We start from the raw sequence: 72,089 nt of genomic DNA, 5'->3' as shown, positions 1-72,089 counted from the left end.
TCACAAAATATGCATGAATTTCTATGGGATACAGGAACCAAGGTGGAACAAAAATACCAGTGGGATTTTGAGAAAATAAGACCAAGACTGCCAATTTTTCACATCCTTAATATGGACATAAAAATGGAGCAATCCATAAAGAAAATTCTTCCTTATGTATAGTTCAGCCATGTACACATGGGATTCTCCTAAAGCTTTTTTATATAAGCCAATGCCTGTAAAGTTTGATGCTCACAGAGTACCTGGTTTGCTACAAGTTTCTTTTTCTCACCACAGTCTTCCATTTCTATCTTCATTTTTAATCAGTATCTATCTGCCGAACTCCAGCTGGAAAACAAGACAATTTGTTCCTTTTAGAATTCCCAATATGTCACTTCTGCTGGATAATAGAGAATTCTCTTTCATTGGTTTAGTCACTAACTTCCCCTAGGAGTTAGACAAACTGCTTTATGATTCATTGGTTCTGCTAGACATAAGATATAAGGCTGGTATTTTGAGTGAGTGAAACAAACCAGTAAAAATAAAGAGATGGCTCGATAACTGAAAAGGAAACTGAAACCTTGGGAATATATATGGAATATCTACAAACTAATGATCAGTTGCATGAAAAAAAAAACCCTCAGGCATTTTCTGATCTACAAATTAAACTATTCAAGAACTTCCTCATATTACATATTCTGTGTGCTTTTTGAAGAATTTAATTGATTTGTAGAAGCCACTGGTTTTATTAAAATGTCTTTGGAAAGGTATTTGATTTTCTTTTATCAAAGTTAGAAAACCTAGAAAGGCAATCTTGATTAGCAGGGCATGCTTTGGTTATTCTTTTGTTAGTTAAATGTACAATATTATAGTACAGTTAATATAATTTATCTTTAGTTTTTTGGGTTTTTTTTAACCAAAAATGCTTTAAACATTAATCTTCATTGGCCACAATGTCTAATGAAACTAACTCACTAGATAAAGTTATTTCACAAATTTATGTTACCAATGCCAATTACTATTTATGTTAGCTTGAAACTATGCAGGATGTAGCTCCAGTCTTTGATGCATTATATGGTCAGCTAGACATTTAAATAGAAGCCATCAGTAAATCTATTAAGTTACTTACTGGATCCTCTTTTAATTGTGTTCCTGTAATAGCTAAATATTTAAGATGATGTATTCACTGGTTAACTATAATGACAAGGAATGGAATTTTGTAAAAAATATATTGTTTATCCCAACTTGTGGTGCTGTTGAGTACCTTGAGATGCAAGGAAAAATATACACCAATACACCCTTGAAACTGTTATTTGAAAACTTTTAGCTTTCAACTTTAAGGCTTAAAATTTTAACATTTCATCATGGCTACAGGTCGAGCGAAGAATAGCCCAAAGAGCCTCCTCTAAAGTAGCTCTCAAAGTTGCCATTTTTAGCTCTTGCCTTCTTCTAGTCAGAGTCAGATTGTTACTAGTGCAGTGGCAGCTGTTACATACATTTTCTTCTCAGAGCTTTTCTTTCGAAACCCTGTTCCTTCCCCCTAGGCACAATGGCCTCTTTATGCCTAGAAAAATGCTGGAAATTGCATTTGTAAGTGGTGTTATTGTGATTATTTGTATGACTTCAAGGCTAATGATACTACATTATCAGACATTATCAGATGGGCAATGGCTGCCATCAACTGTTTATTTCCCTCCTACTGCTCCCCCTAGTTGTTGTTATCTCGATGATGCAATAGCAAAGCCTTCAAGAATGCTAAACCTCAATAGTTATCACCTGGAAACATTATATGCATTTGATAAATTTCTGTTTGACAGTACACATATCTTTCATACTCTCTGTTGTTTCCATATTCATTTGCAAGAATCTAAATCTAGTTGTAGTTGGTTTGTACTTGGGTACTTCGTGACTTCTAGGAATATTGGGTTAATGTCTTTAAGTTAAATAGTCTTTCTGCTAAACAGATTTTGTATTTAAAAGGAAACAACCCCATATAACAAATTTATCCATTGCAAACTTCTGTTAATATGTGGGCCTAGACAATATTATGCATTCTTCTATATTGTGTTTTATAATGGACTCTAAGGTCCATTACAGACCACCACTTTGCGGCGGTCTGCTGGCGCTGCTGTTTGCTCCGTGAGGAAGCCGCAGCAGCCAAACTGCGCAACTCCCTCACGGAGCAAAAAAGAGCGCACAAATCGCGCTCCTTCCAGGAACCTGGAAGAGACGCCGTGAGTGCCAAAGCACACACTCGTGACGTCTCTTTCGGGTTGGGACATGCGGACGCAGAGCGTCTGCTACATCAAGATGGCGCTGCCCGTCTATATAGGGCGCCGCCACCTTGACGTATCGGTTACGCGCGAGGGGTGAGGCGCGTCCAGAAGCGCCGCCCCTCACGCGTAATTGCGGCGCAAGGACGGTGCCTCTTAGGCCCGTCTGTAACACGCCTAAATATCACTGGGCTAGTTAAGACAACTAGTGTCCCTCCTGAAATTGTCAATAGTCACAAATGTAGATTCTGGAATCAGAGAGTTGGGTACTCATGATAAGGCCTTTCTTTCTTTCTTTCTTTCTTTCTTTCTTTCTTTCTTTCTTTCTTTCTTTCTTTTTTGGCCTTAAAGCTAATGTAAAGCAATAGTGATCTACTGAATGCATAAGCATTGCAGACATATAAAATACCTTTCCACATTAAACATATTGTGTTCAGCCCAAACTTACTGATTACACATTGATTTCTACTTGTCTACTCAGACTAAAAGCTGAAATTAATGAGATCTACATTCAGTTAACATAGCTTGTATCTACACTAAAGCTTTATAATAGCTCAATACCATTTTAACTATTATGGCTCCTTTCCAGTGGAGACTGAGACATTTGTAGTTTGGTGAGCTTATATTCATAGATTTCTTCAGACAAAAATTGTGAGTACCGTATATACTCGTGTATAAGTCAGCCTCATGTATATGTCGAGGGCAGTTTGGGGGGCCAAAATCATGGATTTTGATATGATCCATGGAGATGTCGAGGGTCAAACACTGGAACATGTTAGAAAAGATCTAAAGGGGGAAATAAAGCACCACTTCCCTCCCTACCTTCTCTCTCTCTGGACCTCTCCCAAGGGTCACAGGATCAGGATGGAAAATGGAGAGACAAATCTTGTCTCTCCCCCCCCCCCTCTCTCTCTCCCATTTATCGAAAGCATCTCTAAGGCTTATAGCTTGCAAAATGGGTTAGAAACACCTCTCTCTCTCTGTCCTTCACCCCCAGGATTTTCAAGGCTCGTGGCTTGCAAAATGGGTTACAGATCTTTCTCTCTCTCTGTGCCCTTCACTCCCAGGATTTCCAAGGCTCATGGCTTGCAAAACAGAGTACAGACCTTTCTTTCTCTCTGACCTTCACCCTCAGCATTTCCAAGGCTCATGGCTTGCAAAGGGGGGGGCAGACCTCTCTTTCTCTCTCTCCCCTTCACCCCCAGGATTTCCAAGGCTCATGGCTTGCAAAACAGGGTACAAGCCTGGGCATACTCACTCTCTCTCTGGCCCTTGCCTCAGCAGCTGTTTCTCAACTGGCTGCAAGGGAATGCTGAGGGATAACACACACAGACACACAGAGAGAGAGGGGGGGGAGTGCACGGAGACTCCAACAGAGACTTATATGAAGCTGGCTCCCTTCTCACCATGATGACTGTACCACTAAATCTACAATGCCTCTTATACTGATTCTATGGGTCTACTCAGGCTGGGACTAACAACTGTATTTTGACCATAAGTTACAAGTAGGGTTAGAGTGTTACTATGACCACTAGGGCCCCTCCTCTTTTGATATCAGAAATGTAATAAAACAGAGCTGGGCGGCCCTTCCATAACCCCAGTTGTGCAAGACATAACCAGAAAACAGCTTTTGCAAGTAGGCTAGCAAACCTTCTGGTACATTGGTAAAGAAGCTCAGATCCAGAGAGCAAAGAGCTGCAGATATGATAAACAAAGTCCAAGTGATCTGCCTAGAAATCTGTGTCTATTGCTCCCATTCACAGCTGAGTGTTACCCTTTTTGGAAAACTGTTTCAAAATAACCCAAATTACTTCAAAGTACTTCCTGAATACTTCAAAATCCATTTCAAAACACCACAAGACCATGTGGTCTTTTCAATACCTTGGATTCTGCCCTCAGGCATAATTCTACTATAAATATGGGTACCCTTTCTTTGTGTCTTTGGCTTAGTTCAGCGGCAGGTAGAAATGCTGTTGGTTTGTCTGGCTAACACTTCTTTCACTTGCCACCCTCCATTTGCCAGAGATAGGTTGACTCCTAACTTTGTTCCCAGACAAAGCATTGGAATCAAGATCTGTGCAAGTGTAGTATTAGTTAGAGAAGCCTCCTCTGCTCCAGTGCAACACCTTTGATTTCCACAGTTCTTGTGTGCATGCATGGTTGTTTGTGTGTGTTTGCACGTTGATTTCCCCCTTCAGATAAAACTCATTACATTTGGAATCTTGCCTCTGGATTTCTGCATACTTTGGGACCTTGTAAAGCTGGGACAGATCCCTAAGACTGAGGTGCCCCGGTCACCCTAAATCTGCTTATTTGAGTTAAATGTTAAATTTCTCTAAATTCAGATTAGTCATAGAGCATCCTCTTGGAATGCTTGCATTGAGGGTGACAAGAGTCCTCAATTCCCACACTGTGACACGGTTCCATTAATTTGTGAAATTTTGATTTAATACTTACAACATAACCTAATATTAATAGTAGTGATTTTCATATAATTACTAAAATATTTAATATCTTGCTTTTAGAACTTGTTTCCCCTCACCCTCCAAGCTGAGATTTAAAAATAAAGTTGTGAAAAGCAGGAAACATATGCAATATTGTTATATATGTTAATACAGCAAAGATGTAGGTTATGGCATTTTAGTTTAAAGTAGCAAAAGTGGCCAGACAATAATAAAATACCACAAAGAAAATGGAATTTTAGATATAATGGTGGAATTGTCATATTTAGGGCAAAAACTTCAGACTGACATAGCAGATGACCTGGAAATTGTTTGGCATTACCTCAGTACATGAAAAAGTGCTCCAAAATGCAAAACATGTGTTACTGAGCAAGAGAACTCTGAAAATAATCAGGAGTGCTAGAATAAGGTCCATGAATCACATAGATTATTCTGCTTTCAAGATGCAAGTCTGTAAGATTCCTCAAGCAGTTATAGCAATCTGCCTTCCATTTTTGTTCCCTGGAGGACTTTTCTTAAATTTGAAATGAGAATAACGGATGCCAAAGTAGGACCAATCAGGCCACTGGATTTAAGAGGATCCATATGTCTTCTTAGCCTTCACTTGAAAGGAAGAGAAGGTCAGACCAGCTCCAACAGGCCTAGCCTAAAAAGAAGAAGGCCCTCCCTCTATCCACCATCATCCAGAGGGAGAGAAGGGCAGGCCAGTTCCATCAGGCCTAGTCTGAATAAAGAAGGGTCCTCCCTCTATCCACCATCATTCAGAAGGAGAGAAGGGCAGTGTCATAGACTGCCCTGTGCCTGACTTAGAGGCACAGTCAGAGGACTCAGACTCTGAAGACATGGAGGAGGCTGAGGCAGGGGCAGATTTGGGGCTGCTGAGGGAGAAACAGATTCTATGGTTTCTAGACTGTAGGTGTTAGGACCTGTGGACTGAAGACAGGTCAAGTGGTCTTTGAGGCATTCTTCCAGGCTAGACACCAAGAGGAGAGCTAACAGGTTTCAGCTGAGAGAAGCAGAGGCCTTTTAAAAGTCCTCCAGCTGCAGAGATCCATTACAGCCGATAACCAGTGTTGCAGCCTTGTTGTTCCTGTGTTTCTTGCTCTTGGATTCATGATTCTGGTTATCTGACCTCTAGACTTGCCTTGTGACTATGCTCTTGCCTTTGCCCTTTGCAGTGACTGACTGACTGGTATTGTGTGACCTTTGGACCGGATTCTGGACTATCCTTTTGTACACTCCTCTGCTGTGCTGCCCTCAATAGAGGTAAGCAGGACATTGGGCTTAGCCTGAAAGAAAGAAGGTCCTCTCTATCCACCATCATCCAGAGGGCGAGAAGGGCAGGCCATCTCCATTGGGCCTAGCCTGAAAGAGAAGAAGGCCCTCTATCCACCATCATCCAGAGGGAGAGAAGGACAGGCCACCTCCATCAGGCCTACTCTGAAAAAGAAGAAAACCCTCCCTCTATCCACCATCATCCAGAGGGAGAGAAGGACAGGCCAGCCCCATCATGCCTAGGCTGAAAAAGAAGAAGGCCCTGTATCCAACATCATCCACAGGGAGAGAAAGGCAGGCCAGCTCCATTGGGTCTAACCAGAGTAAGAAGAAGGGCCTCCCTCCAGTCCATCTCCTTTGGTCCAGGCCTCAGAGGGACAGAAGATCTGCTGGACTTTCCCTCTTCCCCACTACCATTCTCTTCTCCTTTTGTGTCTTGTCTTTTTAGACTGTAAGCCTGAGGGCAGGGAAATGTCTAATTAACAATTTGTAAGCCGCTCTGAGAGCCTTTTGGCTAAAGAGCAGGGTATAAATACTCTAACAAATAAATTGTACCAAACTGCTAAGAGATTCTGTTTTTTGTTTTGTTTGTTTCAGATAAATTATTATTATTATTATTATTATTATTATTATTATTTTATTAGATGCCTTTTTTCCATTTCAGGACTCAAGACAGTTAAAATTTAAGACAGATACAACTAAAAAAAGTATCACAAATAAGTTAAAATATGATTAAACTATCTTTTTTTTTTAAAAAAAAAGGTAAAATCATAACTTAATTAAGGGCAACAAATATTAACACCACAGCATATGAAAGGCCCGTTCCCCCCTTAGCAGTTGGCCCTGAAAAGTATGCAGAGATTATAAAAGAAAGGTCTTCACCTACATATGAAAGGATAGCAAGGAGGGAGATTGCCTAACTTCTGCAGGAAGGAAGTTTCAGAGGCTGGCAACAACCACCAAGAAAACCTTCTGCTGTCTTCCCAGTAGATCTTAAGATCAAATAGGCTCAAATAGGAAGATATGGTCCTTCAGATATCCAGAACCTGAACAATATAGGACTTTGTAGTTTATAACCAGCACTTTGTATTTTAACTGTTCATGTAGTGATCTGCCTGTTATAGCATAAAGTACAAGTTATATTTATATCCCTGTAGCATAAGAAACATGTTTGGTTTATCTTCTTATGTGTGGACCAAAAAATAAAATGTATTGTTCATAAATTATTGAGCTTGACACAATTTCATTATAACTTCATCAAAAGCACAAGAAGGTGTATGGTATACAAACTGATAGAGAGAGATAATGATATATTACTACTTTTTGCCTCTGAATTTTTGCCTTCATATTTAGCCATGACCCTATGATTCCAAGATTTGAAGATTCTTCATTCACAAAGTACAGCCAGATGAGATATGATTCCAAATATGCTGCCACATTATTCAGCACTTAGAGAGAATTTTCACATATATATCCATTTTTATTTTGTTTTCAGCATAAAAGAATCTCACTTATCTAAGCCTAAATTTTTAATTTACTTTGTGATGTTTATTGCCTTACAAAGCATATGATTTTTCATTAACTGGATGCTGAAAAGTGAGAAGACATACAATTTGTATTTAGATATCATTTTGGTATTTTTTAAGTTAGGCTTTTCATGTATTATTATTATTATTATTATTATACTTTATTTCTATAGCGCTGTAGAATTACACAGCGCTATACATACATTTGAAAGCAATAGTTAGTTAAAACACAAGAAAGGTATTAATAAAAATGCATCCATATTAAAGCATTGTCTCTATTATTATTATTATTATTGATTATGAAGTCATTTCATGCTAATTCATTGTCAGTGTCTGACTAATTCTTATCTTGGGCTTCAGGGAGCAAAATAGTCTCTCTTTCCTCTAGTGATTAAGGAAGAATCTAGTTGAGAACAATAAGGGGGAGATCAAAATACTCCTGGCATCTTAGTAGCAACCAATAGTTTTAAGGATGGTGGGCTCAAACACATACAGGTTCACTTGACAGATTTTGGCCAAAATTCACTAATGCACTTCTGTGACACAACATTGCTTCTACTAGTAAAATTGAAAAGGGCAGTCCAACTTCCCACCTGTAGTTCCCAAGGGAGCATGAAAATTGTGCTTTGGAGATTTGGGAAACTCCCTGGAGAAGTGGGTTTTTTTGGGGGGTGGGGGGGTGGGAGGGCACTATGTGGGAAATGAGTGAGAAAAAATCCCAATTGTGGTGGAAGAAGCAGTGGAATCCAAGGGAAGTCCACTGGACCCCCTCTTAATAATTTAGAATTCTTGCACTTTAGAACTGCAGTTTGACACTGCCTTAACTGTCACAAATTCATCCTATGTAATCCTGGGATTTTTAACTTGTTGCAGCACCAAAGCTTTCTGACAAAGAAGGCTAAATATCTCACAAAACTACAACTCCCAGGTTTCTATAGGATGGAGCCAAGATAGTTAAAGCTGTGTCAAACTGCTTTCATCCTGCAGTGTAGCTGCAGCCTTAGACACACGGAGAGCAGATCCACTGAAATCAAGAAGATTTCAGATTATAATAGACACTGAGTTAAATGGGTTTTATTCCCGGTAAGTGTCCATGGTATTACAGTATTAGTCAGTCAAGGCTATGTTAACACTTATTTACTGTGGAGTCTGCTCTAAGTATGATTCAGTCTGTATCCATCCTGTGGTCTTGGATTTTGTCCACAACTCTCCTGAAAGGGTTGTATGTGGTCCAAGGCCTGGAAAAGGTAAGGCATCCTTTTCCTGTATCCCTACTAATGCTGAGACACCTATAGGAAAGTTGTGCTTTAGATTGCTCCCTCATATAAATGGATTAATTAGCACATCTAGTGCTGTTTTGGATGGCTTGTGGCCCCCAAGTGTAATTATTTTTGCAAGGATGTTATAGCTGGTGGGGAGAGACAAGACCAGAACTTGCATCATGAGTACTTAACAATAAATTTGGCATGAAATGGTAATCTACAACTCTGAGTGATCCAAAACACTTTTTAGAAGGATATGTGCAGTGCCAGGAGCTCTCCATCTAAGCGCTAATGTGATAAGCTCTCAAACAAGAAGGGAATTGCAGTGTTTCTGAGAGTAATTATTTTCTAACTGATAGCAAATCCATACGTTAGATGTAATTATTTTGATTGAAGAACTGAGTTCATGCAGTAAAGAAAGTTTGAAACAAGTTTGGCTAGATGCAATCAATATGATAAAATATGCAGCATGTTACATGGGAGGCAGATAGTTCACCATCTTTAGCTTTTGGCAGCTGTCAGCCAGCATGGGTAACAGAGAGCCCATGGATTGATGGTGAAAGGATGACTTGCATTTTGAGAGGAAATTAAATTGAAAAATGTTATGTCTTCGTCTTTTTGATATTGCAGTGGTAGTTTTGATCCCTGCATGCTGTGAGGATGATGTTTATTAACCACTTTGAACATGTGAGGTGGAACAACTGTTACTTTAATCATTCCAACCTTGACTGGCTCAAATCTGTTAAAGGATGCAATGCTTCCTCAAGTCATTTCTTTCCCTTTCCCCCTGTCCTCCCTCCCAAACACTGCACAAGCAAGCCATTTGGTTCACTTGTCAGACAGAAAACTAAAAAAAAATGTCTTCCAGGCTGAATTGTCATATGTTGCTGCTGTATTAATTAAGGAACAAACTTCAAATACTTCCACTCCTGGGTGAGTTGGAAACATATTAGACCCCCTGGGCAGCTTTTCCAACTGTTATCTCACTTTCTCACCATGCTCATATCTTCTCAATCACATACAAGGCTCTTCTTTTTTCTCCCCACCCTTTTTGCTTTTTTGCTGCTCTGCAGTGGATTAAAACTAATCTCTGTTCACCAATGCCTCAAGTTCGCTTCAGCAGCCAGACATCCCCCTTTCTTCTTCTTCTTCTTTTTGCTGTCACAAAGGCAGAAACACATTGTTTGGCAAGTCAGTGGTCTTTGTAAATTATTGTGGAGGAAAAGGCTTTTATTAAAACAAAGTGTGAGATGGTATTTAATCCACTCCTCCAACAAGCTGAATCAAGAGTTAATGGGATCAAGTGGAAGGCCATGCTGGCCTTGCACAGCCCATGACTGTCTCCATCAAATTATGGGAGCCCCCATATATTTTTTTATTCTTTTCCTGATAAAATATTGACCCTTTCATTTGGGTTTAGGAAGAGGAGATGTGTGTCTATAGTCTGTTTCAATTTAGCAAGAACAACAGAATCTTGTAGCACCTGCAAGGTTAACTGATTTATTTCAACTAAGCCTTCATTGAATCTTTCATTGACACACTTTGTTTAATGAAGACTCAATGGATAGACATACACTGGGGGGGGGTGTTTGGGAAAGTAAAAAAATAATATAAATGAAAGCATGCCAGCATGGTGATGGAGTCTTCATGATAGTCACAAAGAGTGACAAATTTTCTCAAGTCATTCGACTTCACTAGTCTCATATACATACAAGAACAGATAAGCATGTAAACAATAGAGACAAATATTTGCATTGTAGAGGATGTAGACCTGTCTCCCAATTTCGATATCTTAGTCTGTTTATCTTTTTATTGATAGGATGATTGGGTACTCAAGATGTAATCTACAACTTCCAACAGAATGAATGACAGCCCCCTGCAATATCCTTCTACCCACACTAAGAATCTCTTATTGTTGCTGTGTCCCTCCAAATTATTTCTGACTTATGGGTACCCTATGGCAAACCTATCACAGGTTTTTCAGACCCCTGGAACAGGTTTTAGGATGCACATGTGGATAGAGGATGGCTTGCTTAACCTAGCAAAATCAGTTAAATTCATTTCAGCTACTCAACCCAGCTACTCAACTATATCTATATCCATCTTTATCTATGTAATATTAAATTAGATGTGTTAACCTTTAGATTAGAGTTGTACACATTGCCCCTCTGAACATGCCATTTTGACATGAATGTCATTAAATGAAAATGGTAAAGGACAGCATGTAGCTCCCAACTACCTTTCACCATCCTGCAGCAGGTGAGGTTATGAACTATTGGTGATCCTATATTTAGGTCCAACAATTTCAGAACCAATTAACTGAATGTACAGTGAAGCTTTCAGAAGCAGGCCATGGGCCTAGCTCATTCCTACAAAGGTGTGTCTTAGAAATATGTAAGACTTATCTCTGTTTCCATATGTGAAATGTTAAGAGAGTAGATAGACTCTGTTAATCACTGAATTTCTGGATTTGTACTGCAATTTCAGAGTTGCAGCTTCAGAAATACAAAATTACAAGCTGTTTTACTCATTAAAATACCACCACCAGCAGCAGCACTTCTCTTCCAAATAATAAATAAATAAGTCAAAATATAAAATATGCAGAATGCAATAATAACAAATTAAACAACTAACCATTTCCTGTCCTTTCATGTTAGCTAAAATTAACTGCTTATGGAAACCACTTCACTCAGCTGATAGCAAGGTTGACCATGTCAATATTCTGTTTAATTCAAGATATCAAACTCTAGAGTTGTGGCATAATAATAGGTTTCTGATATTGAGATAACCATGACAAATGCAAACATTAGTAGGGACATATCCCCAGATAATTCTATGCACTTATTTTGATAACTTCATGAATTTTCTGTATTTTTCATTGAACAATTATTGGTGGATGGTGGAGTTTTTGTAGGCATGCCTATCATGTTGCATTGCTTATAGACCTGGGGAAGCAGAAGTCATTTCTCAGTTGCATGTATGTATATATGTACCCATGAACAAATCACACGAAAAAAGCATCTTACAACTTTCATAAACGTATCCATGAACTATTGGTGATGGCAGATAAGAGGAGCAGTCTACATTATTATGTTAATGTGCCATTAATTATGTCCTGGTTCCAGGATTGTTATGATGGAGAAGATAGGCAGTAAAAAGCAGCTCCATCCTGTGTTATCTGAAAGTGGGTCAAAACCCCACTGTCTGCACTACCCACACCAATGGCTGCCCAAATACCCATGGGCTGTCTGCACCACATGGTATCAAGTCACTCCATGTGATTAATTTTTTTTGCCACCTGCCCATCATGCACACACACCATCAAACAAATACCCCACCAGTGATGTCCAATTACCTTCCTTGTTTAATCCCCCCCACCTTCAAAGTGGTTGGAAGCCACTTTAATTTGCCTGTATGTTTCATCCCAGTGCAATGAAAAAGAGTAGCTCGGTTAAAGCTTAAGAACTTTAAAGTAAGAGTAGGGGAAATGCAACTCTTGGGCCATATGTGACTTACAGTGACGGGTTACAGACCGCCCATTTGGGGCGGGCTGTACCCGCCCCTTTTCCCAGTGTATCGAGGCCTCAGTGGCCAGAACGGCAGCCGCTGAGGCCCCAATCCGCCGCTTTTCAGGCTGTGGGGAAGTTGCAAAACGCTGATTCCCCGCAGCCTGAAAAGGGGTGTCCCTGGGGCTTCAAGCCCCAAGGACACCCCGCAGCGGCGGGGAGGAGGATAAAGGGGCCGCTTGGCCCCTTTCTCCTTTGGTCCGCTGGGCGCAGCCGTGTGAAGGCTGCGCCCAGCAGACCAAACCAGGAAGGAGCTCCGAAACGAAGCTCCTTCCTGCTCCACGCTAAGGGCGCATTAGACGCCCTGGTGCGCAGCGAGGACGTCACTTCCGCGCCGCCCCGTATAGAGGTGGCGCGGTCGTGACGTCCTCATGGCGGTGGCCGTGTGGAATGGCCGCCGCCATTTTGTGCACGCTCCACGCGTCCTAGGGTTGGGGGCGTCCTTTCCGGACGCCCCTTTTTAACCCTAGCACGCGTGGAGCACCTACTAAAGTGCCCGTTTGTAACTGGCCAGAGTCATTTTTATGGCCTCTGGGTTCATGTTTTTAAAAGAAAATATGCTGCTGCTGCTGCTGCCACTTCTTCCACCTCCGTTGCTGTTTCTGCTGCTTCTTCTTTGCCCCCAAATGTTCTCAAGTGGGACATAGGGTCAATTTTGCCATGCTTTTCAGACTCTCTGATCCTTTTATGCGAAGAAATATTGTTTTCTGCACAGAAAATGCTATTTTCTGCAAAAAAAAAAAGAGCCCACGTGTATTTTTAACACATACAGATATGTAATGAACTGCAAAGATTCTGCCCCATCTAGAATTCTGCTAGTCAGGGGTTACTTGCACTTGATAGACCCATTTCCTCCCATTTCTTTTGAATATTTTAGAATATTTTTTCTATTCCCCATTGGCAACATACCACAACTAACAATATACTGGTCACATGATATTGTTATTAAGTGTGTGTTGTAAATTTGTTTTTCAAATGTTCTATTTTGAATGAAAACAGAATGATGTCCCCTTCCAAACAGCTGCAGTGTAGCATCTCTCTACAATAAAATGGGGGGGGGGGGGACATATAAATTTAATGGAAGCTAAGCCCCTATTTTATTTAGGAACAATGGCAGAACAACTTGTTGTTCGAACTACAGGAGAAGAGATTCCCTGGAAACATTTGAAATAACTTTCTGATCGTAGGAGCTGTTCGGTAGTGGAATGCTCTGTCTCAGTATGGTGGGTTCTCCATTTTTGTAGACTCTGAGCAGATTTTAATCCTTGTGGTCTCCTCCAGCTTTATGAATCTACGATACATTCCTTTATGTGGTGAAATTAGTTCAGGGAAGAATTGGATTAGAAGCAGTAATAATTATGATTCTCTAGTTGTGAGAAAGTAATAGAAGAGTAATTGTGAGAAAACTCAGTTCTTTTTTGCACACCCTCTTTGTTGTCTGGTTCCTCCCTGATGATGTTCTGCTTTACAATCTCACTCATTTTTTGTGTTCAAAGAAGGAATGTTCCTCACTGTTCAATGGAATCAGAGCATCTTTCATAAAATACCAAAAGCTGTGACCTTTCAGGTTGCAACAATTCAAAAGATATCTCTCTCTCTCTCTCTCTTCTTTGCCACAGTAAATGGCCTTTGCTTCTTATTCTGCATTTATCTTCTGAGAACAGCAGGAGCTGGCTTCTAGCCTGGTGTTTATTAGTTGTTTGTGTTCAGGACGATTAGACAAAACAAAAAGAATATCTGCTGTTTTTTAGTGCCACGAATCACCAGAATGTCTTTTAATAGTCTCCATAGGTCATTCTTAGAGAGGATGCTTCAGTACCATGGAATGCCAATTAAATTACTAAGCATCATCCTTGGATACTAACTAAAAATTTGATGTCGACAAACACAATAACAGTAGATACAAGAACAGAAGAAGATAGGAAGTTCTTTTGTGTGTTATAGGATAATGTTGAAGTGATCTACAAAATAAAAGAAAACACATAGGTAGTAAATAATCAGGAACCCTTGATTCTATATGTGACGTTTGGTTTTATGGAATCACTTGCAAAGAAGAGCTACAGGTTAAGTAAACAAACATACAAAATATCCTTGGGATAATTTGCTCACTGTTCCATCTGCCTCTCATTCACTGCCCACTTAAACATATACAATTACACAGAAACAGTGGCAGCAGTGGATGTGGCAGCATGCATTGCTTCATGGGTGGGAATCATGTGATCCTCCAGATGTTATTGGACTCTACGTCCCAATGGCCATAGTCAGAATAGCCAGGAGTGATGCATTCTGGAAACTGCAGTCCAGCAACATCTGGAGGACTGCATGGTTCCTGCTGCCTACATGACTTGAACCCAGTAATCTATATGTCCTTACAGACTGCCTGCTGGACTGTGAAGCCCAAACTGGTTGCTTCTCTTCTCACTTGCTCACTGGTCTGTCTCTGTCAATTATGCAGTGTAAAAAAGTGAATCAGAATGTATCTGCACTATATAATTATGGTAGACTGGTTGTCAGGATCCCCTTGAGGTTCCCGTATCGTGGGTTGTTGTTTGTAATGTTTTGTTTGTATAGAAATAGAGTGAATAATGGTGTTATAATTGGGGAATTTCTTGTTGCTGCGGCTGTTGTTGTTGAAACAGTTTTAGGTTAATTGCTGGGAATGGGAGGTAGGGCTGATGGAGGGAAGTAGATAGACACAGGATGTTACCACAGCCTCAACGTTGCCCTCTTGGGAAAGGAATGAGGAGGAGTGGGAATGAGAAGCCGGAGGGAGTTAGGTGTGAAGGGAGTTATATTTTTGTGATTAGGTGTTTGAAGCCAGTTCTGGCAAACGTTTGTCTACCATGCTGATCTGCTCAATAAACCCTTTCTGTTTTACCCATGAAGCTTGGTTATTGAGTAAATTAGAGATGGGATCATCACACTGATCCCACTTTAACTGTAATGGTTCCATCATGTGGAATCCTAGGATTTGTGAGTTACTTAGAATTTTCTGCTATTGAGATCTAATTCTGTTGTTCATTAGAGTGCAGTGAGCTTCAGAGTAGATACACTAAGTATGACAGATGACTACATGTGAGCAACATGTACAATTTAGTGCTGGCTCAGAAGGATGGTAAGGATGTGGGGGTAATAGCCAGGCAGAATTTTTCTTGGTTCACATACCACATCATCTGCTGTCTGGGACACTGCCTAACAGAAGAACCGGCCTTTCTGAGACTTTGAATGCAAAGAATAAATTCTACTACATATAATAATAAAGACTGAGCAAGGGTATTATTCATTTTGATATAGTACTGTGTTTTGTAGTCATTTTTTTATCCTTTCACAACACTCAATTTCAACACATTTTCCTGACAGATTTCTTGAAACATGAAGGCCATAATTAGTCTTTCTCTTAATTAAGTAGGTATAGGATTGCAATCTTAGTGAAATAAACCTTGACCGGGGGAAAACGTGTCTCTCTTTCTGCCTCATTTCTTCTTATCTATAGATGACCTCTGTGCTAATCTTAATTGGGCAAAGTCTTGTAAGTGGCTTCAAATTTGCTTAGAACATTAAAGACAGTGAAATTATGCCAGTAAAACTAGTGCTCAGATAAATCAATAGCAAATGAAAGGTGGACTGGTATGGAATTAAAACAATAAGAATAGAGGTGACTTTACAGACACGTGCCTTTCTTTTCACCCTCCAAGTTATAGAAAATTTATAATCTTCCTTTATGCTCTCAAGTGACAAAACATGATTTATAGCTCAAAATATTTTTAAATGGGTTTACAGCAGTTGTGCTCACCAAAGGGGCCTGAATGACAGCACACCAGATTGAAGTATTCTATTTTAAAAGAGAACTGCCACTCAGGCAAGAGTGATATAAGCTGCCTTCTGCTTTTTTGCTCATTATTATCCAAGAGCCACTAACACACATCTGAGGTGGCATTATTACTATTCATAAAACAACAACTTCACTCTCCATATTCAGAAAGGAGATCACCATATTATCACAGGATGCTATGTTACACTCCAGAGAAAAAAATTAGATGAGCCATTCAAGTGTGCCATAAAAGGGCCTACTCAAAGCCAATGGGACAGTGTAATCCCTTTGTGCTATCTGCTAATGAACATATATTTGAACATTTCCACTACTGGCCTTATCACAGATGAATCCTGGGCAGAAACGGGATTTAAAAGTAGAAAAAAATCCACAAATATGGGATGTTTTTCAGATGACGTTTCTTCCAAAGAGCAATAACGCGGAAAAAAAGCAAACAGAAAGTTGACAAAAACAACACCTTTTTACTTTCAGGAACTTCCCCAAAGTAAAAAGCTGTCATTTTTGTCAACTTTTCGTTTACTTTATTTTTGTGTTTTGCTCTTTGACACAAATGTGTCTGAAAAACGTCCCACATTTGTGGGTTTTTTCTACCTTTAAAATACCATTTCTGCACAGGATTCATCTAGTGTGATAAGGCTCTATGACATGATGCTTACTGGAACACATATGGTGCCTTGGCAATGACAGCCAGCATGATGCAGTGGCCAAAGTGTTGGATTCTCCCCCCCCCTCAGATATTACACTCACTAGTCAGAACACTGGGGCTGTGACAAAATAAAGATGATGAGATATAGATTCAACAGTGAGATAAAATTGATACCATACAATGCTCCATGAACCCCCACATGGCAATCTGTGGGACTGTTAACTCCCTATTGTCAATTTCTTTACCCAACTTTCATGGGCCAGGAGCTGCAGGATTGGGACCTGGAGGAAGAGTCTGATGATGAGGCTGAAGAAGGGACCCAGGCAAGTCTTGCAGACAGGGAACAGCCTACAGCTCTTCCAGGCTGTAGGCCAAGCAGCAACAAGCAAGCTCTGATTAGAAACAGGTGGTGTCAGGCTGTTGAAGAGCTGAGTTTGCCTAAGGCAAGTGCTAGAAACAACTTGTCTGTTTCCCAGCCAGCATTTCTGTTTTTAATACCTGTTTCCAGACTCCTGCATTACATACTTTGGACTTCCTAGCTTCTTTGACCTTTGGACCACATTGACCTCTATTCCTGTTCTCTCCCTTATTTGGACTGCTTGACAACACCTTTCTTGGATTCCCACAACAAAGGATGCTTTCTAGTTGCTGGTAGTTGGCTGTCTCTGCCTGGATTATCAGTTTGTGGTTTCTTCCCAGCCAGTCTGTGTGGGTGTTTGGTGAACCAGTTTGGCGAACAAGGACCACATTGTCTTGCTACAATGATACTCTCCCCTTAGCAACTCCAAAGCAGCCAGAATTGTTATTTCCATTCCATTGGCTAATTTTAGACCAGAAGTAAGTAATATTGGCACTGAAGCAGCCTCATCCCATTTCCAGCAATCTGGCACAGGATTGTTCTGGTGGAGATGAAGTAAACATATGCATATGAATATACATGTGTGTGCACATAAATCTCCCTCAACCTGAACCAGTGGCATCACTAGGGGGTGTGGGTGCAGCCTGCATAGGGTAACACCCCAGAACATGGCTGACACCCAATTGGGCCCTCTTCCTACAAAGTGCTGCCTGGAGAGAAGAAAAGAAAAAGAGGGTGGTTGAAGCCCCACCTGAAACCCTTGCCCATCCACCCCAAAGCCCTTGGCCATTGTCAGGCTGCCAGTAGCCTTGGTTCCCTCCTGCCCGTACAGCTCAGGTGTAGTGACTCCACAGGTGAAGGAGATGCAGGTCCCCTCCATGTCCACCCCATAGTGGCCAGCTGCCCCAGGTAAGACTTTTTCTTTACCAGCAACACCTGGACCATTCAGCTACATTGCAGAAATAATCCAGCCTGAGACTGCTTTAACTGTCTTGGCTCAATGCTAGGGAATGCTGGAAACTAGTTTTGTGAGATATTTACCCTTCTCTGCCAGGGAGCTCTGGTGCCACAATAAACTACAATTCCCAGGATTCCCTAGCACTGATCCAGGGCAGTTAAAGCAGTCTCAATCTTGATTATTTCCCTAGTGTGTTTTGGACCGTTCTTTCTACTACACTCTCTTGAAGAATGGCACAGTAGTGCCAGTTACTTTTGAATAGTATGCGAGAGAGTCATCATTAATGTTCCTCAGACCTCTGCATTTGTTTACTGGCCTATCCATGAAAGCATATGCTGTAATAAAATTGTCATTGAGGAGTCACAAGGTAGTGTTGTGCTTGCAGAAATATAGATTAGCATGGCTACTTGTCTGGAAAATGAATTCTCTCTGAAATCCCCAGTAATATTCTTTTGATGGTGTATTTTCCCCAGATCAGCATTTGTACAGCGCTCTTATTTTGCCTGCAAACTAACCATAGAGACGATTGTGCTGTCACTTCTGGATCTGAGTATCAGTAGCTGAGTAACCACCAAGGACAAATGATTTGTATTGACTAAATAGATAAGATCTGTAATATCATTTCTTCTGCGGCAGGACACATCTTCTTGGGACATTTATGCAGGTTGATTCTCCATTATTGAAATGCTTGGGTCCAGAAGTGTTTTGGATTTCAGAGTTTTTCATATTTTGGAATATCTGTATATTGCATATATACATAATGAGATATCTTGGAGATGGGAACAAAGTCTAAACATTAAATTCATTCATGTTTTCCCTAGACCTTATACATATAGCCTGAAGGTAACTTTATATACAATGTTTTAAATACTTTTTGTGCATGAAGCAAAAATTGGGTAATTGAACCATTAGGAAGTATATTTCAGGCATCCATGTGGACGTTTTGGATTCTGGAATATTTCAGAGTTCGGAATTCTGGATAAAAGAGACTCAGCCTGTAGATGTGTGAGGCAGTCTCTACATAATGACCAGTATCATATTAGCTGTATGTATGTATATATGTATGTGTGTATGTATGTATTTATTTACAGTATTTATACCCTGCCCTTCAGCCCTAAAGGCTCTCGGAGTGGCTTACAATTGTTATTCTTTTTAATTACATGGTTCCCTGCTCTCAGGCTTAAAATCTAGTTGTAGTAGTAGTAGTAGTAGCAGCAGCAGCAGCTATTCCACCTTTTCTTAGTCTGGAACTCCAGGGGACTTATCAAAATTTAAAGCAGATACAGCTAAAGCCTTTTTATCATACAAAAGTTAAAAATATATTTAAACTATCAATAAAATTTAAACCGTTATATATTCAATGCAACATATACAAAGCCCTTTCCCCAGAGCAGTCACCCTCAAAGTGTATTTGCTTGCCCAAAGAATGGCAAGGAGGGTGGCCATCTAGGAAAGGAGTCCCAGATCCTGGGAGCAGCTATCAAGAAGACCCTTCCCCATAATCCTACCTGATGTAGTTATAAGGGTGGTGGGTCCGAGACAAGGACCTCCCCTTGTAAAATTATTTTTCTTGTCTAAAGTGTTAGATAAAGAATCACATGATAAATAAGTAATCTTATGCAGCTACAGCAAATGCACAGACACACAATTAATAAATTATTGGATTTATTTCTGTAGGTGTTTCTGTACCTTCAAGTTGTCTCTTCATTTATGGAGATCCCATACATTTCAAAGGTTTTGTTAGGCAAGCAAAACTTAGAGGTGGTTGTGCCCGTTCCTTCCTCTGAAATATAGCCCACAGCAGTCTCCCCCTGAAATACTAACCAGGTTTGACTCTCGTAGCTTCCATGTTCAGACAGGATTTAGTGCTTTAGGGTATTTAGGCTGCTTGAATTTATTTACTGCATTATCTTTCAGTATATTCACATTCAAGAACGAACTTACCTATCTTTTATGAGGTCAAAAAAAAAAAAAAAGATTCAGGATGATACTAATAATATGAATAAAAATATATTATAAAATAATAACTGCCTCTACCAATTACGTGCAGTATATAATTCTATTTTTATATTCTTTTTGTTGGAGAGAAAGCAAAAATAAATGGTAAAAGATGATAATAATAACTAGTAATGATAGCAAGGTTAGTTATTTTTGTTCCTGAATAAAAAGTGCCTGGCCACAGAAAGATTGCCCCCCACATCATGTATTAGCCCATCACTCTGTCCTTGTCACACTGTATATATTTTCTTTCTTTTTTTTAAATTCTGTTTTAATAGATATTTAATAGATATTTTAATTGTAACATGTTCAATCCATTGGGACACAATGTTGTAAATGTGGATTTTAATATGTTGTGAACCGCTTTGATTGTCTAGTTACAGAAAAGTGGGATACAAATAAAAGTTTTATTTATTATTTATTTACCTGACAACACATACAATAATACTTCAGGAGCTTTGAGCTGTGAAGAATATATAGCATCAACTCTTACTTATACACTGAATATGTTACTATGGTGCAGTACAGACTGCCCCATAGGGGCGGGTCTGTGGTTGCCCTTTTAACTCCGGGTTGGGGTCAGGGCAGCCTCACCAGCAGCCCTGAGGCCCCAATCCGGAGTTTTTCTGGGCTGTGGAGAAGTGGCAAAATGCTTCATGCTCCTGGACACCCCGGGAGGTGCAGCAATTTCTCCCTGGCATTGTTCTCACAGCCGTTTGCTTGCTGCGGGAACGATGCGGCATCCAAAACGAGCTCAGTTTCGGAGCTCCTTCCCATGCCGTGTCCAGATAAGACATCATGCACGCCATAAAACGTCATGGGGCCCAGGCCCCCATGGAGACGTCATGCACGCATTGCGCCATTTGGATGTGTGCGTGCATGACATTATCATGGTGGCTCCTATGTGGATGGGAGGCTGCCATGATAATGCCGCCACCACCACATACCAGGGTTGCAGGGCATGTGGACACTTTGTCCCCAAGCAACCCTAGTACATGGCCAGGCCAGCACAAAGTACTGGTCTGGACCAGGCCTATACAAATTTACCATATTATATTCTATACAAATATAATTAATTTTGCATAGTTTCATTTCCAGAAAAAATAAAGTATTATTCTGTATTTATATGTGAAGATTACTGAGGTAGGCAGAAATATTTTTTTAGATCAGTCAGTCCACTGGTTAATAATAATGACAATAATGACAATAACAACAACAGCACATTTTATTTCTTTCCCATCTAACTCCAAGGTTTATGGTGGAGTAGAGCATGCTAAAATATAAAATACAAATAAAAACACATAAACTCTCAGTTAAAATACAATTCTATAACATTGATAAAATGCACTCATAAGAGTTTATACAAATTAAAAAATCACAATTTAAAATTGACAGGATTCGCCTGCAAGAAGAGATATGCTTTTAATGCTATTTTAAATGCAATCAGCATCTTCTACTCTCATATCTCTTCCAGCAGATCATTCCATAGTCTGCAGGCAGCAGACAAAAAGTGTTGGAAAGTGTTGCTAGTCTAGTCTTAGCCAGGTGGAGCAAACATTTCCCAGAGGATGGGTTGTATGGAAAGTTGTATGGTACAGGGTGGGTTGTATGGAAGAAGAAGATAGGTAACCTGGTAACCTGGACCCAAACTATGTAGGGCTTTAAAGGTAATAACCAACACTTTGCACAGAAACTAACTGGTAGCCAGAGGGGTGCTTTTAAGATCAGTGTAATGTGATCACTCCTGGATATACCCATAATCAGATACAAAGAACTGATCTCACAAGTTCTCATACACTTTAAATGTCCCACATTAATGTAGTCATAACTGTGTCACAAATATATTTTCTATTTACAAGCTGGTGAATGGGCGCAACCTTTTCAGTCTCAGTGACCACATCAAGTGTCAGCAAAGGTCCTGGAAACCATACTGACATATATAAATGCACATACATGGATATAGGATAGTCAGCAGCTTTCATGTCTGTGGTGAAATAAACACAATCTGGGTTTTATTCCAGACTTTGAACAAGCCATCTATTTGGGGAAATTGTTCAGCACTTTAGGTAGCTCATTTATAGTCAAGAATAAAAGCTAATGTGGATTCATAGCACTACTGACATAGAAGCCACCAATGTTTTGTGCATGGACCCATACACACATACATGCAGGAGCACAGCTAAAGGGAAATAGTTTTCTATGGCGGGATACAGACGGGCAAAAAGGGGTCGCGCCAAAGCCACACTCCATTCCCAAGCACTGGAGTGCAGCTTTGGTGCCGCTTCCGGATTCTTAGGATGCATGCATAATTTAAACAGCATACTTCCAAAGAGACCCGAAGCAGCTTTATTTTGGCAGTCTGTATCAGGCCAAGGTTTAGGTGGCAGAAATGATGACTCAACATTTGGGGAGTTTTGAGTCGCAGGAAGCTGATGATAGAGGGGCAGGAGGTGAACCCAGCAGGCTTCAATTCTGCAGAGTCACAGCTGTCAGGCGACAGGAAAATGGGGGAAGTCCCAGCAGGTGGAAGGACTCAAAACCCCAAGAGGGGATATGTAAGTGAGCTGAATGCTCCGTGTGGTGATGGTTTTGTATAGGAGTCTGGCAAAGCACTTTGATAGTCTATTGTAAATATCAAACCAAAGATTAAAGTCCTCTTTGTGAGTACTCAGCAGTTCTTTATCCGGCCAGCAGCTTCTGTGAAGGAGGATTTTTCCTTTGCAGCCTGCACAGAGCTACATAGCAGAGACCTTCCAGTGTCATTTCTGCTCCATGTGCATGTGTTCTGCATGTTCCATATTTAATCCTGATTCTACATGCCCCAACACTCCAGAGGTCTCAGGGGCTGATGTCATTGGTCTGCATCTGGCTACAAGAATTTGTGGGAGATAATTCATGATTTTCCAATGGAAAAGGCTATGGAAAAAAATAAAGCTCTAAATTAAACTGTTAATAAACAATTTACAGTCTTGTTGGCCCATTTGTTGCTTTTGTTCTACACATACACAGAGACTGCATGTGGCATTTAGCTATTTTCATTATTTTTAAGCTAAAGACCAGTTTTTTAACATATATTTTGGAATTCTTTTAATTACTATGAACAATATATGAATAATGTGTTATGCAGATTCAAAAGTTACAAGAATAGAGTTAAGTGTGTTGTAGCCAACAGCAACAGAAATTAAAACAGACTTATTGTCTTTACTAAGGATTTAAAAAGGGTCCCAGTTTGAGATGTTCCCTAGTGAGAAAATCCCTTATGATTAATTTGAATGCCAAAAGTAAACAAATGAAGCCACAGTGGAGCAACTGTCAGCGTAGTTATCAATGCAACAAAGGAATGATGATATTTATAGAACATAAGATTTTTAAAAAAGATGTAAATATTAGAAGTGAAGCTTCTACTAGCCACATTGATATGCCTTTGTAAAATGCATTGGGGAATGGAAGTCTAAATTTTGCTTTAAGCACAACAGATCAGAGGGGTTACAAACATAATAAAGGAATGGCTCCCAAACATCTGACTAACACCTGCCAACAGCAGTAAAGCCATCCTTTACATTTATCAGATACACTCTGTTATTATTTGTTCTTCATTCCTATAAACTCATTTCTGGCAATTTGGCTAATCAATTATAAGTTTCTATTAATCGTTATAAAGTGTTAAGCAAATGGCTGATATCTATAAACATACCCATCCCATTCTGGGAATTATAGTCCAAAAGGTAATATTTGTCCAAAAAGTAATATTTTCCAAGTTCTGGATTTAGAATAGAGTTGTGGAGGTAAATGCCAATAAGACAAAGCATGCTTATTGGAACACATGCAAATAATGTGGTTATATAAATAAAGATCAGTTTGTACCTTGAATACATGAGCAATCCTGTTGCTCCCACCCAAGGCGGTTGAACCTTTGGAAGTGTTCAGTTGGAATGCCTTATGAACATTAGAGCCTTTCTGCAAACACTTTAGACAAACACGTGGAAAACATTCTACATACCTGAACAAGCCCCATCTGCTAGCACTGTCTCTCCTTTCTCCTATCACAAAGGCCAAGTAGCATATTTTGAAATGGGACAGGAGAAATCTCAACCAGTAGGCACTCCCCTAACTGTCAGGAGCCATCTAGTCCAACTAAGGTTTGGTCTACGCGTTTCAGACTTCCCAGAAGAAAGGAAGCACATAACATCAGTTTTCCACTGATGTTTCTGGAATTAAAAGATTCCGTTCCATCTAGATTTGGAAAACAGATTCTGCTGGTTCTGAAGTGTATCTTCCACAGCCTTCTCTCTTTCAGTGCTCCAAAGTAAGTTACTTGACCCTTGGGAAATCATGACGCGGTGCGTATAATGATCAAAGGATCAAAGCAAGCAGACCTCCTGTTTGCTTAGTCTTGCTCATCTCATGAGAATTAATGAGGTTGATTACACATTAATGGGTTTGCTTATGCAAAGTTCTTAGGATACCCAAGATTGTATGTACAGCCCAACCTCCACATTCGTGGGTGCAGGAGGGCAAGTGGGGTGATGAGGTGGATCAGCCACTATCTGCTTAAATCAGCTTCAATATGCTGTGGACATGGAGGGACTTTGAAAATGTGAAAAACAGTGACAGGGTGTCACTGCTGGCAATACAGCAAGTGGAGAGGAGAAGGAGAAGGACGGAAAGGGGGAAGGAAATGGATCAACCATGGTTGTTTAAATCATTTTCCATGTCCTAGACCTAGGTATCAATTATTTCTCAAATTGAAGTTTTGTTTTGTTTTGCTCCAAACTCTTAAGATTCTTTTTAATGTTTACAACAAATAATCTATCCACATAGTTCACATTTCTTGTACTTCACGCATCTTTGTCTAATATACACATTTTAAAAAATATCCTTCACATAATGAATTTGCAATTTCCTCAACATATGCTTATATTGGGAATTCTGTTGCAACATTTACAAAAGTGCAGATTTTGAAGAAAAATGGAGTTTCAGCTCATGTGTTGATTAAAAAGTCAGTCATTACATAATACTAAATTGTAAACTGAATTAACTTCTTCCCATCCCTATATACTACATGTTCCAGTCCTAAGTCTATTACATAGTAATAAATGTGGGTAGAAAAGAAAAGCATTTGGTTCACTTTTCCCTTGAATTTATTTAATTCCTTGCTTCTGAAGCAATATGTGAATAGAAAGGATGTTATCGCACCAGCCTCATGTCTTCCGGTAACTGTATTATGAAAGGAAACAAGAAGATAGCACTTTGAAAACATGTCTTATCACACCTCTCTTTTTTTGCACCACTGCTTTAAAAACCCCCCACGATGTGTAATTAGCCAGAATTATAAATTTAGTACATTGAGGGGGCTCCTATTCTCCTACCATGCGAAAACAGACTAACTCCATGCCTATTATTTAGGCAGCCCTCCACAGTATGGGGGCTAAAGAGCATCCCCTGCAGAATATCATTAACCCCCTCAAAATGCAATACTGCAGACTCCTTTCCTGAAACCAGTCCCAGCTCATAACTCCCTTTTTCTGCTTCCTACCACAATCCCTCAGCTTCAGTCTCGAGATCCTCCTATCTGATCCAGCTCTCAACCCGTCTTTCTGCACCCTTCTTCCTACATATTTCCTATCCTGCCAAAACTGCCAGCCTTTCACTCCAGATCCAAACTTTTCTCCATGATCTCCAGCTGCAGTTCCAAGACCCTTCTGTCTCAACCACCTTTGTCTAATATATCCCTCTCCTTCTACACCTCCATTTCTTCTGCAGTCCTTCTCCTCACAATCTCCTATCCTGCCAAAACAGTCTTAAGTATACAATCACAGCAAAGATAAAACATATTTTAAAAAACACACAGAAAACCCAACAGGTACAGAGTTATCCTGCTGTGGATTTTTTTGTTGTTGTTGTTGAGGGTGGGGGATAGAGGAAGAGAATCAGGCCTTGTCCTGCCACATGATTCCTGTAATACCAGAATTGAAGTTGAGGGATTTTCACACTTTAATAGCCCTCTGTAATAGCAATACTGAGAGCTGATTCACTCTCAGTATTGCTATTATTGCTAGCATACATTCTTATTGTCCATCAATGTAAAGGTGCATAATGCACTATGGTTTGGGCAGCAGCAAGATGGACATAATGTTGTCTGATAAGTACTGGCCAAAAATATTTGTATCCTGTTAAAATACCACTTTTTCACCTTGTGTGGTGAAGTCTAAACTCAATAAAACATTCAGTTTTATGAATTCTGCTGTGGATTTTGCTGTACAGTTGAGTAAATAGCCTGCAGTACTTTTCCAAGAACAATGAATTTTAACACAAAATAATTAATTAGATAACACCAGTGCTTTGAAAATCCACAACAGACATCATAAATAATTCCCATTACCTTTGCTAGAAGTCTTTTTGTTGTTATTACTCTACTATATTTATGCTGTTTAGTAGACACAGTATGCTTTTAATGCTGCTCAGTTCTTGGCTTTCTCCCATCTGTTTATATTCTACACCTCTGGTCCCTTGCCGCTTCTTTTTTTCCTGCTCTTGGGTTCCTTTCATTTATCCAACTTTCAATTAATCTTTTCCCTTTCTTTTACTGACTGGACAGGTGGCAAACCAGCTGGTGGATAATGAAAAACTAAAAGCAGTATACATTGTCAACATGTGAAACAGGAATTCAGACAGAGGTAGGAGGGAAATCAGTAGGATGGGACAAGGAATAGTATTTGCAGTGAATATGTTATGAGAGCAAGCTTGAGCTAATTAACCACTAAGGTTCTTCCCAAAACTGATACCTACCTTTTGATAGAGTGGTTAATTGAATGCCTGTTCAGTGCCATATCATATGCTAATAGGAGTAATTCCAAAATTATATATTTGCAGTGTTTTCCACATGGCTGATCATCTTCTACTTAGTTGAGTTCAATTATAGGTCAGTGAATAAATAGTTTTTAAAAATAGAAGTGCTTCATTAAGCTTTACACATTTTGTGTTTTTACTGAAATATTCATATTATAATATAAAATGAATAATGTGCTATTGCTTTGCAGTGTACACCCACTTAACTGAATATTCCATGTTCCCTTCATCTAACAAACAAACAAAACACCTTGATTCCATGCCCTTTGGCTCAAAATAAAGAAAGATAGAAGAAAAGTCTATGGAACCATGAGACGCATGGGAAGAGGAGATGAAATGGAAGATATTGAGAAAATGAGGTGGCCCATGAAGTAGAATTGAAAGTAAAAGCTAGATAAGATCTGACTGAATATAATGTTAGCATCATAGCCTATACATGCTATTTATTTATTTATTCTCCAGCCCCATAATGATTACATAGAATGGTGGGGTCAATGCTTGCTAGTTGAAAATGTTTAGGGTGACAACTCACAAAGTCTAGAGTTTTTGAGATGCTGTTCTTGTGTGCCTTCAAGTAGTTTGCAACTAATGACAACCCTAGGTTGAACCTATCATGGCGTTTTCTTGGCAAGATTTGTTCAGAAGGGGTTTGCCTTTGCTTTCCTCTGAAGTTGAAAGTGTGTGACTTGCCCAAGGTCACCAAGTGAATTTCCATGGTTGAGTGAGGATTTGAACCCTGTTTTCCCCGAGGCATAGTCCAATGCTCATACCACTACACAATGCTGGCACTGCTATAAATAAATGCACTCAAGGGTTAATCATGTAGATGACAAAGAAGTGTCTTTGTACAAGGAAGTGAGAACCATTTTTATGGTTTATATAATGCAATCATAAATAGTACATAGGCCCAGAATAAATAAACAGCTGAAAACATGAAAGCTGAAAGAGGTAGAGAGTTAATTTACTGCTTCACATTTCACCAGAATGCCCTGCAGGCCTGACTATGATCTTCAGATCTCTTTTACCCGCATCCTGCCACCTCCAGGAGATTTGCTGGTATGTTATTTGCCTTTTTTAAAAAGTTCGAAGTTGAAAAGCAGCAATGAACTAAAAAAGTCCATTTATTAAAAAATGATAGATTTAGGAAATTTTATTTAAGAAGAGCATAATGTGATAGACTTTAAATGAAATGGGTTTTTATTTGTAGTGAGCCACAATACTTGCTCTTGAAAATCTTTTGCACAGCAATCTTCTTTCTCAAAAATCACTGGCTATCTTACTTTCCTTCTTATCCTCTTCGTTTTCACCTTTATACAAACAGTTTTCCTTCTTTCTTCCTTCAGATAAAGGTCCTTTATATGTGAAATCGAAGGCTTTCACAGCTGGGTTTTCAGGCTATGACACCGTGTTCTAGAAGAGTTTATTCCTGGCATTTCACCAGCAGCTGCAGCAATGGATCATTAATTAAATAGACACCCTGAAATCTTGCCATTCAACAACAAAACACTATACAGATTAATATGTAAATCCCTACCAACAGTATATATACCCCACTCCCTTTCATGCCAGCATTCTCTGAAGATGCCAGCCACAGCTGCTGGCAAAATGTCAGGAATAAACTCTTCTAGAACATGGCCTCATAGCCTGAAAAAAAAAAAAAACCAGAAAAAAACTTCCTTTCTATAGCAGGAAGGTAACCTTTGAATCCAGCTGCCAGCTACAATCACTTCTCTCTGGCACCCTTCTCATTTATTGAGAACACATATTTAATGTTGGAAATATCTGTATGCCACTATGGAAACTCAAGATGTCTGAAGTGAAATACCTTTCAATTGTCCAGTGTACATAAAATCCAGAAGGTATGTTATGGAATGTAACTTAGCTGTGACTGTAAAAGTAGGGGTAGAGATACTCCAAACCTTATTTATAGACTCCAGGAGACCTCCTCAGCCCACAGACTACCTTAAAAAAACCCAAAGAGGTTGGTTGGGGGGCAATTTGGGTGGTTTGGAGCTAAAACCACCCAAATTGCCCCCAAACCTTCTTAAAACAGAGTGGGTTAGCTTAACCCTCATGCCCCTACTAAAGCCACATCAGCTTAAAGGCAATCACATTTGGCACACTGGTAACATGTTAATGCAGCATAGTAAGGAGAGTATTGTGGCAAAAATTGCTCCCCTTGCAGTTGTCTGTCCTTCTTATAATGGGTTAATTGAGACAGCTGAAAGTGTATCTCTGACTGCATGCTGGCAAGGAAAGCTAATCCATAATACCCTGCTGTCAACCCTATCAGTTTAAATAATGAACAGGATTAAAAAAAAAGTTTTGATGGGTCAGTTAATAGACTTTCTATTAGCTATCTTTGGATCACAAATATAAGCCAATAGTCTAGTAGCTATAGAGATAGCAGAAGATCCTTGGTCCATAGTCATCACTGTGAGAGTATAAAAGAGAAAGTCCCTAAACTATCAAGCAGTTTGACTTCAAGATGAATTTCAGAAGTAACTGAAAGTATTCTTTCTTACCGCGTCAGGTATAAAGATCCAAATCAAAAGGAAGACTTGGAAAAATGAAACTAATCTGGCACTTTAGGAAAATATAGAGCTTGGAAGATATAGTAATGGATTTAAAAATAACAGAGATGCTCATAAGATACTTTTAAATGGGGCAGGAATTTTGTGGCCCTCTACATGTTGCTGCAGCACCCAGAAGCCTTAGCCAGCATGACAAGTTGTTAAGAATGCTGGAATCTGCATTCTAACAGTATCTGAACATGATTCCTATCTCTGTTTCAGGCATACAGAGCCCTCAAATGATAAATGTTTAAAAGGGGCGTAATGTCTCATAACAACATCATAATTTCAACCTTGTCATTATTTTTTAAAAAAATAACCCTCACTTCCTAAAATATGCCCCCAGACTAGCACAAGGAGTGATGCTGTTTTGATCTGGCTTTAATCATCTCCATGGCTAGAGGCCAAAGATTACTGCATCTGGTCCAGGTGCTGAGATACTGTACATGAAGCAGGGGCAGAGCTAGCAGCTTAAAAGGCCAGTCCGGTATGAACAAAGTAAAAGAAGATATACAGTTAAGATACAGGATTTATGAATCAGCGATTAGGTGACTTCGGAAGTCTTTTTAATTGAAAGATATTTTGTGTATGTATGGTTAATGTATGTGGATGGTATATGTACATTTTTTGTATTGTTTGTTGTCTTTTTGTTGGCTGTGTTTTTAAAATTTAATAAAATTATATACAAAAAAAAAAAGGCCAGTCCAACCCCTCATGTACCTGTTTGATCAGCTGCTTTATGGTCCATCCTTCCATTTTCAGTGCAGCATGAGCTTTGCTGGTAGTTTTGGGGCCAAGTACGAATTTTCTCCCCTTTACTGCCCCCCCCCCCATTCCATACTGTATCTGGGGGACTTTGACAACTGGCTATAGGTGTTGTCTATAAATAAGCTGCCACTGGGCAGCTAGCAAGGGAAGAATATTCACACTTTCATGTACACCTTGGGACAATTTTGATGAACTCCTTTCTTAGTTCCTGTGACCTGGTGGTTAGGGAAGAAGTTTATGCTTAAGGTGGACCTGGGGAGTTTTGTTCTCACTAAGCAAAAATCTTGTGACTGGAGGTGTGTGCCCCAAGTCTTCTGTCTGGCAGATGGTTGACTGGGGAGCAACCCAGTTATTAGATTGCTCCCCAGCCAGCTCAGGTGTTCAACCCAAGTGAAGGTTGAGGAGATAGTCAAGGAATGACACTTGGCCTCACCAGATCCTGTATCTTTCTCCCTACTGTTTTTCCTTTTCAGTACAGCACAGCTTTCCATGTTTGGTCTCATTATTGTTTGGCCATTTTTAAATTTTTAAAATGTTTTTAGTACCTACATTTTAGTAATGCATTAATAATGAGTAACATAACACATTACTTTTGTGTAAAGAGAAGTGAGTAACATAAGGAATGGCTTCTTAAATTGCTGTGACAAGTCACTGGGAATACGTTTGCTTTAAAAACTGAAAATGCTAAGCCTGGAGGAGTTTACTTCTACCCTTCCACTTTCATTAAACAGAAGTGAAGGGTGTGAGTACCATATATACTCAACTATAAGTCAACCTTATGTATAAGTTGAGGGCAGGTTTTGGGATCAAAAGTATGGATTTTGATAAGACCCATGGATTAGTTGAGATTAAAACTTTGGGGCATGTAACAAAGAAAAGTTTCCAGTAGGGAAAAAAGGAAAACAATACCAAAGAACTTTAAAAAGTTTAGCAGGCATAACTGTTTTTGTCCCACTAAAGACAGGATGGATGAGGGGGTGGGGGGCAGGGCTTCCAGGACAGATTACGCTCTTGGCTTTCACTAGGAGATGGTTCCTCCTTTTATGAGATTTAAAGTACAGTATTTACATTGTCCCATGGATAAGTTGACTCAGGTTTTTGGAGTCAATTTTTAACTAAAATTTCTAAACTTATACATGAGTATATACAGTATGTTCTGAGAGCTTGAAGTAAACTTGATATACCTCTACTTTACTTATCTTTCTTATGTACTTCAGGGGCTTTCCAAAGATACATTTATCTTTTCTATTTAAGAGTGATATATTCACCGAGGCACTTTTTAAAAATCACCCAATGAATATATTAAAGAAAACGAAGAAGTGTTAATCCCAGTGAGATTGCGAACATATGATATTTTAAAACTTCCTTGCCTCAATATATTGTTGAGATGTTAAAAGGCAGTTGAACTGGGGAAAAACACTCCTCAACCTCCCCTAAAGAGTATGGAATGTACTATTTAGACTTTTGGGTTGCAAACAGTCATTCAAAGTTGTTGTTGTGTGTCTTATGTCAACTCCAAACTTAACAGATGACCCCCTTTTTAACTGTGTCTCTTAGAATCCTCCATGAGGAGACTTCATCTTTTCAATATATTGTAGCCTGTCTCATACTGTATAATGCTTTTTTAAAAAAATTGCCAGATTTCCAAGATCAAAAGTACAATGACTTCAAACCACATCAAGCTTGCATCTGATATTTTGGCTAGTTTGTACAGTTCTCAGAAAATCACAATAATTTTCTTTTTCTAGTTCAGGAGCAGGCAACTGCCTCTGACCTACACAGACAAGCACATTCCTTGAACCACTGAGATGGTATTATTTTTTATAATGTAACATCTCCTTATTGCGCTCCCCAATATCCTGTTATCAAACTGTATCATTTCCCTTTAATTCAGTCTGTAATCTCTCTCAGCAGAGGCTGTGCCATTTCTGTGTTTCACAGCATCTGCGATAGCAGTAAACACACATTATTAATTTATTTAAAGCATCTGCTGGTAGTAGATCTGTTGCCCTACAGAGCTTATTTTTTTGTCCATGCCTAATCTTGCTGAGGGAAACAAACAAAACAAAAGAAACACAGGCATACGGAGCTATGTAGTGGCCAGGATCTGATATGCCCAGCTTTTACTTCTGCCTGTACATGTGGAACTTCCTTGATGTTTACTTGAAATCATAAACTTTCAGGCTGCATAAAATGCTTCATCAGTTGTTCTTCAGGTATAATTGTCTCCTTCTCTGCCCCCCTACCCTTCTATTCCCCTTTCTGAGAGATACGACAATTGGAAAGAGTGTTTTGTATGTGGTTTGTGTGTTGGAGACTAGCGTTTGAATCACCACTCAGCCAGGGAAACCCACCTGGTGCCCTTGAGCAAGTCACACTTTCTCAGCCTTAGAGGATGGAAATGGCAAACTACTTCTGAATAAATTTTGCTGAGAAAACACTGTGAAGGTTGACCATAACTCAACGTCTACTTGAAGGCACATATCAGCAGAGGGCAATGTACATCCTGTACTCATACAAGCCTGTACTGTACTTTTAATTTAAAATTTAATAATTATGAAAACTTTAGCCTCCACAGGGTGGCTGCATTGTGTAAGGAGTCCTACATGAATGGATCCAATAGTGTACAGATCATTCAACACTGACAGGTATGACCAAGAGGTTTGCTTATAGTGTGGGGCCCAGATATCATAGAATCATAGAATTGTAGAGTTGGAAAAAACCACAAGGGCCATCCAGTCCAACCCCCTGCCATGCAGGAACTCCCAATCAAAGCATCCCTGACAGATGGCCATCCAGCCTCTGTTTAAAGACCTCCAAGGAAGAGACTCCACTACACTCAGAGAGAGTGTGTTCCACTGTCAAACAGCTCTTACTATCAGGAAGTTCCTCCTAATGTTGTGGAATCTCTTTTCCTGTAGCTTGCATCCATTGTTCCAGGTCCTGTTCTCTGGAGCATCAGAAGACAAGCTTGCTCCCTCATCAATATGACATCCCTTCAAATATTTAAACAGGGCTATCATATCATCTCTTAACTATCTCTTCTCCAGGCTAAACATCCCCAGCTCCCTAAGTCATTCCTCATAGGGCACAGTTTCCAGACCCTTCACCATTTTAGTCACCCTCCTTTGGACACGATCCAGTTTCTCATCGTCTTTTTTTGAATTGTGGTGCCCAGAACTGGACATAGTATTCCAGGTGGAGCCTGACCAAAGCAGAATAGAGTGGCACTATTACTTCTTTTGATCTAGACACTATTCATCTATTGATGCAGTCTAAAATTGCATTGACCTTTTTAGCTGCCTCATCACACTGTTGATTCATGTTCAACTTGTGGTCTACTGGACTCCTAGATCCTTTTCACCTGTAGTCTCCTTAAGCCAGGAGTCCCCCATCCTATATCTGTGCATTTTGTTTTTCTGTCCTAAGTGTTTTGAATATCATTTTGTTAGCTGTAGCCCAGCTTTCCAGTTTATTTAGGGAATTTTGAATTTTGATCTTGTCCTCTGGGGTGTTAGCTACTCCTCCTAATTTGGTGTCATCTGCAAATTTGATAAGTATGCCCCTAATTCTGTTATCCAAACCATTAATAAAGATGTTGAATAGCACTGGGCCTAGGATGGACCCCTGTGGGACCCCACTGGTCACTTCTCTCCAGGAGGAAAACAAGCCTTTGTTGAGCACCCTTTGGGTTTGGCCGGTCAACCAATTACAAATTCATGTAACAGTTACCTTGTCTAACCCACATTTTACAAGCTTGTTTGCAAGAATATCATGGGGAACCTTGTCAAAGGCCTTACTGAAATCAAGATATGTAATGAGGGTGGTGCCCACTGGTAAGTCCTATGTTGTTGTTGTGTACTTTTGAGTAATTTCCACCTATGATGACCCTGAGGTGAGCCTGTCTTGGAGTTTTCTTGACAAGATTTGGTCAGAGAGGTTGTCCTTTGCCTCCCTCTGGGTAGAGAGAGTATCATGTGCTCAAGGTTACCCAGGGGGTTTCCATGAGTGAGCAGGCTTTCAAACTGAGAGTCATGGTTCAAAGCAAAATCAGTTAACACCATGCTGGCTCTCAATCTTACACTACAGTAACTTAATGCAGTTTTCATGTTTTCCATATGTCTTCCTCCAGTATGCTAGAAAATATCTTACCATTATCTGTACCAATGACTACTATAAAAAAAGCACAGTGTCATAACAAATCATTATGTAATGATATTATTGGTAAAGACTGATGTGAGAGAATGTAAAACCAAGTTGGTTCTCAGGATGTTTAGGAAATATTTCCCCTTCCCACAAGAATGAAGTGATGTTTAAAAAGCTATAATGTGTATCACAAGTGTTTTTATACTTGCAAATATTTCTTTCAGTGAATAGAAACTGTAGCCAGACTAACATAACACATTATGTGTTACATATTGTAGTATACATCATATTTTCTTGCTGTAGAATAAAACGCTATTGGACTAATATACTGTACATATATGCTTCTTAAATCAGAACATATGAAAAACCAACCTGGGTTGGACCAAAGGTCCACCTAGTTCAATATATTGTCCAAAAAGTTGCCAACCCATTGCCTATGATAATCCCACACAAGCAGGACATTAGTACAACAGTTGGTGAACCTACACGATAGAAATAATACCATTTGATACCACTTTAACTGCTGTAGTTCTACAAGGTCTTTACCCTTCACTGCCAGAGTGGTCGTGCCTCACAAAACTACAAATCCCAGGAGTCTTGATAGTTAAAGGTTAGAATCAAGGCAGTTAGAGTGGTGTCAAAATGCATTATTTCTACTGTGTAGATACACCCAGTATTTTCCTCCTTATATTCACCAGCAACTACAGAAACATACTATCATAATATACATATACAGCTGTAACTATCAGTAAAATTAATCATGTGAGAGCTTAGAGTTGATAACCTGTAGCAAACAGTAATTGTTATTTACCAGTTCTCTTTCAAGCATTTTTTTAAATAAAAAAAATACTTTAAGCCTTTCAGTAGTATGTAAGGGTTCTGTTCTTTGGGGGGAGGTAGAAGGAGGGCAATCAGTATCTTTATTCACTCAACATTAAGATTAACAGAGCAATGCAATGATGTCCATAATATGTATTCCGAAATTATTATTACTCCCAGCCCAAAGTCAATGAGGCAGATACTTTGTATAGATCATATATTAAATCAAATAACTCTTTCTTTGGAAAGTGATTGTTGTGATTGTGGTTATGTGCCTCCAAAATTACACTGCTTTATGGCATCACTATCATAGGGTTTCCTTAGCAATTTTAATTCAGAGGAAGTTTGTCATTGCCCTCCTCTTGGGCTGAGGGAATATGACTTGTCCAAGGTCAGGTAATAGATTTCTATGGATGAGTAAGGATTTGAACTCTAATACTCTTGTCCAACACTGGAACTACTGCACCTAACTAAATTTCATAGAAAGTGATGGCAGCTGCACAAATCAAAAGCAAAGCTGAAAAGCAGTTAATTCAGTATCATAGTTCATATCTAATGTGGCCATTCCTGCTTCCCGTTTTCCATCTTAAAACTGTAGCCAGATACCAGTTCCATGACTTGAAAAGCAGACACTTTGGGCATGTCTACACAGGTCAAATAAATCGGACCTCATGGCAATCTGTCCACATGACAAATGAGCAACTCCTCAGTTTGAATGTGGACTGTCTATGCAACAGAATGCCAGTAACATACTGAAGCCACCTTTTCCTTTCTTTATACTGGTGTACGAAACTCCTCACCCTTTGCTCTGGATTTTGCAGAGCACTCTATAGCAACACTGGGCAGCTGTTCATATATGTATCCTGCTGTGTCACCTGATGCTGTCACAGCTGGTACAAATCACTCTCTCTGAGATCACAATGAGGCACCCAGACATGTGATCAACATTGGGTGTCTTGTTTCTGACCTCAAATGGAGTGACTCGTATCAGTGGCAGTGGTGCCAGGTGACACAGTGGGGACACTATGGAATGCAAAGGTAATTTGGGGAAGCTTTGGAGCCAGAATACTCTGGGAGTAGTCTAGAGTATTTTGTTCAGTGTCCCTCTCCTTACTTTCACTTTTTGTTCTGTTTACCATATTATTTATTTATTTATTTATTTATTTATTTATGGTATTTATAATAATAATAATAATAATATGTTTTATTTTTATACCGCTTTTCCGAGGTGATCAAAGCGGTTCACAGAATCAATAAAAATTAACACATCATAAAAACAACATGCAATAAGACAAGCAAGATGGTGGTCAGGAGGAGGGCTTGTCTTCGTGGCAGGCAGAGGCCTGTTGTTGCTGGCCTGCTTCTCTCCTCCTCAAGATGGTGGTCAGGAGGAGGGCTTGTCTTCTTAGCAGGCAGAGGCCTGTTGTTGCTGGCCTGCTTCTCTCCTCCTCAAGATGGTGGTCAGGAGGAGGGCTTGTCTTCTTAGCAGGCAGAGGCCTGTTGTTGCTGGCCTGCTTCTCTCCCCCTCAAGATGGTGGTCAGGAGGAGGGCTTGTCTTCTTAGCAGGCAGAGGCCTGTTGTTGCTGGCCTGCTTCTCTCCTCCTCAAGATGGTGGTCAGGAGGAGGGCTTGTCTTCTTAGTAGGCCGAGGCCTGTTGTTGCTGGCCTGCTTCTCTCCCCCTCAAGATGGTGGTCAGGAGGAGGGCTTGTCTTCGTGGCAGGCCGAGGCCTGTTGTTGCTGGCCTGCTTCTCTCCCCCTCAAGATGGTGGTCAGGAGGAGGGCTTGTCTTCGTGGCAGGCCGAGGCCTGTTGTTGCTAGCCTGCTTCTCTCCTCCTCAAGATGGTGGTCGGGAGGAGGGCTTGTCTTCGTGGCAGGCCGAGGCCTGTTGTTGCTGGCCTGCTTCTCTCCCCCTCAAGATGGTGGTCAGGAGGAGGGCTTGTCTTCGTGGCAGGCCGAGGCCTGTTGTTGCTAGCCTGCTTCTCTCCTCCTCAAGATGGTGGTCGGGAGGAGGGCTTGTCTTCGTGGCAGGCCGAGGCCTGTTGTTGCTGGCCTGCTTCTCTCCTCCTCAAGATGGTGGTCAGGAGGAGGGCTTGTCTTCTTAGCAGGCAGAGGCCTGTTGTTGCTGGCCTGCTTCTCTCCTCCTCAAGATGGTGGTCAGGAGGAGGGCTTGTCTTCTTAGTAGGCCGAGGCCTGTTGTTGCTGGCCTGCTTCTCTCCCCCTCAAGATGGTGGTCAGGAGGAGGGCTTGTCTTCGTGGCAGGCCGAGGCCTGTTGTTGCTGGCCTGCTTCTCTCCCCCTCAAGATGGTGGTCAGGAGGAGGGCTTGTCTTCGTGGCAGGCCGAGGCCTGTTGTTGCTAGCCTGCTTCTCTCCTCCTCAAGATGGTGGTCGGGAGGAGGGCTTGTCTTCGTGGCAGGCCGAGGCCTGTTGTTGCTGGCCTGCTTCTCTCCCCCTCAAGATGGTGGTCAGGAGGAGGGCTTGTCTTCGTGGCAGGCCGAGGCCTGTTGTTGCTAGCCTGCTTCTCTCCTCCTCAAGATGGTGGTCGGGAGGAGGGCTTGTCTTCGTGGCAGGCCGAGGCCTGTTGTTGCTGGCCTGCTTCTCTCCCCCTCAAGATGGTATTTATACCCCACCCTTCAGCCCTAAAGGCTATCAGAATGGCTTACAATTATTATTTTTAATTAGACGGTTCCCTGCCTTCAGGCTTACAATCTAAAAGACACCACACAAAAGGAGAAGTGAATGGTGGTGGGAAAGGGGATGAGATCCAGTGGTTATTCTCTCCTTCAGAGGCCTGGACCAAGGCAGATGGACTGGATTATTATTATTTTCAGATGAATTGTTCACGAATCAACATCACATAAGTATTTTGGAAACTTTGGAAACAGCTCCAAAGGTAAGGATGTCCCCTGCCAATTTGGGCTATCTGGCCACAAGTCAATTTCAGGTTGGTGCCGATGCCCCTTTCCAGCCAACACCTTTTTGGAACTGTCCCAGTCAGCTTTCTTCAAACACTTATATCTGTGCCCACTTCCCCAGTATGTCATGTTCTTTCACTGTCCCTGGAGGTGTCAGTAGTGGCATACCATGAAGGGTCTGGAATCCTTGGCATTGTCTCTCAGAGCCCTTGGGTGGAATAAGGGCTGTACTTCTCACTCTCTCTGCCAGGTTCCCAGATCATTGTTTCTTATCTCCCTCTCTCTGACCTTGCTTTTTCTGCATCAGTACTCGGGTTCCACCTGTTAGCCTCTTCTCCCTTCTCTTCTGTACTGTTACTTCACCCTAAGCATCTCTAGGCATCTTTCCTTCCAACTGCTTTGCTTCCTTTCACCCCAGCCAGAACGCTGTTAGGACTGGCTTCACTCAGCCCATCCACCTTTCCCTCTTCAGCCTCTTTTCCTCTTGTTTTTCCCTCTTCCCTTGGTCAGCCTTGCTCCTTCTCCTGGCTCCAGTTCTGCCCCTCTCCTTCTCTGTAATCTAGCCTCTCATTTTAAGTTTCCCTCCTCTGTGTTTACTCCAGCACCACCTTTCCCTGGCATTCTCCCTCCTGCTCTCAACAATTCCAGACTTCATGTCCTGAGTGCTACAGTCTTTCCTGGCTCCCTGGTGCCCAGGTCTTCCTGGGAAACTGTGTCCTAGATGAGGGAGAAAGGCAATGGGCACCCAATGGTTTCCTGCTCCCCCTCCCCGCCACACATACACTTTGGTATTGGGCTGCATCAGCATTGCTGCAGTAAATAGTGCAATCAAACTTGAATTGGAAAAGAATGAGATTCTGCTTTAGCTGATCTTAATTGTACCTGTGTCTGGCTATGGTAAACAATGTAAACAATAGCTGCCCCAGAATCTTACTGAATCTTTTATTGGACATGTGTGTGGGCAGCAAAAGGTGACAGGATAAAAGCCTTCCTGAGCTTCACCATGTTAACAAAACAAAACAAAACAAAACAAAACACAGTTCTGTAAGTTTGGCCATGAAAATGGAAACCATGGCGGGATACAAACTGCCATATAGTACGTATAGGATACGTACTAGGGTTAGGAAGGGGCGGTGCTTCCGCACCCCCCTAACCCTAGTACGTATCCTATACGTACAAGATGGCGGCGCCCCTTCCACATGGGCGCCGCCATCTTTACGTACTGGACGCATAGCGTCCAGACGTGTCGCGTCCTTTGTGACGTAGTGAGTGCACCCCTGGCGCCTCGCTACGTCGCAAACGCGACTCCAAAAGAAGCTCCATTTTGGAGCTTCTTTTTTGCTCCGCGTGGGAGCCGCGCAGTTTGGCTGCTGCAGCTCCCGCGCGGAGCAAACGGCGGCGGCGGGGAAGCGCCGCAAAGCGGCGGTTTGTATCCCGCCCCTGAGAACAATGGAATGCAACTAAAGAAAAATGTCAGTCCTAGATGCATTTTGGAAGAATCTTTGAAGAGGTCTCTAAAAAGATTCAAAATGTTTTTGTTTAATTATACAAGACTTACCCACCCTGTTTAATTCCACATGGGTATAGATTTAGTTCTGAATTTGATAACTGCTGAAACATGTTGAACTGCTCTCTTTTTTTTTCTCATGCAGAACCTATCCCTATTCTTTCCAAGTTATTTCTACCTTGTTAATATCCTTCTTGAAGGATATTAGAACTGGACCCAGTATTCCAGAGGAGATTTGATCAAAGCAGAATAGAGTGGTGATATTACTTCCCTCAGTCTAGGCACTAAATGCAGCTTAGATGCTGCATCACACTGTTGATTCATGTTGAGCTTGTGGTTTACTAAAACTCCAAGATCCCGTTCACATGCAGTGACATCACTAGGTTTGGTGTCACCTGATGTGGTAACTCATTATGTCACCCCCCCCCCCCTTGACCTCTTCCCATACCACTCCATACAGAATCCTTAGTAATGCTTTTATGCACTAATGTTACTTGTAAATCATAATTCCCATATACCACTGAATGTAACGCTAATAGTTGTGCCATAAGCAACTAGCACAATTAAAATAACTTTAAATTACAACATCATATGCACAACTCAAATGTATTTACATATACATAATGTAAATGTGGTTAAAATGTGATGTTTTTAAATGAAAATTTAAAAAGAACAACAAAAATTCAAAAATTTCAAAAAAAATTAAAAAGTAAAGAATTAAAATTTTGAAATTTGACATTTTATTTTTTAAAAAAATTCTGGGCCTCTCCTTTCTGCTCCCACTGAGCTTGACCCCACTCCCACCATCTCTTACAGCATTTTAAAGCAAAGCAGATGAATGCCACAGCCTGTTTCTGCCAAAAAGTAGGTTTTGAGGAGCACTGGTGTCACACACACCTTAAGGGTGTCACCTGGTGTACTCTGCACCCCCTGCATCCTCCTAGTGACACCACTGTTCATATATACTGATGTCAAGCCAGGTGTTCCCCCAATCTGTGTCTGTGCATTTCATTTCTTTTCCTCAGAAAAAGGCAATGGCACACCTTCTCTAAAGACAATAATGCCAAGAAAACCACATGATAGGTTTGCCTTAGAGTTACAATAAGTCAGAAATGTCTTGAAGGCAAAACAACAATTAGGACTTTACATTTTTCCCTGTTGAAATTCTTTTTGTTAGTTTTGGCCCCGCTTTCTAGTCTGTTAAGATCATTTTAAATTCTGATCCTGTCCTTTGGAGTATTAGATGCTAGCATAAAAAAGAGAGTATGTGTGTAATTCCACTATCTGCTCTGGGAAATCAAAATCTCTCCCCCCCTCCTTTGTGCACCAGTTCATTTGTGTCTCTTTTCTACTTTCCCATTTTTTTCTATCCATTGATTCATAGTATTGGTAGTACTTTGAAAATACACCCTGACTAGGAGGTTTGTCCTGATAAATACTTTCCCTTTATAAGGGGCAGAAGGCATGACACTTGTTATCTTGATCAATTCATTAAATCTGTCATATGGGAAAGGTGACTATCTTTCTTCTATCACATTGGCGAATGAGACGACAGCAGTAATGCTGTGGGTCCAGCACAGTGCACCAAACAGGCTAAAACATTAAACAATCAATGGCTTGTTTGGGGAGATGCAATAATGGCTGGCACAGTTCCATGCTCTTTTTCAAAAAGCCATTTGGCACTTGAAGGAGCACAAGAAAGAGTTTTTGAAAAGGTATAGAATAGGCTCTGTACTTTTTCCAGGAAAAATAAAAGTAGTACCACAGAATCCACCAAGAAATAGTTCAAGTATACAGTGGTCCCCCGGGTTACGAAATTAATTCGTTCCGCTGCCCTTTTCGTAACCCGGAAGACTTTCGCAAGCTGAATTGCCATAGGCGCTAATAGCGAAAGCCGCTTTTTGGTGCGAAATAGCGCCAAAAAGCACCAAAAGTTTTTTCGTAACCCGAAAAAACTTTCGTAACGCGGAACAGTTTTTTTAAATTATTTTTTTTCGTAACCCGGGAATTTCGTAAGGCGGTGCTTTCGTATCCCGGGGTACCACTGTAAATAGGGAGCTAGAATTTTCTACAAAGGAAAACATAACAATTAATTTGTATAGAAGAGAACAACCAAAAAGTCCAGGAGGTATATTAATATACTGTCACAATTAATAGCTTTCTATGGCTATACTCAGTAACTGATAGTTTTCATGTTACTATCTAGATTAGGTGCAGAATATATGTATGGTGACTTCTTCTTTATAAGGTTTTTCCACATCCTCTTTCTTCCTGCCTCACTCTATCCCACAGCCATGTTCTTTTCTCTCGCCTCAATTAGACCTTTCATTTGACTATGAAAAAAGCAATTAGTAAGTAAAGCTATTGTTATGTGTGTTTATATATATATAATTAAGCTGATTTCCTTTCTTTGCTTGACCATCTGTGGAGGAGGCATGGAATTAGTTATCATTCAGCTTCTGCTTTGACAGTTTCATTACTCTGTTTTAGAAAGCATTGTGATGAACTGACTTACAAACCAGCCAATCAGAAGCCAGAGACCCTAAGCCAATCAGGTGCTGGCTGAGGATTTTGAAGATTCCACCTGGCAGTTGGTTTTGGCAGATAGGGTTTAGAATGTTGAGGGATGAGGCTGGTGTTCAGTTGAGGGAACAGTAGAGTCCAAGACAGGACTTAGTTCCGATAGTTCCTGAGGGAGCAGCAGTTTGTTAGAGGGGGCGTTGATAATAGAACAAGAAGGGGTCTGATAGGTCCAGAGAGGGACAGTATTAGTTTGGGAGTCTAGAAACAAGAGACTCAGGCCCGTTACACACGGGCCTTAAAGTACGGACTGGGTCCATACTAGGGTTAGGAAGGGGTGTCCCTTCTGGACACCCCTAACCCTAATACAGACCCAGTCTGTACAAAATGGTGGTGCTCTATGTAGACAGTGCCGCCATTACGGCATCATGAGCACGCCGCCTCTATACGGGGCAGCGCGGACATGACGTCATCACGCCGCGCCAGAGCGCATAGTGCGCCCTTTCCCCGGCCGCAGAAGGAGCTCCAAAACAGAGCTACTTTTGCCGTTTGCGTCGCTGGGCGCAGCCTTTACATGGCTGTGCCAGTGATGCAGAGGAGAAAGGGGACAAGCAGCCCCTTTCTCCTCCTCCCCGCCATCGTCGGGTGTCCTTGGGGCTTGAAGCCCCAAGGACACCCCTTTCCAGACCGCAGGGAAGCAGCCTTTTGCCGCTTCCCCGCGGCCTGAAAAGTGGCGGATCGGGGCCTCGGAGGCTGCCGTTCTGGCAGCTGAGACCCCGATATACTGGGGAAAGGGGCGGGCGCAGGCCGCCCCAAACGGGCAGTCTGTAACCTGCCTACGTGTAGCCAGACTCAGAAAGAGGGGTTTTGGTTACAGACGTTCCTGAGGGAATAGTCAGATAGGGAACTGCTTGATCCAGAGGGGGACAGTGAGAGGAAGCGTCTGTTCCAGAGGGGAACTTGGTTATAGTCTAGAGTGAGGGACTTTTAACCATCTAGGGACTCTAATTGAGGGAGTTATTATAGTAAGCCTGAGTGGCAGTACTGTGGTGTCTAAGCTTAGGAAAGTAGGCAGGAAGGACGGTGTCAGTGTCCTTAACATATAGTAATAATAATACTTTGTAGCGAGTTTAACTGTTGTAACAAAGTAACCACTAAGAAGTAACATGTGCCTGAACTAACAGGTGTTTAATGTCATTTAGTTCAAGTAATATCTGTTCAAATCCTTTGTTCAATAAAGTTCATATTTTGTTTTATCTAAAGGCTTGTCTGCCATATATATTACATCCACACTACTATATTATATAATACTGTGAATCTGAGTTTTAAACAGGGTGCTGTCATCAATTGTATTTGGTGATAGAATATAAAGAGTTGTTACATATTTGGTGGCAGAGGTGGGATAACAAAAGTTCCAAGTGCCTGCCACATAAGAAAGGGGGTTCATTACAAGCATGTACTATTTCTCACATTTCTCATCAATTTTAAGTAATAAATTAATGCAATACAGTACTTACTGCATAGAAGCAGGCAAACTCTCTCTCTTAATGTACTTGCAGTAAGTGACCACATCCAAAATTGTGAAGACACACCTCAGAAGCTCTGTGGACTAGGAGCACAGATTTACAAGATATTATATATATACCAGCGTTTCTCAAACTGTGGGATTGGACCCCCAGGGAGGCATAAGAGTTCCTCATGGCTGGGTGTGGAACTTGGAAGCCCTGACCCCCCCCCCCCTTTTCTGTCCTGGAGTGGGAGAAAAAGGCAAGGATGATGCTTGGAATCTGAGGAGGTGGAGGGAGAGGAGGAGGAGAGCTACTTCCTTATAACAAAAATATTAAAATATGAATATACATGAGTGTGTGAGCGAAAATACAGCTACTAAACAAACAAAATAGCTTTATTCATATATTATGTTGAGCAGGGAGAGTAATGTCCACATGTAGATGTCAAGAGGTCAAAAGGGTAAAATGTTTGAGAACCACTGATATATATAATGGAATAAGCAATTCTAGTGGGTCTAGTTAATGCAGCCTAGTAATGTCAAGCATAACCTGGATAAGGTTCTGCTTCAAGTAATGGCTTGACTGAGTTCAATAGTCTAGCTACTGAATGCTTCTAAAATCTAGAATGGTCTCTTGAACATCATTATATGCTTAGGCAGCATCATTCTCAATTGAATTCCTGTGACTCTGTAGTGATTGTGAATATGAAACCGTTATGGTTATGTAACTGGATAGGTAACTGGATTCACAACCACTGTTTAGTCATAATTTTAACCCTATTGCCTTGATCATAACTCCCTCTTCAACCTACTTTACTGGTGAACAGCTGTGTGAGGAGAAGGAGGACCACTCTGCTGAAGATCAGAACTTGCTGGATAGATACTTTGTTCACGTTTGGGGAGCACTGGCCAGGACACATTAGTTAAGTACTTAGTTAAGTATAAACTGATATTGGCTTCCAGTCTAGATTTCTTTTCATTATTTTTTTAAATGCATACTGAAAGAAGAAAACTCAAAGTCTTCTAATCTACTATAAAAGGATAGGCAGGGACATGTGTGTGAAAACATTGATTCTGATAAATTAATTACATCCCTACCAGGTACACAATTATCCATCCAGTATCTAGACATGCATCTAATATTAAGCCAGAAGGCTTTAAAACAGGGGTAGGCAACCTGCGGCCCGCGGGCCGGATGCGGCACGGCGAGGCCTTGGGACCGGCCCCAGCCCAGTCTTGCCGCCGATTGCCGCCAGGGCCTTTGGCCTTTTGCGCGCAGGGGCAAGGGGGGCAATTCTCTATAGACGCCTCAGAAACATGCATTTATCTTAACATTTTTTAAAAAATCGGCAATTTTTTTCATGTGTCCTGCACTTTTTTTTTAAAAAAAGTGTCCACCATTTGAAAAATGTCCTACATTTGTCCTGGTTTATTTATTTATTTAATTTTTTAAAATTTTTAAAATTATTTATTTTTTGGCTTCGGCCCCCCAGTTGTCTGAGGGACAGCAATCCGGCCCCCGGCTCAAAAAGGTTGCCTACCCCTGCTTTAAAATGATACTATCAAACAGACAGACAATGGATAAATCTTTCCCATTTGCTTTATATTGGCTGCCACCATACCTCCTATGAGCTGCTTTTGTAACTGTCATGACTTCAAACTGTCATGATGTCAAACCCAATCCATTGGTTTTCATTGTCAAAGGGTGATAATGATAAAGCTAAAATGCTTGTGTGCAAGAGGAGTATCTGATCTGATGGCCTATAGCTGTCAGTTTTGCCAAATTTTCATTTCTCATGCAAAACAGGCATTGCTGCAGTGTGTCATATCATTTCTGCACTTTTCAGTCTACAGAGAAAATAAAAATCAACAACAAAAAGAAAACAACAGTAACATATCCTTTGTTATTAGATCAGATGGTCAGAATAAAGCTGAACTGCATCCACAATCCAAGCTCTGTTGAATCACATGAAGACATTCTTGGAAAGAATTACTACAACCTCCATTAAGCAGCAGCCATTTCTATTAAAAATCACCAAGCCTGAATAAGCTCCCTAAGGGAACATCTTCCTCATAAGGAGATTTTCTAATTAAACATGCATTAATTGTCATGGACTGTGTTTTGAACAATTGGAATGTAATGCTCTGTTCTGATTAGTCCTATTTCTGTTAGTAAGTTTCATTCAAATCTGAACAGTTTTTAACTAAAGGCTCTGAGTTATCCAAAGTGGATTTTCTCTTATTAAAATGCCAGCACTAATATCTAAGCCTTCCAAGAGCAAGACTAGCATTTATTTCCAAAACAGTAAATTACGTGGTATTAAGAAGGGTTAAAAATAGCTGTTTTCCTAACAAGTTACTTTTTTATGATAAAGTGTAAGCCCTAGGATCTTTGCATAGCAAATGTACTGTATGTGTGACTTGTTGTTTAACAACTCTTTCCTTTTCTCTCTCTCTATGCACAACTTGTCTTTATGCCCTAATTTTTTTTTGGGGGGGGGGGTGGTTTCCAGATAAATGAATTAAAATACAGGTATTTTAAATATAAGTAGAAGCCTAAACACTCCTGGGTGGCTTGCAAACTGTTGTGTTCTCTAATATTATATGCCAGCCAGGTGATTTCCATTTATCAAAGTTCTGCTTAATAAATGTAAATGTTAAGTGGAGCTTATGGTGAAATTTTTCAGCTGTACTTGTTAAGACAAAAACAAAGAGTCCTTTTTTGTTTCTTCTGTGAATCAGCAGTCTAAATCAATTGTGCATAAGTGAACCCTGAAAAGTAGTCATTTTGCTTCTCAGAATCTAATCAAAACAATTGAAAAAGCCCTGCTCTTCTTTTATAAAAATGTGATTAAAAGATACACAGACACAAATATACACACAGGTATTTTTTTCCTTTGCTGTGTATACTGGGTCTAAGTGCTAGTCTTCCCATATTGTCCAAGTATTTGTGAACACTGCTGATTTAATGGTCAATTCCTCTCTACTTAGAGTATGTTGAAAATTAAGTTCAGAAAGTAGGAGATCAGCACACTCTCTTTTATTATTTCCTTCCTAAAAAAATTCTAGGATTGTAGTTTGGTGGAACACTTAGGGCTCATTCCCACTTACCTGCCGCCCATCTTTGCCCCGAATCTTTCCTGTACCCACCAAATAGCACGGCAATGATGCGCTGCCAGAAAGAAGCTGCCTAGAGCAGCTTCTTTTTTGCGGCACTGTAAATGAGAAAGGGTGCTGCCAATGATGCCACTTCCTGCCAGCAAAGTCTGCATGGTGCATGCGTCATCATGGCAGCCCCCATGTGGATGAGGCCAAGCCATGATGGTGCTGCCAGTGCATACTAGGGTTTGGGAGCATGTGGTTGCTACATTTTCCCAAACCCTAATTTTGGCCCTTAGGCAAAGTGGGCCTAAAAGAGTTTTTCCTCAAACCTCACTTCCCAAATGCTTTCTTCAAACTCACCCTGTTATCTTCCCTGATTGTTTCTTCCTTTTCTGTTCCACTACCAATGCCTCTCCCACATATTTATCCCAAATCCTCCATCACTTGCTTTCTTCTTCCTTGATCTGTAACTGTTTTCTCCACACACACACAAGTTTCCTGCCATTAAGTGCTGTATGAATTCCTAAGAACAGCTGTTCCAAAACATTTCCACAAGGCCACAAGGATCTCTCATTCCCTACACTTACAACAATATCTCTTCCCTTTGTCTGGATATGAATGCCTATTTGACTGTGTGTGGGCAACCACTTTTGTCCTGTGCCATTTTGTCCTCTGCTCCTCCATCATATTGAGCTGATATCAGCTCATGCCACTCAATGCACTCTAGAAGGAACAGAAGAGGGAGCATGACAGGGAAAGGAGACTTCAAAGCTTATTGTGATTACAGCATCATTCTGACGTGGAGCAAATTGTTCCCTCAAGTGAAGAATCCTAGTAAGTTGTTACACTCTGATGTTATTTTGCCACAAATTTAATATTTCATTGTGATTAAAATTATATATAAACCATCTTGGAAGGATTTGGAAAGCTAAAATGCTGAACATTCACAGAAAGGAAAACACACAGGCATATTTGTTTTTATATTTTTCTTTTTTATTAATAAGTAATTATTATTGATAAGAACTATTATCAAATATTTACATGACTACTGTTTCAATTGAAACAAATTGCTTTACAATAGTCTGTATATTCAATATTTATCTGATTGTTGATTATAGATATGAGATATAAATGGATACTATGTTTCCATAAAGTTGTCTTTTACTTTTTCTCCTCCTGCTAATCAAACTTTTGCTATCAATTTTTTTAGTAACATCTGATTTAATTATTTTAGATTCCGCTATTACTAGTGTACACCATAAAATCTTTGAAGGCTCTTTTTGTAGTCCCCAAGTCCATGCTGCCAAATTTCAGTGACAAATTGTGCTGCCACATTTTCAAAAAGAGCCTATTAGTTCAAACAGGATGCTGGAGAAAGGTCTTTAAAAGAAGTACTTGCTATTTGTTTTAAGGACTGTAGAGTTAACAGTGCGTCTCAGGGGAGAAATTGGCTCCTAGACATAGAAAAGGTGACCAGTCCTGTGCCACACTCTCCAAGCACAGAGCCTCATTATTGTAAGATTGTGCTGAATTGGATGTGGGCAACAAAAATAATTTTTGAGGTGTCTACTTTGTGTGTATCTCTTTCTTCAAATTACATTTTGTTGGATTGCTACCATCTTGCCCTGCCTCTGCCTTGTCTCTCAGCTTATGTGAATGGAGGAGAATGGTATGGCCATGAAGTTGTACAAATTTAAGAGTCCATTTGACTGAAAGCCATAATAGTGCAAGTTACTTGATCACATGGGAGCCACACTCCTCCTCCTTATGGCAGTCCTATGGGGTTTTCATTTCTCACCCCGCTGCCACCTAATTTATGTAATGAACACCCTTTCTTATGTGGCAGGTTCACAGTATGATATAATATAGTAGCGTGGATAAAATATATATGGCAGACCAGCCTTTGGATAAAACAAAATATGAACTTTATTTAATAAAAGGTTTGAACAGATATTTCTTGAACGAAATGATATTAAACAACTGTTGGTTCAGGCACGTGTTACTTCTTACTGGTTACTATATTACCACAGTTCAACTTGCTACAGAGTATTTCTATTACCAGCTGTTAAGGACACTGACACTGTTCCTATTGCCTACTTTCCTAAGTTTAAACACTACAGCATTGCCTCGCAGGCTTACTATAATCCTTCTTTCAATTAGAGTCTCTAACTGGTTAAAAGTCCCTCTCTCTAGACTATAACCCAGTTCCCCTCTGGAACAGACTCTTCCTCTAACTCTTTCCTCAACTCAACTCCCTCTTCAACCCTCAGGATTCTAAAAACCCAACTTCATCTCTCAACATTCTAAACCCAACTGACTCAGCCCAACTGCCAAATGGAATCTTCAAATTCCTAAGCCAGCACCTGATTGGCTTAGGGCCTCTGGCTTCTGATTGGCTGGTTTGTAGTCAGCTCATCACAATGGCTTCTGGGAATCTGGGCAGCTGGATGGCTTCCAGGCTTCTGGGAGTCTAACACCACATCCCCAACACTCTGGAAAGCCAGCGTTTAAGACAATTCTGTTTCACACCATAGTGACCTACAGTGAGAGAGACACCAGTAGCCAATTCTTAGACATTTACTTATACTGAATCTCAATAATAATAATAATAATAATAATAATAATACATTTTATTTATATTTCCTGCTTCTCCCTTCGGATCAAAGCGGGATTACAACAAGTAAAAATGTCATAAAATACATATAATTTGAAATACATCAATCAAAAGAAAAGATAAAAGAGATTAAAAGGGAGGGGTTGTTACAGTATTGATCACAACATAAGATCAAGTCATCATAGTAAGATATTATTAAAATTCAAATTAGAGGAGATCAGTTAGATAGGCCCACCGGAAGAGATCTTTTAGTCAAGATGATATTTTAGTCAAGAACTGAACTGTATAGTTACAAGGTCAGGGAATGATCTAAATGTTATGAGTTGGAGGCATATGATAAACTGGATAGGTCAGTCCCATCAGACTTTTGTGAATATTCAAATGACTAGACATTGGAAATATGGAGACAGAACATCAGTTTTTACTCAGAGTCCTAGTCTAATTTGCAATGGTCAATATATAATTACTTGTAGAAGAGAAAGACACCTTTAGCAGTAAACAAATAAGAGACCATCAGATATATAACAATACATTTACTCTGCCATATATCCAGTCAGGAAGGTTTTCAGAAGCAGGCCAAACATATTTTAAAGAAAGTTTATCGTAACATAGAAAACATGAAGGACATCCAAGGGGAAGATGGGAGCTGTGACAAAGAGAAAAATGATATAAGGAACTGTCAGACACAAGGTGAGAAGAGATATCCGACTAACCCATAAGCAAAATGAATTAAACCCAATTAGACATTAGAGAATGGGTGATGAAGGAAAGGCATCTAGTTTAGTTGGCAATGATTAAGCCATGAAAGGGGGAAAATTGATGATGAAATTAAATTTGAATGACCTGCTATTTTAAATTCAGTGTCTGTGAACTCTACCACACAAGATGAATTTCTTATGCCGAAATCACTTTGAAGTAACATATGAATTTACCATTGTTACATATGACAATGTTCTGCATGCCACTTTTGCTTATGTAAAAGTATGTGCACAGAGTACATGCAGTTTCCTACATAAAATTTATGTATATTTGAGCAGTTAAGACTTATATTTATGTATATTTGAGCATCTGAGACTTATATTAATTAATTCAATAGCATAAACACAGGATATCCTAAAATTATTTTGGAACAGTAATCTGGATTATGCACTTAGAGATCTTCTATACATTCTTGTTTTATGGTGAACACTATGTCAAAGCACTTGTCTTGGGGAGCCCAGGATGAAGCACATTTTCATTAAGCCTCATTAAAACACAGTGACAAGGCTAATCCTTACCACAGATTGAATGTCCTCATCTGAATATTTCCAAATGTGTAATTTCCTAAACCGACAGGAGAATAGCTTCCTAAGGTATTAGCAGCCAAGGAAACCTCAGCTACAATCCTGCACTGAGAGATGTATGTCTCACACGTAGCTATGAATCCTAGTGCTAGCTATATTGACTACCTTATTAAGCAAAGCAATCACTATCTCTGTCATTTCCTTGCTGGTGGACAGCAGGGGGACCATTACAGTCATGTCCAGCTGCAGTAGGCAGCCAGTGAAACCTCCAGGGGTCCTTGAAAGATTCCTGCCCATAATAATATTGGAGTTTGTTTACTACAGGGAAAAAATAGCTGTACAGGTGTCTGCTGATCCCCTTGTTATCCAGTAACAAAGAAATGACACCCTCCTCCTCATCATAATTCTATTTGTATCACACCTCTCTCCTGATAATGAGATTCGACCTGGGTAACACCATATTTAAAACAAAACAATCTAAAAACTAATCCACAAACATTAATAGAAGTAGAAATACAGTATTTTTTTAAAAAAATTATGAAGTTAAAACACTAAACATAAAAAATATTAATATGCATTAAAAGACGATACCAAGAACTGCACAACATTAAAAGCCCAATCCTAATTTGTAAAAGCCTGACAGCACAATATTATTAATTTGTGAGTAATATACAGAACATGATGATGATGATGATGAATATTTTGACCCGCCATATTTAGGGTAGGGGTTTGGGTCAGGGAACAACCACCAAGAAGGTCTTCGCCTTTGGTCCTACCAAATGAGCCTGAGAGGATGGTGAGATGGACAGAAAGGTCTCTCCGGATCTGAGAGCTGTCATTGGCACATAAAGGGATATATAGTGTTTCAAATAACTTGTTTAGCTTAGCAAGTGGTTTTGATTGATGGATGGGTATTCCATAATGCCAACCTCTGCCAAACAAAAAACAAAGCAAAGCAAAACAAAACGCCACAACCCAAAACAAACCAAGTAGGTTAATATATCACAAATTGGACTTAAACAATTATAACTCACTAACAGGATGCCAGCACCATGTTGTACCACTTGTATATATGCTTTCCTCACCCCGCCCTCCCAAAAAACCTTTACATGGTTTAAATATTTTGTTGGCAGGACAGATTTTACAGTTGCAATATGCAATATGCTTCACACAAACATAGGTTCATAAAACTGGCTTCATAATATACTCTTCAAGTCAAGAAATGAACTAAATTTTTCAAAACTGTATCTGGGGGTATTTTGGAACTGTTGGACATTTAGCTGGGACATGACCGGGTATGACTTCCCCCTTGCAGTTCCCGTTAAAGCTCAATGACTTCTCTTATTAGCCTCACCCTACTCTTTCATTTACCTTTCTTGTTTTGGTTTGGTTTGGGGATGCAAATTTAAGCTTGTTTCATGCTTTTAGGCCAGATCTACATTAATAGGGGATTTCAGAGCTCTCTCCCAGTTGAGCAAGGTTACAAGATGCTTTGCATATTTTTCAATGATTTTTTGCACTTCTAAACTATGAAAAAATTACAAAATATATGCAACTCCCCCAACATTTTAATGTAGAAAACTATGTACTGTTTTCTATCTAAACATTTTTCTCTGTGAAAACTGCACAAAATTTAAGTTTTTGCATAAATGAATTTTTTAAATACAAAAATTGTTCTAGAATACAGAAAATATCATTGAGGTGGGCATTTTATCAATAAAAGAGTCCCAATATGTTACTGTAATGTGAGTGTTCTTTACAGCCTTGTTTGTGCAGTGATGTCTTACCTATACCCCTTCCGCTGTTTGGCACAAGCACTCTTTGTATTTAGCATACAGCCATGGAATTACCAGGTATAAGGGAGGTGAGTGATGGTACCTTACTTTTGGGATGGCTCTGCCTTGTGCTCATCTGGGCTCAGGCAAATCAATTTCACTTTCTTTAGAGATTTTTTTTAATCCTATATTTTTCAAAAAACCTCTTAAAATTAAAAGTAAATGTAGGCCCAGAACAGACCACTGGTGTGTGGTGGCCTGGGGCCAATTTTAGGGTTCTGGAGGGTGCAGCATCTGCACACTCCAGAACCCTAACCTATATGGACGGTGCCATCTTTACGTGTCGCCTTCCATACATGTCACACATACATGATGCAAGAGTAGCACTGTGTCTGCACCTCTGGGCGCTGCACTTGCCTTGTAGACTTGTCACAGTGCACCAATGGCACACTGCTGATGTCGTCCCTGTGAGCCAAAAAGAACCCACTTTTTTGGGTTCTTTTTGGTCCAGAGGTACGTTGCACAGTTTGGCTGCTTCGGCGTCCCTCCGGAGAGAAACTGGGCACCTCTAGCCCATTCCTTTGGGGCAGTTTGGAGAGCCCCTTAACTGATATTACTGTCTCTTTCGGTGGACTGTTTCTTCCAAAACCTTTTTGTAACCTTTACAGAAAAAGTAATATATGTTTACAAACCAGCTTCACAAAATAGAGATCACAACCTGACAGCATTCTTTAGCCAAAAGTGTAGTACCCACATATATGCACACTTGTTCTTTGAGCCTTCAAGTTATGCTCTTTGCTACTACCATTCTAATTATTATAATTTTGCATTTTTGTTTCTTTTATTTTATTGGATGCCGGGCATTTAAACATATTATTGGAAGTATAGAGTATCATTTAGGCCTGCAAATAAATATATAAATTGTGGAGAAGCATTGGCAAGTGGAATGGTTGAAGTATCCAATCAGGGACAGGCTTTCAAAAAGGTGGGGGCAGCCTGAGAAGCGGCTATATAAAAAAGAGGAGCAGCTGTTAAGAGTGGATGAGTGTGTCAAGCCTGCTGAGGCAGGAGGGGGTCTTGGGACTGATAAAAGGGATTTAGACTCCCCTTTCAGGAAAAAGAATTTTAAAAGGACAAGGAAAGTCCAATGTTATTAAAGTTGTGTGTTCTGTGTGAAATAAGTCAGTGAGGGAATTTGCACATAGTAAATTTGTAACAACCGAAGTAACATATGTACTGTAACAATAAGCTTGAGAACCAAGTATTAAGAAAGATACTATCATAAGTTCTTCATGTAAAGAAAAGTTATTTTCTTCATGTTCTTTAAGGAGGAGCCTGAAGTGATTTCTATATAACATCAAAACACACTACCAAGAGTATTAATAATAGTGACACTTAAGTTAGTGGAAAGACCAAGGCTTAGGAAGATAGTTTTGAGGGAAAAGAAGCCTCAAACTATTTCAAACAAGGCAGGAGAAGAATCCTGTAGAACCAGTGGTTGTGGCATTGTTTGTAGTAAAGGGATCTGAAGACTCTTGTGTGAGAGATCTAAGATTCAGCAGTGTTACATAAATAAATATCCATTGAACAAACAGATTTAAATTAAAAGAAAATATATTCTACCTAAACACCAGGAAAAACCTCTTTACTGTAAGAACATTTCAGCTGTGGAATACTGTCTTGAGGAATTGAGGAGTTCTTTAGAAATCTTTAAACAGACATTGATAGGTGTCTTTCAGGAGTGCTTTAGGTTTGTATTCCCACATGGCAGGGGGTTAACTAGATGGCCCTTGGGGACCTTTCAGCTCTAAGATTTTGTGGTTCTATGTTTCCATGTTATTTTTGCCTTAAACCCTTATTAGTTTGGCATAATGTTTTCACAAGGATCATCTGGCCCCATATGAACCTGCTTGATTTTTATGATTAACAACTGGGGACTACTTTCTGGATTATAAAGATGAGATGAAAGCTTAATGGCTATCAGAGGCAGAAGCTTCAAAAGGGTGAATTGCATAATTTTCTTAATTGCAGTGATGAATTTATTACTATTTTAAGTATAATTTGATATAATGTGGCTTTATTTTTTTAAAAAAATTGTATGCAATTATGTCTCTCTATTATTTTGTGCATGGCTATGGCAAGAATCATGTGCTCCAAAGTAAGATAAGTATTTCCAAACATTATCTTCCTCCCACTGAAACAGAAAAAGTAGGGAGATGAGGTAAATGATGTACTGAAATGCAGGAGGAACAGTTGGGGTGGGGAAGTGAATAAAAACTGAGTCAGAAAAAAACTTTGGAAGATATTAATTCTCTTCTTGCACTGAGGTAAGTTTTCATGAGTCTGCCCTGCAATCAAATTTGTCTATACAAAAAGATAGGGCCCTTTAAGGAACACCTGGGGGGAAGGCAAGGAGGAGGCTCGCCAGGTGAGAGCGGCGAGCATAAAGCCGGGCAACCGGACCTTACTGCCACGCCCCCTCCGCCTCTTCACCGGACCACCGTCACTGCCGGAGCCGCGTTCTGCCGGGCGGCCTCCTCCCGGGGTGTCAGAGGTGTGCATCTGCGCACCGCCCCAGGAGTGCCGCCCACGGACTGCATAGGGGACCGCTGCGGAACTCTTACAGCTGCTTTGGCGTTTGGCGGCAGTTGGTGAGAGGGCCCTTTAAGGAACACCTGGGGGGAAGGCAAGGAGGAGGCTCGCCAGGTGAGAGCGGCGAGCATAAAGCTGGGCAACCAGACCTTACTGCCACGCCCCCTCCGCCTCCTCACCGGACCACTGTCGCTGCCGGAGCCGCGTTCTGCCGGGCGGCCTCCTCCCGGGGTGTCAGAGGTGTGCATCTGCGCACCGCCCCAGGAGTGCCGCCCACGGACTGCATAGGGGACCGCTGCGGAACTCTTACAGCTGCTTTGGCGTTTGGCGGCAGTTGGTGAGAGGGCCCTTTAAGGAACACCTGGGGGGAAGGCAAGGAGGAGGCTCGCCAGGTGAGAGCGGCGAGCATAAAGCCGGGCAACCGGACCTTACTGCCACGCCCCCTCCGCCTCTTCACCGGACCACCGTCGCTGCCGGAGCCGCGTTCTGCCGGGCGGCCTCCTCCCGGGGTGTCAGAGGTGTGCATCTGCGCACCGCCCCAGGAGTGCCGCCCACGGACTGCATAGGGGACCGCTGCGGAACTCTTACAGCTGCTTTGGCGTTTGGCGGCAGTTGGTGAGAGGGCCCTTTAAGGAACACCTGGGGGGAAGGCAAGGAGGAGGCTCGCCAGGTGAGAGCGGCGAGCATAAAGCTGGGCAACCAGACCTTACTGCCACGCCCCCTCCGCCTCCTCACCGGACCACTGTCGCTGCCGGAGCCGCGTTCTGCCGGGCGGCCTCCTCCCGGGGTGTCAGAGGTGTGCATCTGCGCACCGCCCCAGGAGTGCCGCCCACGGACTGCATAGGGGACCGCTGCGGAACTCTTACAGCTGCTTTGGCGTTTGGCGGCAGTTGGTGAGAGGGCCCTTTAAGGAACACCTGGGGGGAAGGCAAGGAGGAGGCTCGCCAGGTGAGAGCGGCGAGCATAAAGCCGGGCAACCGGACCTTACTGCCATGCCCCCTCCGCCTCCTCACCGGACCACCGTCGCTGCCGGAGCCGCGTTCTGCCGGGCGGCCTCCTCCCGGGGTGTCAGAGGTGTGCATCTGCGCACCGCCCCAGGAGTGCCGCCCACGGACTGCATAGGGGACCGCTGCGGAACTCCGCAGCGTTACCACCGCGCAGCTGCGCAACTGCGCAGTTTTTATCGGGTTAGGGAGGTTGTGAGTTAGCCATAGAGCAGAGGATGCCTGAGGTGGCTAACCTCTGCTCTCTTAATTGCTGGAGAGGGGTGGGGGGAGGTTATGGATGTGGGGGATGCATGGGCTGGGGAGGAGAGGGATAACATCGTCACGAGCGGAGCTCCCATTGAGGTAGTGTGGGGCAGGGGGAGGTATGGCGGTGGGAGAAGGGGCTTGCGTTCCAGGGGAAGGCGAGATCGATGCGTCATATCTATCTCCCCTTCCTGTCCCCCTCCCAACCTAAGGGACCTGAGGGTCACTCCAACCATGCCACAAACCCTGTCGCTGCTCCTGTGCAATGCCAGGTCGATTAACAACAAGTCCCACATCCTCCACGATCTGTTGGAGGACAGTAATTGCGACCTGGCTTGCATTACCGAGACCTGGCTTGGGCCTGAAGGAGATGCTGTGTGGGCTCAGGCCCTGCTTGCTGGGTTCTCGGTGAAGGACCAGCCCAGGTTAGGTGGGCGGGGAGGGGGTGTGGCCTTGATACATAGGAACACCTTGTCCCTCACCAGGAACCACATCCGACAGACATCCTATATTGAGTGTATTTACCTGACCCTAAAGGCTAGGGACAGTCTGGGGATTCTGTTAGTGTATCGGCCACCCCGTGCGCTAGCGGACTCCCTTAACGAGCTGACACAGCTGGTCGCTGAGCTGATGCTGGAGACACCCAGGCTACTTGTCCTGGGTGACTTCAACATCTCCCTCACGGCCAGCTATGTTCCACCCGGTGCGGCTCGGGAATTCATGGATACCATGACGGCCATGGGCCTGTCCGAGCTGATAGAGGGTCCTACGCATTGTGCGGGTAATACTCTTGATTTGGTCTTCTGTTCGGATGCGGAAAATCCGTGGGCGGAAATAACTAATGTTTCCCCCCTGTCATGGACGGATCATTTCCTGGTGGAGGCAAAAATCAAGGTCTCTACCCAGATCCCCCCCGGGGGTGGCGGACCTGTTAGGATGGTCCACCCTCGAAGGCTGATGGAACCCAAAAGGTTCCAGGAAGCTTTAGAGGGGTACATGGTTGGAAGTGACGGCGACTCTGTTGATGCCTTGACTTGTATTTGGAATACCGGTCTCTCTAGGGCTATACACAGTATCGCTCCCAAGCACCCTCTCAGGCCCGCTCCAAACGTAAGCCCTGGTATACGGAAGATCTCCGGGCGAGGAAGCGGGAACTGCGACAGCTAGAGTGCCGTTGGCGGAAACACCTTCGCTTAGACGACAAGGCTCTCCTAGACCAACTGTTAGAGGACTACGGAGAGGCGATACGAGCAGCTAAGAACTCGTTCTATGGTGCTCGTATCGCGTCCGCGGAGTCGCGTCCAACAGAGTTGTTCAGGGTGGTGAGGGAGCTAACTCAGCTCCCTCCTGCCCCGAACCAGATCCTAGAACCTTCTAAGGCCTGCTGCGACCAATTTAATAACTTCTTCGTGGATAAAACCTCTCGGATAAGCGAAGGTCTTAACGCCAACATTCAAGCAGAACCTAGAGTAGAGGCGTCCAGAGCCTCCGTGGACTCCATTAAACTGGATCGGTTTGAGTTGGTAAGTACCGATGATGTGGACAAGATCCTCGGAAGTGTTCGGAAGACAACTTGCTCTCTCGATCCCTGTCCCTCATGGCTAGCGGCCCAGGGGGGACCGGCGGTAACTTTATTGCTACGCCGGATTATTAACACATCTTTGAGGGAAGGGCAATTTCCATCTGAACTAAAATTGGCCATAGTAAAACCTTTATTAAAAAAGCCCTCCCTCGACCCCCTGGTACATAACAATTATCGGCCAGTTTCGCTGCTGCCATTTTTGGGGAAGGTGATCGAGAGGGTGGTTGCAATCCAGCTTCAGGCGGTCTTGGATGAAACGGATTATCTGGACCCATTTCAAACTGGCTTCCGGGCGGTTACGGGGTTGAGACGGCCATGGTCGCCTTGGTCGATGATCTCCGTCTGGGCCTCGACAGGGGAAGCGTGTCCCTGTTGGTGCTCTTGGACATCTCAGCGGCTTTCGATACCATAGACCATGGTATCCTTCTGGGACGCCTGGCAGAGGTGGGAATCGGGGGCACTGCGCTCCAGTGGTTCCGGTCCTACCTCTCTGGGAGGTCCCAGATGGTGCAGCTGGGAGACGTGTGCTCCGATGAGAGGGCCCTTATAACTGGGGTCCCTCAAGGAGCCATTCTGTCTCCCATGCTATTTAACATTTACATGAAACCGCTGGGAGAGATCATCCGGAGACATGGGGCGCGGGGTTTTCAATACGCTGATGACACCCAAATAATTTTCTCTATGTCTCCGACTGATGCAGTGACCGGGGATGGTGTCTCTCCTCTCGTGGCCTGTCTGGAGTCAGTAATGGGCTGGATGAGGGATAACCGACTCAAGCTGAATCCAGAGAAAACGGAGGTACTTGTGATAGGTTCCCCTGGTCCAGGAATGGTGGTAGTTCCACCTGTCCTGAACGGGGTCACGCTCCCTGTGAAGGACTCTGTGCGCAGTCTGGGGGTGTTTCTTGACTCGTCGCTTCACCTGACTGCTCAGGTGAATGCGACGGTCAAGAACACCTGTTATCAGCTTCGGCTTATTCGCCAGCTGCGCCCATACCTGGCCCAGAGGGACCTTGAAACGGTAGTACATGCTCTGGTAACCTCGAGATTGGATTTCTGCAATGCACTCTACATGGGGCAACCCTTATACCAAACCCGGAAGCTACAAATGGTACAGAATATGGCAGCCAGGCTGGTCACTGGAACTTCCAGGGCCAGCCATATTACACCGGTGCTTAAAGATCTGCATTGGCTGCCTATTTGCTTCCGGGCACAATATAAGGTGTTGGTGATGACCTATAAAGCCCTAAATGGCTTGGGCCCAGGATACCTGAAGGACCGCCTCTCCCCGTACATTCCGTCCCGCACCCTCAGAATATCTGGGCAGCAACTACTTAAGGTGCCAGGGGCTAGGTTGACCTCCACCGCGAGGAAGACATTTTCCATCGCCGCCCCGGCCCTTTGGAACACGCTGCCCACAGAGCTCCGCTCGGCCACCTCCCTGGCCCAATTTAGAAAGGACCTAAAAACCTTTCTATTTCAGCTTGCATTCCCCGATTAAAGTCCAGTGGTCCTCCCTTCCTCTTCTGTGGCAAAGAGGACTGGCTAACGGGGGTTTTATTCTGTTTGTGTGTAATTGTTTTTAACCCTGATGTATATGTTGTTTGATAATTTGCTGTCAACCGCCCTGATCTATGGAAGGGCGGTATAAAAATAAAAAAAATTATTTTATTTATTATTTTATAAAGAAAAGTTTGCATTCAACAAGTTGCCCTGTCCAAGTTTCTAGGCAAAAATCTTTCTTTCATTATTTTTTGGAGAGAATCTGAATTTGAAAATATCCCACAGGTCTCACTGCATGTGTCGGGTCCTTAATGTTGATTTGTTCTAAAGCACAAGGTTGATAAAGAATCCCTGCTGGAATATGTCATTCTCTGAAAGAAAAATGTCAAACATTCTTTTTTCTTCTCTGAAAACTCAGTGGGGCTGACTGTAAACTCAGTGGTAACTTCAGTGCACAAACATCAATTTCTGTTAGGGTGAATACATCCGGGAAATTGATGTATGTCTGAAATCATCAATATTTGTTTTTGTTCTTTTTGTTTTTAATATATTTGCAGTTAGTTTAGACAGTTCCAGCAGGCATCTCATCATAAAGATTCATCTTAAATCCACAGAGGCCTTCTGTGAACTGGAGATTACTCACTAATTTTATGCCTCCATCTGATTCTTACGCCACTTAAATCAGAAAGGTGTTTTATTTAAGTCCACAGGTGAATAAAATGACAAAAGAAAACATAGGGGAAACTTGACTGTAGATTATTTTGCAAACACAGACCAAACAAGCATGGGTAGTCTTTATGTAACATCTAAGTTTTCTTCTAAGTTTTTATCTCTTCTACAAACAAGTTGAATGAAACACAATCCCATGTATGTTAATTCAGAAGTGTACCACTAAATTTGATGAGACTTGTTGTTTCAGCTGCTATTGAATGCTTTCAAGTTGTTTCAGATTTATGACAACCCTAAGGCAAACCTACTGCCTGGTAAATTTAACATATTTATTTTCTTCAAGACTTTTTTTTTGAGGGGTAACCAAACTTAAACTTTGATACACTAGATTTGTCCAATGCTTACAAATGCCAGCTTGCAATAGGATAATTTGAATGCAGAAAGAGAAGCAGTTCTGCATGAACTGGGTATTTGTGATCCCACTTTCTAATCATGTTGAAACAGAATTAGACTTTGTAGGCACTGTGTGATGAAGGCTAGCCTTCTTGGATCTACTGAAAGCCTCATCACAGAAAATGGAAGAGGGAACATCACTCTTATTCACACATGGTTCCAAAACTCTATTACTGTCCAGTTCTCATGGTACTAACATGATATAGCAGTTGTCAAAAATGATTGTCCCATATTTCTCTGTCACGTCAGGTTAGTGAAATTTAATATGCTGAATCATAGAAGTGTTGCACTCTTCATGTCTTCTATGTAATGTCAGAATCCTCAAGTTGTTTTCAGTCATTAAAGACATTTCATAGAATCATAGAATCATAGAGTTGGAAGAGACCACTAGGCCCATCCAGTCCAACCCCCTGCCATGCAGGAAATCTAATTCAAAGCATCCCTGACAGATGGCCATCCAGCCTCTGTTTAAAGACCTCCAAGGAAGGAGACTCTATCACCCTCCGAGGGAGTGCATTCCACTGTCGAACAGCCCTTACTGTCAGGAAGTTCCTCCTAATGTTCAGGTGGAATCTCTTTTCCTGTAGCTTGCATCCATTGTTCCGGGTCCTGATCTCTGGAGCAGCAGAGAACAAGCTTGCTCCCTCTTCAATATGACATCCTTTCAAATATTTAAACAGGGCTATCATATCACCTCTTAACCTTCTTTTCTCCAGGCTAAACATCCCCAGCTCCCTAAGTCGTTCCTCATAGGGCATGGTTTCCAGACCCTTCACCATTTTTGTCGCCCTCCTTTGGACACGCTCCAGTTTCTCAATGTCCTTTCTGAATTGTGGCGCCCAGAACTGGACACAATATTCTAGGTGGGTCCTGACCAGAGCAGAATACAGCGGCACTATTACTTCTCTTGATCTAGACACTATACTTCTATTGATGCAGCCTAAAATAGCATTGGCCTTTTTAGCTGCCGCATCACACATGGCAGTGATGGTATTAGAAACATTAACTCAGAAGGCTGAAAATATCTTATGAGAGATGCAGAAAAATTCTTTTAAAACATGCTTTGTCATGTACAGCTGGTTGCTCAGCCCAGTACTGAAAAGACTGCACATATTCAAGCTCTTCTAATAGTTAATAGATGAAGAACCCTGCTGGATCAATCCAAAGGCCTATCTAGTCCCATATTTTGTTCATACAGTGGCCAGACAGTTGCCTTGTAGCGTTTTTAGTTATGACTTTCAGTTGCTATGGAAACACAGCAACTCAAAAGAGCCAGATGGTAAAATCTTAGTTCAAGTAAAGGGAACAGTCGTACCCATGTGATATAAACCTCTGTCTACGACTTGGTACTGTGAAGCTAGTTGCTGTCAGTGAATTTTATTAACAGCAGAAAAGGTTGCACCTTAGACTTGGCAAGTGGATAGGAGACTGACTTTCGAGGCATGAAATATGTGAAATGTGTCCCTTCATGGCTTGGCAAACTAATGCAAGGTTCTAAAGTGAAATCTGGCATATTGATGTATTACTAATCAATACTTAAAGGTATAATAGTTATTTAGCAAGCATTATGCCTGCGACTATAAAGTTAATTTTAAATCTTCAGTACTAATTGAAAACATATAGGTGTAATGATGACATATTCATAGCTATGAACGCCATTTGTGTAGATAGAACTAAACCTGAGGTATTAGAAGCACAAGGATACTGTGTGTTCTTGTATGTATGCAATTTATGTTATTAATTTGTTTTTTAAAAATAGAATTGACAAAAAATTTGCTTTCTTATAAAGATCATTGCTATCCATGGTTTCAATTAGATAAATACATTTGCACACTCCTTCCTTATATTATTTCACACAATGTGGCTGAATTACACCTTTGTGTCTAACAAAAGTATCCCCCTCCCACTCGGTTTCAAGGCAAACACAAAAGCCAGAAGGCAGCTACACACATACTTTCTCATTTGTGCTCTAAAAATTCCATCTCTTATTTCAAAGAATATCTGTTTGGTTTGGGGGATTTGTTTATATGAAATTCAATATGTAACAGCATTTGTTTCTGTTGTTATGATTTTTCAAGCTGGCTCTGATTTATGATGACCCTTCATCAAAGATTTACTCAGATGAGGTTTACTTTCCCCCTAGCCTGGGGTTGTGAAATTGCTATTATCTAAAATAAACCCTCTACCAGTGCTTACAGGAGCACATGCAGCCCACAGATTGTACTTTGATCACCTCTAATATAAATAATAATGTCCTTGTATCACTCTGTTTTGCCCATATTTTCTAGGGGAAAAAACTGTATCTCCTTATACAAGCCAGCTCAGGTTGTAAGATTTGCAGAGGCAGGCTTTTTTTCTCCACTAGTTTCACAGGTGAGTTTGGTGAGACCTCAAGAGAAAACCTCCTCATTGACTGCTCCCACACCATGGAACACCCTTCCGTAGTTGGTTGGGTTGGACCCCTTTCTCTTTTCTTTCTGCTAGCTGGTGAAGACATTTTTATTCAGGCAGTTCTTTCAATTTTAATTATGGAGCAACAGTGTGTGTATCAAGCGGTGTGCTCTGTTTTTTAAAAAATCTGGAAATAATGTTTAAAATATATTTTAAAGGTTTCTAACTGTTTTTAATCGTGTTTTTAAAACAATAATATTTTAGCTTAATCTTTTAAAAATTATTATAAGCCACTTTGAATCCCATTTCAGGAGAAAAGTGGGCTATAAATTCAAATAAATAAATAAATAAATAAATAAAGGAGGGAGGGAGGGAGGGAGGGAGGGAGAAAAGTAGTTACTATGCATCATATTTTACTTCCTTATCAGTGCCCACCTGATACATTCAGGATCACTCTTCCCCCCTCCTTTAATTGTCACAGTTCAGCATCTATCTTCTGCCTGCAGCTTTTCACTTACATTGCAACAGCAGACTTATTTTCTCTGCTAGCTGTACAATGTTGGGAAATTACTCAGCCAGGTGCTGTCTCATTTTTATATATTTGCCATGCCTTCCTTCTCTTACAGTCTGATTGCTAACACTTGCCCTAACCTGTAAACTAGTTATTCACTCTTATTTATTTTAAAACTCCCCATAGAAGTGGTTAGCATTAACAAGTACATTTTCTCAGATGATTAAGGGGAGAAGCACAGCATGAGTTAGAATTTGTTTGCACAGAAATGTAACATGCATAGAACCCCCAAATATTTGAAACAGATTTACACCCTGACATATATTTGACCAAAGCTCATGATGTTCCTGGAAGAATAAAATGTAGGCTGTTGTACAGCAAATTCTAGTTCAGGATTTCTGACTTTTACTACTAAATTTGCATGGAACAATTTTGCTTATTATAACATGTTGACATTGCCAGTTCAATTGCCAGACAGCTACCCACATACTTAGTTGCCATGTGGCAGCTGGGAATTGACAGCTGTGTACAGACAGATTTAACTCACTGTGACAAACCCTTTCCTCATTACCTCTACCTAGATAATAAATGCTATTTGATAAAGGCAGCATGGAAAGGTCTCCTGGTTACAAGAACCACAAGAGTTTGAGATTATTATAAATAAAATATCACCTTGATATTGGCTTCTGCACAGTCGTCCCCACTCTTTCTGAAAATGAACACAAAAATAAACCAGTGTGGAGATTAGGAAGCTTTTCTTTTGGGATCTTTATTTAATCTACTCTTGAAATTACAATAATTACAAATGTAAACTAAACTGCAGTTTAATGGCAAACAAATGCACATTTGCAACTAGCTTAGTGTGTTTTCTCCCTCTTTGAAGATGCAGGCGATCTTCAAGAGAGTTGGAAGAGACCATAAAGGACATCCAGTCCAACCCCTGCCATGCAGGAACTCACAATTAAACACCCTGACAGATGGCCATCCAGCCTCTGTTTAAAACCACCAAAGAAGCAGACTCCACCACATTCCAAGGAAATGCTTTCCACTGTTGAACAGCTCATACTGTCAGCAAGTTCCTCCTAACACTGAGAAGGAACCTCTTTTCCTGCAGTTTGCATCCATTGTTCTGTGTCCTATTCTCTGAAGCAGCAGAAAACAAGTCTGCTGCAACCTCAGTAGGACACCCCTTCAAATACTTAAACAGGACTATCATATCACCTCTTAACCATCTCAGTCATAAATAAATCAGTGGATTTTTTTCCCTGCCATGGATTTGTCTCTTAGCCAAGGGTTTAATCCAATTTTCATTTCAGCACCCAAGCCCCCACTGCCAAAGTCCTTTGTCAGGTTGTTGAATTGGAGGAAGAGTTAAAGGAGTTAGATATATAGAAGACAATAACAAAATAGAGAGAAATCCATGGCAGAAAAAAATCCACTGATTTATTTCTGACAGTCTCTTCTCCAGACTAAATATACCCAGCTCCCTAAGTCACTCCTTCATGGGGCATGGTTTCTTCTTTGATATCACTTTGTTCCAACAGTAGATACATATTAATATACAGGCTTAAGTGATGATCTTAGAAACAGAAAATATAAATTCCTGGGGTGCAAGTCCACTAGAGTTGAAAATTAAAATATTCCATTTGTTCGTCTGTATTGAAAGGAAGTTAGACAATTGCATATATAGAAGTTACTGCTCTTTAAAATATATCTTCATATAACTTTCCCCTCCCCCCGAGTTCACTGCAATTCTGTACTACATGAAGAAATTCAATCATATTTTGCATCATAGGTATAAAGTCAAATAAAGATAGGAAATGAAACATTCCTTATCCAAATATTTCAGAACCTGTCTGGACATTCTTTAAATGGTAATAACTTCCTTATTATATATTCTTACTGTGCAATATGCAGTTTCCTACATGGTTCATAGAATTTTCTCTATGTAATGTTTTGGTTTTCTCCTTCTTATAAAAAAAAGGGGGAAAGGAATGGTGGGAGGAAGGAATCAAGCAGAACCTTTAAGAGTAACTTGCAAGAGTGATTTATATGATAGCATGAGCTAAATGCACTTCCTCAGATACAATGTTGGTGTGATATGAAAGCCTCAGGCTATTAGGCAAATTTATAGTTGTGGGAGTTTGATAGGATCCAGAAAGATGCAAATTGTGAGCCTTGTCCTATGTCTTCAGTGGAGTGTGTGAAGTGATAATCAGTCTTTCCTATTTTTAAGTGGTCTGTTAGTATTGATATGTGAAAGCATTAAGTCTGCTTACCAAAAATCGACTTCTTGGGAGTCTCTGTGCAGTTGTGATGTAGTGTGCCTTAAAATCATTTTCTTTGTTCATACTTATGTGAACATATCATCTGGTACATATTCATCCTAGTTTTTTTAGACATCTCTAAATTAGAATTGTTTGCAAAATTGTTTGCATCTAAAACTTTCTTCTCTGAGTGTTTCTCTGGAGGATTTATGGTGCTGTATAAATACACTATAATAATAATGATAATAATGATAATAATAATAATAATGATAAATTTCTCCGAGGATACAAGGATAGAGAAATTGCCTTTTTAAAATCCATTTTTTTGTGTGTGTGCGATATTTGGTTTCCCGTTAATCTGTTTCATAATTTACAGAAGAATGTTGTCACCCTCCTATGAATCCGAGTACTTCCACTCCATTGACCGCTTAATTCCTGTTGGTTAGGATCAAATCCAAAATAGTTCATTCCTTTGTTGCTTCTTCCACCTTATCAACAATGAAATTATCTGTCGCACAACTGAGGAATGTTTTGGATCTTACATTTTTGGCAGAGTTTAACTTCTAACAAATATCAGAATAGTTGATTTCCCTTATTCTTAATGTATCTCTCCTTTTTGAACATTTGGTCATTTGTCCTAGGATTCCAATATCCACGTCTTCACTTTGGCTTGTGGATGTATAGTATACTCCCTACAATGATGACACTGTTGTTTCCTTCCCCTTTATTTTGTACCCAAATGCTCTCCACCTGTTTTTCATGCTTCAAGTCATGGATCTCCTCACTTCACACATCCTTGATACATATTGCAACTCCACTTTTCCTGCTCTATCTGTTTCTTTGGATTAGGTTTTACTCCCATTTTGAGTGTTCTTCTACTGGTAAATTTCACCATGAGGACAGACATCTCTTTAATTCCTCTATATACTTTTTAATCTCATTAAAGTACATTAGCAAAATAAACCTGCTCATGTTAACTCTGAGGTTGGCCCTACTGCGTTCACTGAGACTTACTACCAGGTAAACAGATATAGATTTGCAGCCTAAGTAATAACTAATACTACTATGTATGAGTAGCTAGTATCATAGTAATAACTAGGCAAATAAGCAAACATTACAAAGAATTGGCTTATTAGCATAGTGGAGATATTACTTTGTTTTTAATTTTATTTCATCTTATGGTGGATTTCATATGTGACCACAATATATATTGTGACAAAAGGATTGCCTATGAACCTGAATTCTTCCTATATGGATGAATGCTATAACAACACCCCTGGAATGCACAGTCTGTTCTTAGTTGTGGATCACCATGTGAACAAGTGCTGAATTGGAAACTGAGAATTTGTGTGGACTGGGGAAGACAGTAGAGAGTATGTATTATAAGATCAGATATTTGTTCAGGTAGAATTTGGCCAGAACATTCCTATTGGAACAGGCCAAGTCCACTGACGTCAGAGGCTCCAAAAACATATTCACCCCAGCCCCTGGGAATTGTACTGTTTTGCATCATTCTCCATAATTGTTCAGTTAGTGCTGGAAGCAAAATTGCATTGGGTGACAAAGGTAAAAGGAGAACTATCCAGAGGTAGCTGTGTTGGTCATATAACAAAGTACATAACATCCAAAATCTACAAAACAGTAGTACCTTTGGTCAACCGTAATGCACAAAATATATGATGCAAGCTTTTGAAGCTCCACTGACTTCATCAAGTAAAGGTGTTAAAATTGTACAGGGTAATTAAAAAAAATACAACAATGTTAGTCACAAACCTACAATGTGTCAAGATGTTTTTGTTCTGTTGTTCTGTGATGAGATGGTGTGGAGATATATCTATGCAGGCAGGCTTCTCCTCCTTCTGGCCATGTGGCACCAGGAAGAAAGCATTCTAGGGTCAAGGCGATAAAATATGAAGTGTGGACAACCTCTAGGAAAAAGTAACCAGGGGAACCCAGTATCCAGCAGTACTCAGTAGCAAAGTAAAGTAAGTGGTAGGTTTAAAGTCCTTGCATTCCAAGCATGGCAGAAGCCATGAAACAGATGAATAGGTTGGTACTTTTCAAGATCTTTCTCTACCTCTTCACTCTGCATTTGCTTCTGGAATTAATGCACAGACAATTTCACTGCTTGCTAATCAGCACACTACTTTGAGTTATCACTCTTCTTTAAATACTTCTAAATAGGACTTCTTATTATCTGTAGTTGGTGAAAACACTAATTATAGAATAATTTCTGCACTTCTGAAAAACATGTTTAATAAACAGATCATTCTAATTTCTAATTTTGCATGTTTAGGTGCTATTGTTCTGTCAACTCACTATATCAGTGAAGATCCTTTGGCTTTCGACCCACCTTTCCCCACCCCATACACCCTAGTTAATGTAAGAATCTAATTGCCCTTTTTATTCCCTGCTTTATAATAGCTGTCATTGGATAATGGAAGAATCAATCAAACATATTTTCTTCATGTCCCTGCAGCAACTGAAGTTTATTACTTTTTTACTCCACTGACACTGAGAAGACTGAATCAATATTGACAAAACATCAACTCTTTTTGAAAAGTTAGGCTGTGATGGTTCTCAGAACTTCACAACTTTACATTTGATGAAAATGGGGGGGAAACCCCAACAACAACGATCTTTGGTCCTCTTTTCAGAAAATTTGCTACAACTTTATATACTAGTTGTGGTTTATATAAAGTTTGTGGGCATGTCTTTGTATAATTCATATACATACCAATAAGTCATCACCTCTTCATATCAGATATGGATGCCATGTAGCTTTATGTGTGTAATGTTTAAAACCAAGGTGAAAAGACAATACTATCTAGCTTGGGTATTATGCAAAGGTCAAAGTGTTTGTTCATTGTTGAGCTATCATGAAGACATTCATATTCTCTTTATAAACTATGTAAATATTGCTATTTGAAATAAACCCTATTTGTACCCAAATGCATGATAAATATTTTTTAAAATCTAATCCAATAATATGCACAGTGAATAATTATCCATGGTGCTTATACAGAATGTAATATTAAATGAGGAATCTTTGGGGTGAACACACAGCCCAGAATGGGCAGCTAAGAAGCTACTCCTGACAAAACCAGATTGGGGCCATGGCAAGCACATGCCGCAGCCCTAATCCATCCTCAGTCCCACCCAAATAGGAGTAGCAAAGAGCTGCTCCTCTTTGGGGCAGATTGAAGCCACCCCACCACAGCTTCAGCTGGCTTCCAGCCAGCTTGTGACATGTGGCACCTAAATCCAATGCCCCCAAGCCAGCTTGAAGCGAGCTGAAGCTGCCAGTCTGTTCTGGCCCTTTGATTCCAGTTGAGTGTAACTGCATGCTGTAATATATATTAATGCCATGTCAAAATTATTTCTGTGTTTATCATGGGATCTGAAGAGAAAACATACATCATCCAGAAAATCTCAAAAGAGAATAAAAATCAATGTCCAACATCTATAAAAACATTATAAAAACCCACCATATAGGGTCTGTGCCCATAAAAGGAATGATCCATTGAATTCTCAAAGATCAAACCAACAACATTTGAATGACAATACCCACAAATGCATTATGCCACAGCACTATCACTCAAGTCACTATGGCACAGGGAACAATGAAGTCACAGGTGTGATTTCCTTAGTCATGAGTTTGTGTCTCCATATGCTGCTCACAGTTTAGTCACCTTTATGAACAGAACACAGAAAAGGACCCACACTCACATAATTTTCAGGGTCCTGAAAAGAGCCTATTATTTTTAGGACAAGAAAATCACTGAGGTAGAGAAGAACTTTCACACCAAGTAGACAAAGGAAAGGCATGACATACACCATGTTTGGTGCATATTGCTTAATAAGAACTTTTCAGAACCCTCAGATTTATCCACCAATCAAATCAAAATGATTTGAGATTTAAGCAATAGGGTTTTGACCCTAAAGAACAACTCTGGAAGGATGGTAAAATGCCATCTTCGTTTTCATACTGAAAGTACTGAATTTAGCTAGTGTATGTGGCTGTATATTTTCTTCAGTTAATTCTTGTTAATATACTAATTAAATGCATTTGATCTCAGGAACAAATACAGGCAAAACACAATATGAAAGTGAGGTCCTTCCACATATAGCAGCTGAGCTAATGAAGAGAAGAGGTTTATGGGCCAATTAGACTTTCTAACATGACCTTCTGTACTACTAGTCCCTTTTTTTCTTTCACAGGATGATGGTTGGAGAAGTGATTCTGGTGGCTAGATAATTTTAAGAGTTATAGACAAATGTTGTTTTCAAAGGTTTTGTATGAGACAGTACAGCAGGACAGCATCCTGACTGGCATTCTGTTTTTTCCCCATAACTAATACTCTATGTCTTTGTATGTGTGTGCATATGTGCATATACACATTTGTGTGACCAAAGAGATCAAGAGCAGATAAGGAAAAAAAACAAACAAACCAACAACAACAACCCTGCACCTCCTCTCAGGCATTGACCTTCATGGTATTTTGTTGTATTCAAGTTGAAGAACAGTGAAAATTCTGTCTTTGCTTTGCAAACCAGTTGTGCTTCTGATAGCCGGAATGGGGATCCTATTGTATTAGGCAGACATTCCTTTTTACTGCAACGGAAGCATCCAGAGACTATAGGAAGATCATTTTCAATAACTCTGGATAATTACAACACACTATACCTCCTTATGTAATGGATGACATATGAATTAATGCAAATTTCAGGAAATAAATGAAAATTGGATTCAGAGATATAGCAATATATATATATATATATATATATATATATATATATATATAGAGAGAGAGAGAGAGAGAGAGAGAGAGAGAGAGTAGAAAAGGATGATAATTTGCAAAATATTGCCACATAAAGTGCATCAAACATTACCAACTCATGCTTTGGGCTGTATAAATGTTGTTTTTTTGCCTAGAATGTCACTCAACAATTTGGAATTACATTATATAAAAATGCACAACACATCGTATAACTCGCAAGTGATTGATCATGATGTTGATATAGATAAGAATTTTGAAATAAATAAAGCCATGATCTGTAAAGGAACATAACTGATAATAATATCAAATCAAATTGAAAAGGAAAATAAGCAAAGAACATGTAAAAAGAGATATCACAGTTAGCAGATTTTATAATATTTGCATGACCATGGGAATACATTCTTTCATAAGCACAGAAAGTAGCATGATTAAGTACTTTAAACTAGAAAACTCATTTAGTTATTTTATGGGATAGGACACTTAGACATAAATTATTGTTACAGGTATGTGAGGGCCATATAAATTGCCTTTAAGATAGGATGAGCTGAAAATATAGTCACTTAACTCCACAGGCTGAATTTAAAGTGTTGGATAACTACTGGGGGGTGAGTGCAATGAGGAAGCTAAGAATAATTCTGGAAATCAAGGTACTGGGAAGAAACAGAAGATACATGCAAGCAACTCAGATCTTAATTCTCCTTATCCATGAACACCAAGTCAGTTACAAGCCATGGCCATTAAAATCATAAAATGGTTTCTAGCAATTGTTAGATTTTTTCAAATGACAGGCATAATTTCTCCAAAGAAGACTGTTTGCAGCAACGCTGTATCATTATGATCTAGGGTTATTCTGGAACATTTTAGGGGGGGGGGGAAGGGAAGCACCTTTAGAAGTGCTTCTCTTTTCCTCATGTTTTCCTGCTGAGAGTTATACATAATTCTGAATCAGACTGGGTTGTGGAAAGGGAAAGATTCCAGATTCACTGTCCAAAACAGTGCTGCATCATTCTATCAAGATTATGTGAAATTAGATATGACATCTAATAGGACCAAGGAGCACCAGGCTATTTTTGCATATCTTCCAGATTTGTGTTATATTCTATAAATAGTCCAAACCCTCCATCCCACTCTTACCAGCCAAAATAGGGTCATGATGTAGGGAAGGATTTAGGCCCAGCCCCCAAACAGGACAAGATATAAGGTTAGTTACATCTGTAGTGTGGTCTGAAGTGAAAGCTTCTCATCTCCCTCATTCCTCAATTCTACAACTCAGTTGTAGCTCAGAAAGGACAAATCTAAGGCAAAGTCAGAAACTGCAAACATAGTCCAGTCTTCCTAGGCAGTACTTCTGTTCCAAGCAGGCATTTCAAAGTGACGGTCAAAGAGTCCAACATTTAAATAAGAGAAACAAGGTATAAGGATAAGCACATAGCAAAACAAGATACATTTCAGGGTCATGAACTTCAAAATGGTGAAATATTATACTGTTGTTGTCAGTCCCAAACTCTGGTCATACAGAAGCTTATTTGTTGCTCCTACTGCCAGATCAGATTGTGCAAGGGTGTTAACCTATTCAGTATT

This window comes from Sceloporus occidentalis, unplaced genomic scaffold (assembly GCF_023333645.1).
Source record: "Sceloporus occidentalis isolate IW3139 unplaced genomic scaffold, rSceOcc1.0.p SCAF_2, whole genome shotgun sequence".
NCBI classification, from domain to species: domain Eukaryota; kingdom Metazoa; phylum Chordata; class Lepidosauria; order Squamata; family Phrynosomatidae; genus Sceloporus; species Sceloporus occidentalis.
The sequence above is the reverse complement of the archived record's forward strand: the minus strand, read 5'-3'. Positions refer to the sequence as shown.